This window comes from Protomyctophum parallelum (assembly GCF_964188405.1).
Source record: "Protomyctophum parallelum genome assembly, chromosome: 10".
Taxonomy (NCBI): Eukaryota; Metazoa; Chordata; class Actinopteri; order Myctophiformes; family Myctophidae; genus Protomyctophum; species Protomyctophum parallelum.
In genome coordinates, this window is record NC_139704.1 from 52,939,511 (window position 1) to 53,011,599 (window position 72,089).

Consider the following 72,089-nt stretch of genomic DNA (forward strand, 5'->3'; position numbering starts at 1 on the left):
ATAACACAAGCCGCCTTTGTATTGGTAAGTATAGGTACGTATTTATATTTCCGCAACAGAGGAGAGGCTGGTCTGCATTTCATGCGAGCGCAGGAAGACCCACCCATAGCTCTAATGAAGGCATTAGAGCTGAGCTATACTATATTATACTATACTATACTATACTATACTATACTATACTATACTATACTATACTATCAGTGTTTACTGCAGGAAAAAGCTTTGGCATGGAGCTGGGCACACCCTCTATTAGAGTGTTCTAGATAGATGTAATCATTGATACGTCACATACTGATAAAATAACTATAATAAAACCTTCAGTTTGTCTTGTCTAGTTTCCTCACAAAACCAGAGTATGAGAAAAATGTTTTAATGGCCAAAGCTTGCAGTGGGAGTGTCCAAAGTCTCTTTCCCATTTCAATGTACAGATTTAACTTTGATCCGACTCACCTCAGCGGTGGACTGCAGGCTGTGTGTACGTCCACACTACTACTGTACACTATCCCAGGTTAGGGTCAGACTCACCTCAGCGGTGGACTGCAGGCTGTGTGTACGTCCACACTACTACTGTACACTATCCCAGGTTAGGGTCAGACTCACCTCAGCGGTGGACTGCAGGCTGTGTGTACGTCCACACTACTACTGTACACTATCCCAGGTTAGGGTCAGACTCACCTCAGCGGTGAGTCTTTCAGACCCCGATCTGAAAATATGTCGCTCCAGGAACCCCAACCTCATAGCGCGGTGTCGCACTATGAGCTTGTAGATCTTCTATTTTTCAATAGCTAAATTATAATATAATCCTTAAAACACCAAAAGAGGTTCCCGTCATGAATGGGTTAAAAGGAGCTGTAATTGTCCAGCCTACAGTCCTTAAGTACCCAGTAAACACTCACCCTGCTAGGCCTTGTATCCCAGCCTACAGACCCAGTAAACACTCACCCTGCTAGGCCTTGTATCCCAGCCTACAGACCCAGTAAACACTCACCCTGCTAGGCCTTGTATCCCAGCCTACAGACCCAGTAAACACTCACCCTGCTAGGCCTTGTAGCCCAGCCTACAGACCCAGTAAACACTCACTCTGCTAGGCCTTGTATGCCAGCCTACAGACCCAGTAAATACTCACCCTGCTAGGCCTTGTAGTCCAGCCTACAGACCCAGTAAACACTCACCCTGCTAGGCCTTGTATCCCAGCCTACAGACCCAGTAAACACTCACCCTGCTAGGCCTTGTATCCCAGCCTACAGACCCAGTAAACACTCACCCTGCTAGGCCTTGTAGCCCAGCCTACAGACCCAGTAAACACTCACTCTGCTAGGCCTTGTATGCCAGCCTACAGACCCAGTAAATACTCACCCTGCTAGGCCTTGTAGTCCAGCCTACAGACCCAGTAAACACTCACCCTGCTAGGCCTTGTATCCCAGCCTACAGACCCAGTAAACACTCACCCTGCTAGGCATTGTATCCCAGCCTACAGACCCAGTAAACACTCACCCTGCTAGGCCTTGTATGCCAGCCTGCGGTCCTTGTCGGGCCTGGTGGGTCGGGGAGCTCTGTAGAGATTGGACAGCTGGCGGTACTGCAGCAGGAAACGCATCACGTCCGACTGCTTCTTGCGCCACAACTCCTGCATGTATTTGTACGCTGACTACGCTTGCATCTTGGTTTATCTGCAGGAGGAGAGACAGCAGGACAGTAAGACAGTGTACTTGTACAATAATACTCAAGAAATTCTGTGCAGGAGTTTGGAAGCGCACGTCAAAGTCACCCTGCGTACCACCTGTTTCGAATTTGCACATAATGCAGGAGGCAGCAGTGCGACCCGTTAATAAAAACGAGTGCTTCCAAACTGCAACACTTGGAAAAAGAATCACCTGCACAGAATGTCTCATAACAACATGTCTATGGTGGATTTTTATGACACACAAGCTCGGCAGATTGAAAGAGGATAATTCAAGCTTGGCCTAGAGCTGCAATGTTGGTGAGTTTAATGTCGTTTAATACAAGCAGATCGCAAACGCAAATTGGATGAATGGGGAGTCAATGGAAGGTATTGCAACTCTAGATTCATCCCATTATAAAAAAATCTAGAGTTGCAAATTGCTGCTAGTCTAGTATCAACTAGGCTTGATAGATAGCCTGATATAATCTGGGCTTTAAATGAGCTGTACTGTACTTTGAATGTTTGAACGTGTATGAAAGGTGGTATATAAATAAAATTGCCTTGCCTACTTGCTCAGACTGAGGTAACCATAGACTGTAAAAGGGTAACACACACACACAGTCACACACACACACACACACACACACACACACACACACACACACACACACACACACACACACACACACACACACACAATTTACAATTTACAATTTAGGCATTTAGCAGACGCTCTTAATCCAGAGCGACTTACATTTAAGCAAGAACAAAAGCATGGGAATACATCACATAAAAGCATTTATCATGAAACATGCGTAAGCTAAGAAGGTAACAGTGGAATATCTATATGATGAAACTATACATACACTATACATAATAAACTATACATATTCACTACTATGCTATACATATGTACTATGGCGTGCTATGACTATATACAATACAATTATAGTGCTGTCTACATAACATGCTATAAGTCTGTGTCAAATGCTATCTAAGCCAACAGAAATGCTATCTAAGGGGTTAGGGTAAGTGCTATGGGCCACGATGGAGTCTGAAAAGGTGGGTTTTCAGGCTACGGCGGAAGATTGGGAGTGACACACACACACACACACACACACACACACACACACACACAGTCTGTATAATCATTCATAGGCTACTACTCATTGTTGACAGAACATACTGTATTCATTTCACACTCAGAAATGATAGATAATTAATTCACTGTTCATTCAGTCACTGACTGAACATGTGACTCATTCAGAGATAAAGTGGAGTATTTTGAGGTAAACCCACCTTTTCAGACTCCATCATGGCCCATAGCACTTACCCCACCCCCTTAGATAGCATTTCTGTAGACTTGGGTAGCATTTGATACAGACTTATAGCATGTTTTGAAGACAGCACTATAATTGCATTGTATGTAGTCATAGCACGTCATAGTACATATGTATAGCATAGCATAGTATAGTATATATGTATAGTTTATATGTATAGTTTCATTATATAGATATTCCACTGTTACTTTTTAGCTTACGCATGTTTCATGATAAATGCTTTTTATGTGATGTATTCCCATGCTTTTTTGTTCTTGCTTAATGTAAGTCGCTCTGGATTAAGAGCGTCTGCTAAATGCCTAAATTGTAAATTGTAAACTGACCTGAATGGAATGGTCTCTCTCTCTCTCTCTGTGAATATCTCTCTCTGTGTGTGAATGAGGTGTAAACTGACCTTAATGGAACGGTCTCTCTCTGTGTGTGTGTGTGTGTGTGTGTGTGTGTGTGTGTGTGTGTGTGTGTGTGTGTGTGTGTGTGTGTGTGTGTGTGTGTGTGTGTGTGAGTGTGAGCTACATAGAAGTGTCTATTTGTATGTATGTTTTGATGAATTGAACAATGTGGACCCAAGTGTAATGCTTAATTGGGTCGTCCACTCACAGTTAACAGTCTTTGTATTGAGTTTGTGCTTGAAATGTACTGTAATTCTGCAAACTGTTAATAAATATTTCAATCAATCAATCAGTGTGAGTGTGTGTGTGTGTGTGTGTGTGTGTGTGAATGACGTTTTTTTTTTGATTGATTCAGCAATAGCATTTATTAACAGTTTGCAGAATTACAGTACATTCCAATCACAACTCAATACAGAAACTGTTAACTGTGAGTGGACGACACCATAAAGCCCCCCCCCCCCCCCCCCCCGGTCAGCTCATTCTATCTGCCGACCCAAAGTCTTAAACATGTCAGAAACTTTACTACCATTGGGTTCTGACTCGCGTATGTATAGCCGCTATACACTTGTTTACAAGAGGGTCCACCATGTTCAATTCATCAAAAAGGTGTAAACTGACCTTAAGACTGTTCCAGTCTCAGAACAGGTTGGTTTGTCGGTTGGTAAAAATAAAATAAAAAGTCCCTTTAGTTTCGCTGCTTTAATGGCTCTTATGGCTGTAGAGACACGTGACGTATTTTAACTTTGGCAATGGAACCAAATGAACCCGCTCGTTCAGACAAGACGGCTCGGTTCAATATATGTAACATAATTCCTGCTACTGTATCATTTATTATGAGCAGCAAAATCACTGTCTTTGCTAAAGTTTTTTCCACAACAACATCAGCATCAGCATCCGGGTGTGCAATGTTTAAAAGAGGACCAGACGGAAACACTTTAAACAGATCAGTTCCTACTCCAATGTCTGCTTCTGTCTGTCTGAGGAGGTTTACGGTACAACAGCGACGCCCTGTGGGTGCATGTGCTCATTACACCACCATGCAAGGGCCGGGACTTTAACGCGTTAATCGAGATTAATTAACTACAGAAAAAAATAATCGCGATTAACTACAGATAAATTAATCGCACCTTTTTGTTTTCCCCATAATAAAGTTGTTTGTATTTGTTTTCTCATGCCCAGCCATGTAAAGCACATTTGAGTATTCATATACACACTGAAGACACTTTATATATAAGGCACTTGCTGCCTATATATATCACCTGCCTATCACTGTTGGATAAAACGCATTTTTCTATGGAGTTGTGTGCACTGGAAATAATAAAAAAAGTCCCCCCATTCTGTGTTGCCTAGAACTGGAGGTCTGAAAAAAACAGTAACATTATGAAGTACATTTTTGTGATGTCACTGAGATGTACTTCATAATGTTACTGATTCTATTTCAGACCTCCAGTTCTAGGCAACACAGAATGGGGGGACTTTCTTATTATGTCCACACAACAACTCTAAGGTATATTAATGACAGTAAAATGTTGAAAATTAGTGGAATCCCGTAGTCACTATTCACTGGGATACACAAAACATTTGAAAAAAAAAAGGTTTCTCACTGTTCTCGGGTTAAATATTGATATGCGATTAAAATGCGATTAATCTAGATTAATTAACTACAAAGCCTCTGATTAATTAGATAAAAAAAATTAATCGAGTCCCAGCTCTTACATTACATGACATTATGTAATTTATGTTAGTTAGACTCGGAGGCTCAAACTGTTTCATGTCAAGGACCCCCACATCGACTCTAATCAGCCCTATGGACCCCCACATCGACTCTAATCAGCATATGGACCCCCACATTGACTCTAATCAGCATATGGACCCCCACATTGACTCTAATCAGCATATGGACCCCCACATCGACTCTAATCAGCCCTATGGACCCCCACATTGACTCTAATCAGCTCTATGGACCCCCACATTGACTCTAATCAGCCCTATGGACCCCCACATCGACTCTAATCAGCATATGGACCCCCACATCGACTCTAATCAGCATATGGACCCCCACATTGACTCTAATCAGCCCTATGGACCCCCACATTGACTCTAATCAGCATATGGACCCCCACATTGACTCTAATCAGCCCTATGGACCCCCACATCGACTCTAATCAGCATATGGACCCCCACATTGACTCTAATCAGCATATGGACCCCCACATTGACTCTAATCAGCTCTATGGACCCCCACATCGACTCTAATCAGCCCTATGGACCCCCACATTGACTCTAATCAGCTCTATGGACCCCCACATCGACTCTAATCAGCATATGGTCCCCCACATTGACTCTAATCAGCATATGGACCCCCACATTGACTCTAATCAGCATATGGACCCCCACATTGACTCTAATCAGCTCTATGGACCCCCACATTGACTCTAATCAGCATATGGACCCCCACATTGACTCTAATCAGCCCTATGGACCCCCACATTGACTCTAATCAGCATATGGACCCCCACATTGACTCTAATCAGCTCTATGGACCCCCACATCGACTCTAATCAGCATATGGACCCCCACATTGACTCTAATCAGCATATGGACCCCCACATTGACTCTAATCAGCTCTATGGACCCCCACATCGACTCTAATCAGCATATGGACCCCCACATTGACTCTAATCAGCATATGGACCCCCACATTGACTCTAATCGGCTCTATGGACCCCCACATTGACTCTAATCAGCATATGGACCCCCACATTGACTCTAATCAGCATATGGACCCCCACATTGACTCTAATCGGCTCTATGGACCCCCACATTGACTCTAATCAGCATATGGACCCCCACATTGACTCTAATCGGCTCTATGGACCCCCACATTGACTCTAATCAGCCCTATGGACCCCCACATCGACTCTAATCAGCATATGGACCCCCACATTGACTCTAATCAGCATATGGACCCCCACATCGACTCTAATCAGCATATGGACCCCCACATTGACTCTAATCAGCATATGGACCCCCACATTGACTCTAATCAGCCCTATGGACCCCCACATTGACTCTAATCAGCATATGGACCCCCACATCGACTCTAATCGGCTCTATGGACCCCCACATTGACTCTAATCAGCCCTATGGACCCCCACATTGACTCTAATCAGCATATGGACCCCCACATTGACTCTAATCAGCCCTATGGACCCCCACATTGACTCTAATCAGCCATATGGACCCCCACATCGACTCTAATCAGCCCTATGGACCCCCACATCGACTCTAATCAGCTCTATGGACCCCCACATCGACTCTAATCAGCCCTATGGACCCCCACATCGACTCTAATCAGCATATGGACCCCCACATTGACTCTAATCAGCATATGGACCCCCACATTGACTCTAATCAGCATATGGACCCCCACATTGACTCTAATCAGCCCTATGGACCCCCACATTGACTCTAATCAGCCATATGGACCCCCACATTGACTCTAATCAGCATATGGACCCCCACATCGACTCTAATCAGCCCTATGGACCCCCACATTGACTCTAATCAGCATATGGACCCCCACATTGACTCTAATCAGCCCTATGGACCCCCACATTGACTCTAATCAGCATATGGACCCCCACATTGACTCTAATCAGCTCTATGGACCCCCACATCGACTCTAATCAGCCCTATGGACCCCCACATTGACTCTAATCAGCCCTATGGACCCCCACATTGACTCTAATCAGCCATATGGACCCCCACATCGACTCTAATCAGCCCTATGGACCCCCACATTGACTCTAATCAGCCCTATGGACCCCCACATTGACTCTAATCAGCATATGGACCCCCACATTGACTCTAATCAGCATATGGACCCCCACATCGACTCTAATCAGCCCTATGGACCCCCACATTGACTCTAATCAGCCCTATGGACCCCCACATTGACTCTAATCAGCATATGGACCCCCACATTGACTCTAATCAGCCCTATGGACCCCCACATTGACTCTAATCAGCCCTATGGACCCCCACATTGACTCTAATCAGCCCTATGGACCCCCACATCGACTCTAATCAGCTCTATGGACCCCCACATTGACTCTAATCAGCATATGGACCACCACATTGACTCTAATCAGCTCTATGGACCCCCACATCGACTCTAATCAGCATATGGACCCCCACATTGACTCTAATCAGCATATGGACCCCCACATCGACTCTAATCAGCATATGGACCCCCACATTGACTCTAATCAGCCCTATGGACCCCCACATTGACTCTAATCAGCATATGGACCCCCACATCGACTCTAATCAGCATATGGACCCCCACATCGACTCTAATCAGCTCTATGGACCCCCACATTGACTCTAATCAGCTCTATGGTCTCAATGTTGTAACTCTGTATCTCTATGGCTCTGGTCTCGATGTGGTAACTCCAATGGGACCACATCCTGCACCCCTCCCGCCTATGGGACGGCATCCTGCACCCCTCCCGCCCATGGGACGGCATCCTGCACCCCTCCCGCCAATGGGACGGCATCCTGCACCCCTCCCGCCAATGGGATGGCGTCCGGCACCCCTCCCCCCAATGGGATGGCATCCGGCACCCCTCCCGCCAATGGGATGGCGTCCGGCACCCCTCCCCCCAATGGGATGGCATCCTGCACCCCTGCCGCCAATGGGATGGCATCCTGCACCCCTCCCGCCAATGGGATGGCGTCCGGCACCCCTCCCCCCAATGGGATGGCATCCTGCACCCCTCCCGCCAATGGGATGGCATCCTGCACCCCTCCCGCCAATGGGATGGCATCCTGCACCCCCTGCCGCCAATGGGATGGCATCCTGCACCCCTCCCGCCAATGGGATGGCGTCCGGCACCCCTCCCGCCAATGGGATGGCGTCCGGCACCCCTCCCGCCAATGGGATGGTGTCCGGCACCCCTCCCCCCAATGGGATGGCATCCTGCACCCCTCCCGCCAATGGGATGGCGTCCGGCACCCCTCCCGCCAATGGGATGGCATCCTGCACCCCTCCCGCCAATGGGATGGCGTCCGGCACCCCTCCCGCCAATGGGATGGTGTCCGGCACCCCTCCCCCCAATGGGATGGCATCCTGCAGCCCTCCCGCCAATGGGATGGCATCTGGCACCCCTCCCGCCAATGGGATGGCATCCTGCACCCCTCCTGCCAATGGGATGGCGTCCGGCACCCCTCCCGCCAATGGGATGGCGTCCGGCACCCCTCCCCCCAATGGGATGGCATCCGGCACCCCTCCCGCCAATGGGATGGCATCCTGCAGCCCTCCCGCCAAATGGATGGCATCCTGCACCCCTCCCGCCAATGGGATGGCGTCCGGCACCCCTCCCGCCAATGGGATGGCATCCTGCACCCCTGCCGCCAATGGGATGGCATCCTGCACCCCTCCCGCCAATGGGATGGCGTCCGGCACCCCTCCCGCCAATGGGATGGTGTCCGGCACCCCTCCCCCCAATGGGATGGCATCCTGCACCCCTGCCGCCAATGGGATGGCATCCTGCACCCCTCCCGCCAATGGGATGGCATCCTGCAGCCCTCCCGCCAATGGGATGGCATCCGGCACCCCTCCCGCCAATGGGATGGCGTCCGGCACCCCTCCCCCCCAATGGGATGGCATCCTGCAGCCCTCCCGCCAATGGGATGGCGTGCGGCACCCCTCCCCCCAATGGGATGGCATCCTGCAGCCCTCCCGCCAATGGGATGGCGTCCGGCACCCCTCCCGCCAATGGGATGGCGTCCGGCACCCCTCCCCCCAATGGGATGGCGTCCGGCACCCCTCCCCCCAATGGGATGGCATCCTGCACCCCTGCCGCCAATGGGATGGCATCCTGCACCCCTCCCGCCAATGGGATGGCGTCCGGCACCCCTCCCGCCAATGGGATGGCGTCCGGCACCCCTCCCGCCAATGGGATGGTGTCCGGCACCCCTCCCCCCAATGGGATGGCATCCTGCACCCCTGCCGCCAATGGGATGGCATCCTGCACCCCTCCCGCCAATGGGATGGCATCCTGCAGCCCTCCCGCCAATGGGATGGCATCCGGCACCCCTCCCGCCAATGGGATGGCGTCCGGCACCCCTCCCCCCAATGGGATGGCATCCTGCAGCCCTCCCGCCAATGGGATGGCGTGCGGCACCCCTCCCCCCAATGGGATGGCATCCTGCAGCCCTCCCGCCAATGGGATGGCGTCCGGCACCCCTCCCCCCAATGGGATGGCATCCTGCAGCCCTCCCGCCAATGGGATGGCATCCTGCACCCCAGCCCCCAATGGGATGGCATCCTGCACCCCTGCCGCCAATGGGATGGCATCCTGCACCCCTCCCGCCAATGGGATGGCGTCCGGCACCCCTCCCGCCAATGGGATGGCGTCCGGCACCCCTCCCCCCAATGGGATGGCATCCGGCACCCCTCCCCCCAATGGGATGGCATCCTGCAGCCCTCCCGCCAATGGGATGGCGTGCGGCACCCCTCCCCCCAATGGGATGGCATCCTGCAGCCCTCCCGCCAATGGGATGGCGTCCGGCACCCCTCCCCCCAATGGGATGGCATCCTGCAGCCCTCCCGCCAATGGGATGGCATCCTGCACCCCAGCCCCCAATGGGATGGCATCCTGCACCCCTGCCGCCAATGGGATGGCATCCTGCACCCCTCCCGCCAATGGGATGGCATCCTGCAGCCCTCCCGCCAATGGGATGGCGTCCGGCACCCCTCCCCCCAATGGGATGGCATCCGGCACCCCTCCCGCCAATGGGATGGCGTCCGGCACCCCTCCCCCCAATGGGATGGCATCCTGCAGCCCTCCCGCCAATGGGATGGCGTCCGGCACCCCTCCCCCCAATGGGATGGCATCCTGCAGCCCTCCCGCCAATGGGATGGCATCCTGCACCCCTGCCCCCAATGGGATGGCATCCTGCACCCCTGCCGCCAATGGGATGGCATCCTGCACCCCTCCCGCCAATGGGATGGCATCCTGCAGCCCTCCCGCCAATGGGATGGCATCCTGCACCCCTCCCGCCAATGGGATGGCGTCCGGCACCCCTCCCGCCAATGGGATGGCGTCCGGCACCCCTCCCCCAATGGGATGGCATCCGGCACCCCTCCCGCCAATGGGATGGCATCCTGCAGCCCTCCCGCCAATGGGATGGCATCCTGCACCCCTCCCGCCAATGGGATGGCGTCCGGCACCCCTCCCGCCAATGGGATGGCGTCCGGCACCCCTCCCCCCAATGGGATGGCATCCTGCACCCCTGCCGCCAATGGGATGGCATCCTGCACCCCTCCCGCCAATGGGATGGCGTCCGGCACCCCTCCCGCCAATGGGATGGCGTCCGGCACCCCTCCCGCCAATGGGATGGCGTCCGGCACCCTTCCCCCCAATGGGATGGCATCCGGCACCCCTCCCGCCAATGGGATGGCGTCCGGCACCCCTCCCCCCAATGGGATGGCATCCTGCAGCCCTCCCGCCAATGGGATGGTGTGCGGCACCCCTCCCCCCAATGGGATGGCATCCTGCAGCCCTCCCGCCAATGGGATGGCGTCCGGCACCCCTCCCCCCAATGGGATGGCATCCTGCAGCCCTCCCGCCAATGGGATGGCATCCTGCACCCCTGCCCCCAATGGGATGGCATCCTGCACCCCTGCCGCCAATGGGATGGCATCCTGCACCCCTCCCGCCAATGGGATGGCATCCTGCAGCCCTCCCGCCAATGGGATGGCGTCCGGCAACCCTCCCCCCAATGGGATGGCATCCGGCACCCCTCCCGCCAATGGGATGGCGTCCGGCACCCCTCCCGCCAATGGGATGGCGTCCGGCACCCCTCCCCCCAATGGGATGGCATCCGGCACCCCTCCCCCCAATGGGATGGCATCCTGCAGCCCTCCCGCCAATGGGATGGCGTGCGGCACCCCTCCCCCCAATGGGATGGCATCCTGCAGCCCTCCCGCCAATGGGATGGCGTCCGGCACCCCTCCCCCCAATGGGATGGCATCCTGCAGCCCTCCCGCCAATGGGATGGCATCCTGCACCCCAGCCCCCAATGGGATGGCATCCTGCACCCCTGCCGCCAATGGGATGGCATCCTGCACCCCTCCCGCCAATGGGATGGCATCCTGCAGCCCTCCCGCCAATGGGATGGCGTCCGGCACCCCTCCCCCCAATGGGATGGCATCCGGCACCCCTCCCGCCAATGGGATGGCGTCCGGCACCCCTCCCCCCAATGGGATGGCATCCTGCAGCCCTCCCGCCAATGGGATGGCGTCCGGCACCCCTCCCCCCCAATGGGATGGCATCCTGCAGCCCTCCCGCCAATGGGATGGCATCCTGCACCCCTGCCCCCAATGGGATGGCATCCTGCACCCCTGCCGCCAATGGGATGGCATCCTGCACCCCTCCCGCCAATGGGATGGCATCCTGCAGCCCTCCCGCCAATGGGATGGCGTCCGGCACCCCTCCCCCCAATGGGATGGCGTCCGGCACCCCTCCCCCCAATGGGATGGCATCCTGCAGCCCTCCCGCCAATGGGATGGCGTGCGGCACCCCTCCCCCCAATGGGATGGCATCCTGCAGCCCTCCCGCCAATGGGATGGCATCCTGCACCCCTCCCGCCAATGGGATGGCATCCTGCAGCCCTCCCGCCAATGGGATGGCGTCCGGCAACCCTCCCCCCAATGGGATGGCATCCGGCACCCCTCCCGCCAATGGGATGGCGTCCGGCACCCCTCCCGCCAATGGGATGGCGTCCGGCACCCCTCCCCCCAATGGGATGGCGTCCGGCACCCCTCCCGCCAATGGGATGGCATCCTGCAGCCCTCCCGCCAATGGGATGGCATCCTGCACCCCTCCCGCCAATGGGATGGCGTCCGGCACCCCTCCCGCCAATGGGATGGCGTCCGGCACCCCTCCCCCAATGGGATGGCATCCGGCACCCCTCCCGCCAATGGGATGGCATCCTGCAGCCCTCCCGCCAATGGGATGGCATCCTGCACCCCTCCCGCCAATGGGATGGCGTCCGGCACCCCTCCCGCCAATGGGATGGCGTCCGGCACCCCTCCCCCCAATGGGATGGCATCCTGCACCCCTGCCGCCAATGGGATGGCATCCTGCACCCCTCCCGCCAATGGGATGGCGTCCGGCACCCCTCCCGCCAATGGGATGGCGTCCGGCACCCCTCCCGCCAATGGGATGGCGTCCGGCACCCTTCCCCCCAATGGGATGGCATCCGGCACCCCTCCCGCCAATGGGATGGCGTCCGGCACCCCTCCCCCCAATGGGATGGCATCCTGCAGCCCTCCCGCCAATGGGATGGTGTGCGGCACCCCTCCCCCCAATGGGATGGCATCCTGCAGCCCTCCCGCCAATGGGATGGCGTCCGGCACCCCTCCCCCCAATGGGATGGCATCCTGCAGCCCTCCCGCCAATGGGATGGCATCCTGCACCCCTGCCCCCAATGGGATGGCATCCTGCACCCCTGCCGCCAATGGGATGGCATCCTGCACCCCTCCCGCCAATGGGATGGCATCCTGCAGCCCTCCCGCCAATGGGATGGCGTCCGGCAACCCTCCCCCCAATGGGATGGCATCCGGCACCCCTCCCGCCAATGGGATGGCGTCCGGCACCCCTCCCGCCAATGGGATGGCGTCCGGCACCCCTCCCCCCAATGGGATGGCATCCGGCACCCCTCCCCCCAATGGGATGGCATCCTGCAGCCCTCCCGCCAATGGGATGGCGTGCGGCACCCCTCCCCCCAATGGGATGGCATCCTGCAGCCCTCCCGCCAATGGGATGGCGTCCGGCACCCCTCCCCCCAATGGGATGGCATCCTGCAGCCCTCCCGCCAATGGGATGGCATCCTGCACCCCAGCCCCCAATGGGATGGCATCCTGCACCCCTGCCGCCAATGGGATGGCATCCTGCACCCCTCCCGCCAATGGGATGGCATCCTGCAGCCCTCCCGCCAATGGGATGGCGTCCGGCACCCCTCCCCCCAATGGGATGGCATCCGGCACCCCTCCCGCCAATGGGATGGCGTCCGGCACCCCTCCCCCCAATGGGATGGCATCCTGCAGCCCTCCCGCCAATGGGATGGCATCCTGCACCCCTGCCCCCAATGGGATGGCATCCTGCACCCCTGCCGCCAATGGGATGGCATCCTGCACCCCTCCCGCCAATGGGATGGCATCCTGCAGCCCTCCCGCCAATGGGATGGCGTCCGGCACCCCTCCCCCCAATGGGATGGCGTCCGGCACCCCTCCCCCCAATGGGATGGCATCCTGCAGCCCTCCCGCCAATGGGATGGCGTGCGGCACCCCTCCCCCCAATGGGATGGCATCCTGCAGCCCTCCCGCCAATGGGATGGCATCCTGCACCCCTCCCGCCAATGGGATGGCATCCTGCAGCCCTCCCGCCAATGGGATGGCGTCCGGCAACCCTCCCCCCAATGGGATGGCATCCGGCACCCCTCCCGCCAATGGGATGGCGTCCGGCACCCCTCCCGCCAATGGGATGGCGTCCGGCACCCCTCCCCCCAATGGGATGGCGTCCGGCACCCCTCCCGCCAATGGGATGGCATCCTGCAGCCCTCCCGCCAATGGGATGGCATCCTGCACCCCTCCCGCCAATGGGATGGCGTCCGGCACCCCTCCCGCCAATGGGATGGCGTCCGGCACCCCTCCCCCAATGGGATGGCATCCGGCACCCCTCCCGCCAATGGGATGGCATCCTGCAGCCCTCCCGCCAATGGGATGGCATCCTGCACCCCTCCCGCCAATGGGATGGCGTCCGGCACCCCTCCCGCCAATGGGATGGCGTCCGGCACCCCTCCCCCCAATGGGATGGCATCCTGCACCCCTGCCGCCAATGGGATGGCATCCTGCACCCCTCCCGCCAATGGGATGGCGTCCGGCACCCCTCCCGCCAATGGGATGGCGTCCGGCACCCCTCCCGCCAATGGGATGGCGTCCGGCACCCTTCCCCCCAATGGGATGGCATCCGGCACCCCTCCCGCCAATGGGATGGCGTCCGGCACCCCTCCCCCCAATGGGATGGCATCCTGCACCCCTGCCGCCAATGGGATGGCATCCTGCACCCCTCCCGCCAATGGGATGGCGTCCGGCACCCCTCCCCCCAATGGGATGGCATCCTGCAGCCCTCCCGCCAATGGGATGGCATCCTGCACCCCTCCCGCCAATGGGATGGCATCCTGCACCCCTCCCGCCAATGGGATGGCATCCGGCACGCCTCCCGCCAATGGGATGGCATCCGGCACCCCTCCCCCCAATGGGATGGCATCCTGCACCCCTGCCGCCAATGGGATGGCATCCGGCACCCCTCCCGCCAATGGGATGGCGTCCGGCACCCCTCCCGCCAATGGGATGGCGTCCTGCACCCCTCCCGCCACACCATATGTGGGTGGATGGAAGAACTACATTTCAGGACTACATTTCCCATATGAATACCAATAGATCTGTAAAACATGTGGATTGACCAATTAGATCTGTAAAACATGTGGATGGACCATAGAACTACATTCAAACACTACATTTCCCATACACCATATGTGGGTGGATGGAAGAACTACATTTCAGGACTACATTTCCCATATGAATACCAATAGATCTGTAAAACATGTGGATTGACCAATTAGATCTGTAAAACATGTGGATGGACCATAGAACTACATTCAAACACTACATTTCCCATACACCATATGTGGGTGGATGGAAGAACTACATTTCAGGACTACATTTCCCATATGAATACCAATAGATCTGTAAAACATGTGGATTGACCAATTAGATCTGTAAAACATGTGGATGGACCATAGAACTACATTCAAACACTACATTTCCCATACACCATATGTGGGTGGATGGAAGAACTACATTTCAGGACTACATTTCCCATATGAATACCAATAGATCTGTAAAACATGTGGATTGACCAATTAGATCTGTAAAACATGTGGATGGACCATAGAACTACATTCAAACACTACATTTCCCATACACCATATGTGGGTGGATGGAAGAACTACATTTCAGGACTACATTTCCCATATGAATACCAATAGATCTGTAAAACATGTGGATTGACCAATTAGATCTGTAAAACATGTGGATGGACCATAGAACTACATTCAAACACTACATTTCCCTTACACCATATGTGGGTCGGCACTGCGGCTGCGCAGTCGTCGAAAACAGCCGAAGTACGAACCCTAAACATCGGCTGTTTTCGACGCGCGTCACCGTCGTACGGATGAAATACACATGCTGTTTTCGACGCGCGTCACCGTCGTACGGATGAAATACACATCGGCTGTTTGACGCGCGTCACCGTCGTACGGATGAAATACACATCGGCTGTTTGACGCGCGTCACCGTCGTACGGATGAAATACACATGCTGTTTTCGACGCGCGTCACCGTCGTACGGATGAAATACACATGCTGTTTTCGACGCGCGTCACCGTCGTACGGATGAAATACACATCGGCTGTTTGACGCGCGTCACCGTCGTACGGATGAAATACACATGCTGTTTTCGACGCGCGTCACCGTCGTACGGATGAAATACACATCGGCTGTTTGACGCGCGTCACCGTCGTACGGATGAAATACACATGCTGTTTTCGACGCGCGTCACCGTCGTACGGATGAAATACACATGCTGTTTTCGACGCGCGTCACCGTCCTACGGATGAAATACACATGCCGTTTTCGACGCGCGTCACTGTCGTACGGATGAAATACACATCGGCTGTTTTCGACGACTGCGCAGCCGCAGTGCCGAGTCACAGAAGACTAGCTAGCCAGCTAGCCGCTAGCTGAGCAGCTAGCTAGTAGCTGTGTCTCTTCATGACGTAAAAAAGACACTTTATTTGTTGTAAAACTTGCTTTATTTGAATCGACAGTTTATGTTAAATAATCTTCTATTTTTTAGAACAACAATAAAACACTTAAACACGTATTAATACCCATGAAGATAGATAAATTGACTAAACACAGACTTGACGGACTGACTGTAAAACACTGTTGTACGGAAGAAGTATAGTTCTACCTCTGTCAGTAAAATTCCACCACCAGATGGCGTTAATACCCACTTTTCCATGCATTCTGCAACACACGCAGCTCAAAGCACTGGTTCCATATTTACGGCTCTAGCAGTGATTCTCAACCCGTTTCATTTCAAGGTCCCCCGGTTTTACATGCGTTAGTCTACGGACCCCCATTTAATGGCATTTATATCTCTGAGACCCCCATTTACATTGTAATATCAATGTTCATTTAACTCTGAGAGTGTACAAATGGAACCAAATGGACCTGTCTGATTGTTTGACATTGCCATATTGCAGAATTACAGTAGCCTACATTTCAAGCACAACTCAAAACAAAACTGTTAACTGTGGACGACACCATAAAGCAGTGGTTCCCAAACCTTTTCATGTCAAGGACCCCCAAATAAACACCAGTAGAATTCATAGTTTTATAATTATTATCGTTATAAACTTCATAGTTAGGCTATATAATTAGTATCGTTATAAACACCAGCAGCTAGAATGCATAGTTGTGTATTCTGCATGTGTCCGTGGTCACCACAAGGCGGCAAATATTTTGCGTGTATGTTCTAAATGTTAGTCATTGTTGTGGCGAAGCAACGTGTGTGTGTGTGTGTGTGCGTGCGTGTGTCCAAATGGACCCATATTGTATTGATCAAAGTTTGCCCGTTATCTCTTATAGAGGGTATGCACATGCATAAAGTGAATGGCAAATCGAGTGGAAGACTGAGTGACAAAGTTAATTTAATGTTGTTTAAAGTAATTTAATGCAATCAAATAGGACTTTTCTGTTTGGATGTATGGGCTGTCAAGGCCAGAAAGTAGTTTTTTGCCACTCAGTGGGGCAGTGGGCATTCCTGTATAACTTACAGTTATGATGATGATGATGTCACGTGCATATATACCCTCTATTATCTTATTGGTCCTTGAGCTTTATCACATTCTACACATTTTATCTAGATTTACATACATAGCATCCATCTAGATGTAGATCTGTTATCTCTCTTATTAGTCCGGGAGCATTATATCACATATCTAGATGTCTCATCATACATTATCTGTTATCTCCCCTATTAGTTTTATCTATATATAATATTAAACACATGCAAAATAACTGACTAACTAAAAATAACGAATTAACGAAAACAAATAACTATAAACCAACTAATTAAAAATATTATTCATTATTTATTTATACATTTAATAATATTATTTCACGCTTTCCATCGGTACATTTATGAACCGTGGTATGACGGTGTAGAAAATGGCAGATCTACAAGCCCACAAGGCGTCACGGATGCAACGCATTGGGGGGTTTGTAGATCTGTTATTTGTTGAACAAAATGGACCCTGACCCACCCACCCCCTTTTTCCCCTCACTATAGACTAGAGTATGTTTTTTCCTTTTTACCTCCTCTAAATGTTATGATGAATTGAACATGGTGGACCCTCATGTAAAAAGTGTAGGGACCGCGGCCGCGTCAATGCGCTTGTCGTTGACTTCTCCGCGTGTACAGGAAAAAGCAAAAAAACGCAGTTCTCATTGAAAATGAAGTATAGGCGTCTTAAATCACTGCTCGTTTGAAAACACCTTTAGACGCATTAAGGGCCCTTAATGCTATGAATGATTATGGAACATCTTTCATTATACACTCTATATTATTATTATTACAATATTAGACCTAAACATGGTCAGGGTAGATTTCTCATCAATACAATACGATAAATATTGCACAACGTGAGCAAAAAGTACAATCCTGGGTCGAGACCAATTCTATGCAGAATTACAACTCAATACGACACATTTTATGTTCAACCTTTTCTTTGAAATTTAAACACTGGCAACTAATACAAAAATAAAACACCAGTACATTCACAGTCAAATACTTGAACTCTGAAGAGTGTAGTAATGGAACCAAATGAACCCTGATGGGTCCAATTTTGGTTAAATTAACACCAACAAAGAGTGGACAGATGTTCACTCACACTTCACTTTTCATTACACACTTTGGACTTAAGGTTGGCCCATTCTGGGCGGGAACCCCTTTTGGTGTTTTAAGCATCATGTTACACTTTAGCTATTGAAAAATAGCAGATCTACAAGCTCATAGGCACTCGGTGCTTGTAGATCTGCTATTTTTGGAGAAAAAATAAATCGAGAAAATGTGGTGCAAATCTTTGAATATATATCCTTTCAGAGCGAATGTTTTTAACTCATATCTTTGCTTCTGGGGGGGGGGGGGGTTCAGATGTTCAGATGGGGGGTTGGTTGGTGGCCGACAACATAGCCTATAGATTTTAACTGAACATCTATAGCAATCATTACTATCATTGCAATGTAAAGCTTTACACTTTTTGGTTTACAATAAATACTTTTGTTTCGTCCAAAAATCCATCTTTTAAATCTGTGGTTCCCAAAGTGGGGTCCGGGGACCCCCAGGGGTCCTTGGGGGAGTTCCAGGGGGTCCCCAGCTAAATGATAGTTAGGAACCAAATGGAACCCTTATGGGTCTGTAACTCTGAGAGTGTAACACATGGAACTAAATGGTACTCTCTAATTGTGCAAAGCAACTCGACACATCATCAAATTTGTACACTCTCAGAGTTAAATTAACATTGATTTTACAATATAAATTGGGGGTCCCAGGGAGAGAAACCCCATTAAACGGGGGTCCGTAGACTAATGCATGTCAAACTGGGGGTCCTTGACATTAAACGGGTTGCGAATAAAATCTCTTATGGGGTCTCTGGCATATCTTTTAAATAATCTTCTCTTATGGGGGTCCCTGGCATATCTTTTCAAATGGGGGTCCACGGGAAAGAATTGTGTCAATTTGAGGACATGAATAAGTTTGGGAACCACTGTTTTATACATATATTATGAAGTACAGATTGTGCTTAAAGCAGTGCCATTGTAGCGCTGAACTGTATACGGCAACATAGAAAGGTGAAATAGTTTGACTCAACACAGTGATTGGCATAATATGCATTATGTATATCATAATATATGGTATACATTATATAATTATAATATAATATGTGACCAGATTTGACTGAGAGCCTGCTGCCATCGCGCAAACTCCAGCTTTTCACCAATGGAGAAAAGCTTAAAAGAGTTAATAGCACAGGCAGACTCTTCACATACTAGAGCATGTCTGAAATAAGTGTCAGAGCTGAAATAGACATGTAAATATGAAAGGGCGCGCCTCCGCGTCTTGGCCGACGTCTCCACGTACTGGACGCCCCATTCGGCGGCTCGGCTCGTCACCTCGTCGGCCGACACCTGGCGCCGATCGTGCAGGTCCGACTTGTTCCCCACGAACAGGAGAGGAATTCCCTCCTCCTCCCCCTTCACACGCAGGATCTGCTCCCTGAGACAGACGCACGCACGCACGCACACGCACACGCACACGCACGCACACACACACACACACACACACACACACACACACACACACACACACACACACACACACACACACACACACACACACACACACACACACACACACACACACACACACACACACACACACACACACACACACACACACACACACACACACACACACACACACACACACACACACACACTTAACATCTTTATTTGTATTCACATTTTACAAGAAACTTCTTGAACACAAACAGTAGTGGATGCGCAAACTTGAGAAAACTCTATAACAAGTGCTTCAGATACAGATCACGGGTACAGAAAGCATCGCCTTCTCCATATATGGCGACTGCCAAATATTGCAGACACTGAACAGAATTTTGCCGATGCCTTAGCTCTCGGCTTGGGCATGCCTGCAATCTGCAGGCCCCTCACGACTGATTTGTGGACATTACTGAGGCTTCCAAATATGAACACAAATAGTTTACATCTGTAGCCAAGCTGCATAATAGCATCCTTAATACGCTGGTACTTAAGCACCTTGGTAAGGAATGCCTCTTCCATACTGTGGTCAAATGTACATGCCACTTCCAAAATGGTCACTTCTCTACTGTCCTCATCAACAACAACAATATCTGGTGTATTAGCTGTGACATCTGAAAAAGCATCATTTTCATTATTGTGCATGAACATGGCAGTTGAGACACGTGAGTGCTTATACATTTTGGCAGATGATGAAACATATGAACTTATGTCCTTAGCTAATAGGTCAACAATTCTGTCGTGCCGAGCAATGTACATCCCCTTATATACATAGCAGCCATTAAGAATATGTGACAGTGTTTCTGTAACTGGAGTGTGGTCATGGTGCAGACAATGAGGAGGAAACGTGTTAGGGTACCACAGAGAGAGATTGAGTCTGGTTGGAAGGACCTGTAATCTGGCTTTGACTGTAAAGGTGACTATGTCCTCATCGACTGCATAATTCTTGAATATTGTATGAGATACGGTGTGGTCTGCATCGGGAAGGCAAGCTAGCTTCCCCTGTAGTTTTAAACCAGTCCAGTGTTGTTGTTGTTTTTGCTGTTGTAGCATTATAAGGTACCTCTGTGCATTGACTGGTGATACATGGTGTTCCGTATCAATTACAGTATACAGTACTCCTTACTGAGATCGAACAGCTGGTAATAATGTCCTCAGAAACTGCTACAGATTGAGAGTCAGGTCGAACCCAGCACAGAGACACTCCAGTTCTCACACAGAGGTCATTGAGGTCAGGCCAATCTGACGACACCCCAAACCCAGTAGCATGTGAGTCCATTTTAAGGTTGGGCCCCAGGAAACTTGGCTCGCCCTCTGCTGCCAGGACGGCACTTTACGCCGTTTCATATCTAGAAACAGAGAAGATCTAGAAAGTTCCCTGACAGTCGTGTCATCACTGTTTAGCATGTTTATCAAGTGAGCCAGCCTTGTGGCGTTATATATCCACTCCACGTTCGGCACGCCAAACCCAACGTCCTGTTTGGACTGGAAAATAATGTCTCTGGTGGTGTGGGTGTTGAGCCCGAACCACTTCCTCACAGAGTGAACTACACTGTCATTTAGATCACTAAGTGTTTTACATGACAGATGAACGTTGGAGAAGAGGTGTTGTACTCTAGTCAGGGCAACCTGCCTGATAGCCTCCAACTTCATCAGCAGTGGTAGTGGTGAAGCGTCAATCAGGTTCAGCCTAGCTGTAAACTCAGATGTAACGTACTCAACCTGTTCTTTCCATTCCCCTGCAATATTAAACCTATGCCCTAGGTAGTTGTATGACTCATGTAGGTCATACACACGTATGGGCTGTGAGTTGATGGTGAACTCAGGGGTTTTGTCAGCCTTAGACTCATACCAGCGGTTGCCACCACTAGGCCTCTGGTAGAGAACAGCACACTTAGTGTGTTTTGCCTCCAGACCGGACCAGTCCAGAAATCTATCTGTTCTAGCGAGCATGTTTTTAATAACACTCTCTTCCCGAGAGGCTAACTGTACGTGGTCCTCATAACCCTGGATGGGGTTTGGGGACAGCACATTGGGTGGGGCACAGTCACACAACCACTTAATCCACCCATTGATGGCAAGAACAAAGTTAATGGCACTCCATGGGCAGCCTGTTGTAATGCCTACTTGGAGAGGTTTTGGTCTGTCAGCTGTTTCCCACAGATGACTTGTATGAATGATGTTTCATACACATCCCTAATAATGTCAATAAATACCCCAGGTAGATGTATTGATTCTAAGGCATTAATCATTACATTATGGGTCAGAGAACCAAAAGCATCACGGAAATCCAGGAATACAGAGTATAATTTACAGGATTCATGTTTAAAATCATCGATCCCAGTTTTAAGACAGAAAACATGTTCATTCATCCCCTGTCTATTTATGTATGCTTTCTGCTTAGGTGACAAGATGCCATTGTCTGTCAGCCAGGGAAGCACACGAGACAGGATACATTTCATGAACACTTTATAGATGGTGGGGAGGAGGGAAATGTCTCTCCATGTAGATGGATCATCAGGTACATTGTCTTTTTTTTGGGATACGGTGAATCATGGCTCCTTTCCAGGATTCGGGCACTCTCTTATTGTCCAGGCAGACATTAAAGATGGATGTTAATTTCTCACATGACTGTGCAGTCTTAAGACTTTCATAGGTTACCCCATCTATGCCACTAGCCCTGTCATTTGGTAGGCTGTGCAAAACAGACCCTACTTCATCAGGTGTAAAGTGGGAGGTGATGGGAAAGGCAGCGGGCCGTACTGGTTGTAGGCTATTTTCCCACGGTGGTAATGGGAGTGGATCACTGATCATTGTCTGGGTGCGACATTTATTTTCATAGTGGTTTTTAACCATCGTGACGTCACTGGGGCAGGGAGGCGGGTCGGGGTACTCGCTGTCATTTAGAATGATCTGAATCACTTTCGATCGTCTGTGCTGCCACAAGAAGGAAAATTTGTTCCTACTCACACGTTTGTGGCGCACCCGGGTTGTACTGGAGCTGAGCTGGGGCTGAATTATGTCACGTACGTAACACAATTGCCCCTCGATCCATTCCGCAGCGGTAGATTGACTCAGAGCCTCTGGGAGGGGGCGGCTGAGAGGAAACCTTTTCAGGATCCGCATCACACACACACACACACACACACACACACACACACACACACACACACAGTCAGTTTGTGGGAGGGGAGATAAAAACGGAATAGTAAAGGAGACGAGGCTGGCAGACATACAGCTTCATTCACTGTGGCTGGGCAGATACAATGTATCCACTCAAAGCACAGAAACATCAACGGACAGTGAAAAGGTTAATAATGTAGTAGTAGTAGGTGAGAACATTAGATTGGATGAGGCCAAACCAGCCTCAAATAGGAAGGTCACGCTAATGAGACTAGGTGGGTGGTGTGGGGCGGCGCTAGAACATGACACGGAACTAATATATTTTATGATGAATGACAGCACCGCTCACAGGGTCTGGTCACTAGATGTCCAAAGGGTGAAAGGAAAACTAGATGTCCAAAAGAGATAATCAGATGAGTGGAGGAGGGCGGTTGGTGGTGTCCTACCTGTGACGTTGATAGGGACAATGTCTGTGGGCACGTTCTTGGCCACCTGCCTCATCTTCTCCTCCGGGGTGGGCAGGCCTTTTTCCACGCCGCCTGTCCGTCAGGCACGTCCACGCCGTCCTCCTCCTCGTCGTCCCCGCGGGGGGTCTGGGGCCTCATGGAGAGCAGGGACGACAAAGCCGTGGACTGCATGGGGGGAGAGAGAGACAGAGAGAGGAGGTTAAAATGAGAGAGCCTGATTTAACCTTGTTGATCAACTGTCTTTGAGATTGGGCTTCAGGCTACACACCTGAGCCTCTGAGGAGAGGACAGGTTTGTGTGTGTGTGTGAGTGAGCGAGCGTTGCACATCTGTGGCTGCTCTCTGTTTACTACTAATCTTCTTCAGAGCAGTTGAGCGCACCCAGAGACACACACTCATGGGTTATTATGTATCCAAAGGCTGTGACCTTTAGAAGCCGGGGGTGCAGTAAACATGTTCATGGTCAATCACACCCGAATGGTTGCATGTGCGCACGACACACGCGCTCTCACACGCGCTCTCTCTCACACACACACACACACACACACACACACACACACACACACACACACACACACACACACACACACACACACACACACACACACACACACACACACACACACACACACACACCCCCCCCCCCCCCCCCCCATGCAGGCGAGGAGGGGATCTGAATAGATTGTTGCTACAACGTGAATCCTTTTGGATTTACACTTTAAATACAATGTCCCCAAAGGGAATGAACGAAGACTTCCCCATCAGCCATTTTTTAAAATAATTTCTTCATCGTATGCTGTATATATTTGAATTGTTGCCCAAGTAATAATACCTGATTATGTGAATCACGGTCTTAGATTCTATAATAATCATGATGTCTGTCACATTTTACAATTTACAATTTAGGTATTTAGCAGACGCTCTTAATCCAGAGCGACTTACATTAAGCAAGAACAAAAAAAGCATGGGAATACATCACATAAAAACATTTATCATAAAACATGTGTAAGCTAAGAAAGTAACGGTGGAATATCTATATAATGAAACTATACATATAAACTATACATATATACTACTATGCTATACATACATACTATGACGTGCTATGACTACATACAATGCAATTATAGTGCTGTCTACATAACATGCTATAAGTCTGTATCAAAGACTGGGAGTGATGCTGCAGTTCTGACTGCAATGGGAAGTGCATTCCACGGGGCAGCCCGTGCCCTATACACACACACACACACACTGATTAAGGTAAACTGTGTATGGTTAATTGCTTCTCTGTGGGTGGTAGGATCCTCCCCTATAAAGGGGAGACTGCAGGCAGAGCTAGTCAGTGATGCTCGGGCAGGCATCATGCTGACAGCCCAGTGAGAGAGCTGCTAGGGCCCAGTCCAGGGGCATAGCCTAGTGCAGTTTGGTTATTTTTCCATTGTCCTAAGTTTTGCATTAGGTATTCTTGAGTTCTTCATTTTGTACTTTTGGCCAGTATTGTTTTTGCAGTTTGATATTCTTTCATTGTGAATATCTGCATAAAATCCACAAAAAGCATCGCTGACGTTTTTGGAGACTTGGCCCTCGGGCAACTTCACAATGTCCTTTTGCTTATTCCACTGTTGTGGATTTGAGAAATGTGTATTTTTACTGTATTTAATGATATTTAATTAATTGATCTAATGACCATGTTGTGTTGGTTCCACCCACTGACTACTAACGTGAGTACAGCATCTTGCAATGGGTCTGGTCCACAAGATTCGACACCACTAAGATACCCATGTACCTGTCTAAATACTTCCTTAATGTAAACGAAGTCCACACCCACAACACCAGAGGGAGTGCAACAAACCAGATGTACAACCCAGATTCGGCACAAACAAGGGACTAAATTATTTTCGCTCCTTGCCACCAAAATGTGGAACGCCCTACCAACAGTCATTAAGACATGTGAATCCCTTGACTCCTTCAAAACCGCTCTCAAAGGGCACCTACGGATGGCTGCAATTCGAAACTGGCCTCTGTGAAATCTGAATCCCCCCCCCCTTTCCCCTCACTGTATAATATGTATCTTTTCCCTTTTGCTTCCTATATGATGAATTCCTGTTCTGTTCTTTAACTACATAGAAATGTCTATTTGTATGTATCTTAATGTTTTGATGAATTGAACAATGTGGACCCTGTTGTAAACAAGTGTAATGCTTAATTGGGTTGTCCACTCACAGTTAACAGTCTTTGTATTGAGTTTGTACTTGAAATGTACTGTAATTCTACAAACTGTTAATAAATATTTCAATCAATCAATCAAACCCGTGGCCGTGGGTGTCTATTTAAGTGGGTGGATCACTGACATCTTGAGTTTGACCAGATGAAGAGCCTAACCCTCTAGGTGGCGCTGTCCTACAGGACGACAGTTATTAAACAATTTTTTTGAGTGTAAAATCAGCCATTACGACGGCATCAAGGCCCGCCAAAATACATTTTAGTCGACTAAATCAACCATAGATTTAGTCGACTGAAATCTTATGACATTTAGTCGACTAAAACTAGACTTAACACCAAGACATTCCGGGTCAACTAAAAACTAAACGAAAACTATACATTCGAGAGACAAAAAACGTCTAAAACTAAAAATCATTTAACCCATTTTGGAGCGGGAACCCCTTTTGGCGTTAGCATTATGTTATGCTTTAGCTATTGAAAAATAGCAGATCTACAAGCTCATAGCGCGACACCGAGTGGCGCGCTACGAGCTTGTAGGTCTGCTATTTTTTTTTTAAATCGAAGAACGACTGACATAGAAACATAACTTTTTCAGAAAACTGTCAGGATGTAGACGACGTTTTTAGAATCTGATCTCAGGTCAAAACGGGTTAACCCATTTTTTGACCCACTTTTGGTGTTAGCATCATGTCGTGCTTTAGCTATTGAAAAATAGCAGTGGCGCGCTACGAGCTTGTAGGTCTGCTATTTTTGAAAAATCGAAGACACTTTTAGAATCTGATCTCAGGTCAGAATGGGTTAATAATGAAACTGTCAGGATGTAGAAGACATATTTTAGAATCTGATCTCAGGTCAGAATGGGTTAATAATGAAACTGTCAGGATGTAGAAGACATATTTTAGAATCTGATCTCAGGTCAGAATGGGTTAATTTTCCTGCGACCAAAACCAACCGACGGCGTCTGTCTCCCTCTCTCTCACCTGCGTGAGCACGGCGAGCGGCGGTGGTGAGCTGACCACCGCTCCGGTGGTGAGGTGAGCACCGCTCCGGTGGTGAGCTGACCACCGCTCCGGTGGTGAGCTGACCACCGCTCCGGTGGTGAGGTGAGCACCGCTCCGGTGGTGAGGTGAGCACCGCTCCGGTGGTGAGCTGACCACCGCTCCGGTGGTGAGGTGAGCACCGCTCCGGTGGTGAGCTGACCACCGGAGCTGAAATAACGTTGAGCGGTGGTGAGTAAAAACAGAGAGAAGGGCAGGAGCGGTGGCGGTGGTTTGCTCTTCACCGCGGCTCAGTGACGTCATGTTGTAGTTCGGTGGTCACCCCACCCCCGTAAATCCAGCCTTAACACTCACCCAGACAGCCCCCCCCCCCCACCATGGTGTAGAGTCTAACACTCACCCAGACAGGCCCCCCCCCCACCATGGCGTAGAATCCGGGGGTGACGCAGTCGGCTCCCAGGCGGCACCAGTTCTTGAAGATGATCCAGTCGTGGTGGTGGAACGCCATCTGCTCCACGGCGATGCCCACCATGCGCCCGGCGATGGCGCCCACCGCCATGCTGGGGATGAACAGGCCCGACGGGATCTGGGGGAGGGGGAGACATGTGAGACATGAGACTGAACAATTAACCCATTCTGACCTGAGATCAGATTCATAGAGGTTTCCACTGGACACACACTGACTGTCTGACTAAAATTAATTTACGGCTGTTATCAAAGCAGACCTGGGCATCCAGAACACCTCAACAGTGCCACAGGCTGATCACCTCCATGCCACGCCACATTGATTGATTGATTGATTGAAATATTTATTAACAGTTTGCAGAATTACAGTACATTTCAAGCACAAACTCAATACAAAGACTGTTAACTGTGAGTGGACGACCCAATTAAGCATTACACTAATACAACAGGGTCCATGTTCAATTCATCAAAACATTTAGAGACGTACAAATAGACACTTCTATATAGTTAAAGAACAGAACAGGAATTCATCATAAAGGAAGCAAAAAGGGAAAAGAAACTGAATATACAGTGAGGGGAAAAGGGGGGGGGGGGGGGGTGTGAAAATGTGTGAAATAATGTGTTCAAAAGTAGCCCAGACCAAGTAGTAACTGCATACATTAATATACTTTTCAGATTTCACATTTCTCGTTTTAAAAAAATCATTTTTTTAGTGGTCTCGTAAAATATTCTAATTCATTGAGATGAATGATGATGATTTTATTTTCATGAGCTGTACTCTGTAGCTCATCAAGATTAAAACAAAAAAATGTTTTAAATAATGGAATGGAAGTTTCACTTTTTGAATTATATTACAGATGAAAATTAACTTTTACAAAATATTCTAATTCATTGAGATGGAGCTGTAGAAACAGTTTAGAAGTCTTTTTTTTTTAATCGGCTTAGTTATTTAACCCTAATTTAACCGCAGGAACCCCTTTTGGTGTTTTAAATATTATGTTATAATTTAGCTATTGAAAAATAGCAGATCTACAAGCTCATAGCGCGCCACCGAGTGGCGCGCTATGAGCTTGTAGATCTGCTATTTTTTCAAAAATAGTGAAAACATTTATTTCAGAAAACTGGAGGATTTAGAATATTTGTTTTTAATTGTGAGGTCTAATTTTGAGGCCAAAATGGGGTTTAAGAGACGGTATACCTTCATGCCGAACGTGAATAATAATAATAATAATATAATAATAATATTTATTATTAACCCATTCTGACCTGAGATCAGATTCTAAAAATGTCTTCTACATCCTGACAGTTTTCATTCTGACCTGAGATCAGATTCTAAAAATGTCTTCTATGTCAGTCGCTCTTCGATTTTTCAAAAATAGCAGACCTACAAGCTCATAGCGCGCCACTCGGTGGCACACACACACACACACACACACACACACACACACACACACACAGACACACAGTTGGTATATGGTGTTCTTGCTTACCTTCTGGACATGACGCTAGTATGTCGCAGGGACTATCCCCCCCCAATCCAACCCTTGATGCTGAGCGTCAAGCAGGGACTGACCCCCCAATCCAACCCTTGAGTGTCAAGCAGGGACTGACCCCCCAATCCAACCCTTGAGTGTCAAGCAGGGAGGCACTGGGTCCCATTTTTAGAGTCTTTGGTATGACCCGGCCGGGGATTGAACCCCGACCTCCCAGTCTCAGGACGGACACTCTAACCACAAGGCCACTGAGCTGGTTCAGTTCTATACCTACATTTATATTTGTAGTACGGCGGTGTCGTTCGCCAAAAAGAGCAGATCTACAAGCTAACAACGTGTCGAGGCTCGATGCATTTTAGCTTGAAGATCTGTTCCCCTTGCTTCCACCGCACCGCCCTCGGCCCTCCCCCTTTTAGCACTCTGTGCTGTGTGTCTGTTGTTCCCTCGCAGGCAGCACAGTCTGTGTGTCTGTTGTTCCCTCACAGGCAGCACAGTCTGTGTGTCTGTTGTTCCCTCACAGGCAGCACAGTCTGTGTGTCTGTTGTTCCCTCGCAGACAGCACAGTCTGTGTGTCTGTTGTTCCCTCGCAGACAGCACAATCTGTGTGTCTGTTGTTCCCTCGCAGACAGCACAGTCTGTGTGTCTGTTGTTCCCTCGCAGACAGCACAGACTGTGTTTCTGTTGTTCCCTCACAGACAGCACAGACTAGAGCGTCAGAGTGAACGCAGCATGATAGTGTCCCCGACACGTTGAATACTAAACTTATTTGTAAAGTTTGAACGCCAACTTTTAACCAAACGCGGGAGAAACACTGTTCACGGCTGCACGCACAAATAAAGAGTGACGGATTATTATCGATCAAAACACTCCTTAGCGTCGCTTACAAAAGCATGTGTTGCACAGCATGAATGATATTAGTAATCACCGACCTGGCTGGATAAATATCAGTGGTCCATCCATTGTGTAACCTGCTTAACGAGCAACGGTAGGCAGCCGAGTAAGTTACCAGCTTAGTAAATGAATAGTCTACCGTAGCTGTGTGTCAGATGTTCTGTCTGAAGCAGTCAAAGCCAAGGAGAATGTTACAATTTAATTCACAATCGATCATCTTGCCCAGCATCGAATATCACATGATAGAACAGCAGGATAAAAACGGATAGTCTGTCTATCCATCCATGCATCCATGAGCAACATAGATAGATAGCTATATAGATAATAATTTAATTAATCTATCTATCTATCTATCTGCATAAAAAAACCAAAAGTCTATCAGCATAAAAACAAATTGGTTATATAGATTATATAAAAATAAACATAAAAATTATATCCTGATGAATATCAATATTTTGATAATTGCTGAAAAGATATTGTGATATAATATTTTGCCATATTGCCCGTCCCTACCTCATATCACTTTATTAAAGAAAAATCACACCTGGGTGAAGTGAGGGACACTCTTTATCATCATACATCATCATGAATCATCTCGTACATCAGAATACCTAGCTGTGATTCGTTTAATAGCTGGTTTGCATATTATGTACATATGACATTTTCCTTTCAATGTCAATGGCATTTAATGTTTTGATGTTTAATTTACGTCATATTTAGTGGAAATTTGACCAAATTTCGTTTATCGTCAATGGCAAATCATGAGATGTGTGGGGCCTAAAGCTAGGTATACCGGTATACATAGGAGGGGCCCCTCAAAAACACATTATTTGATAACTTTTCATCGTGCTCCTAAAATAATTTGTGTGCTACTAGATTTTTCAACTTAGTCGCACACGTGCTACTTGGAAAATGCTAAGCGCCAAGCCCTGGTCGTAATACCGGGCACCACAAAGGGTTAATCTGGCCTGTGAAGGAAGTCGGAAGAGGCCCGGATAAGTATGAAAAGTTATTTACAAATAGAGCCTAATGCCACAGCAGTGAGGGGAGCTGTCTGTGGTCCTGAAGTCATAAACTAGTCTCACAGTCTGCATAATCTAGTAGTCCCACAGCCATGGGGGATCTGTCTCTGGTGCTGAAAGTCATAAACTAGTCCCACAGCCATGGGGGAGCTGTCTCTGGTGCTGAAAGCCATAAACTAGGCCCACAGCCATGGGGGAGCTGTCTCTGGTGCTGAAAGCCATAAACTAGGCCCACAGCCATGGGGGAGCTGTCTCTGGTGCTGAAAGCCATAAACTAGGCCCACAGCCATGGGGGAGCTGTCTCTGGTGCTGAAAGTCATAAACTAGGCCCACAGCCATGGTGGAGCTGTCTCTGGTGCTGAGAGTCATAAACTAGTCCCACAGCCATGGGGGAGCTGTCTCTAGGCCCACAGCCATGGGGGAGCTGTCTCTAGGCCCACAGCCATGGGGGAGCTGTCTCTGGTGCTGAAAGTCATAAACTAGGCCTACAGCAGTAAACAGTCACTATTTTGGGAGGAACAATCACCAAAAATAACAAATCCTGACGCGTTGTGAGCTTGTGGATTTGCTATATTTGTTGAAGCGACTTGGTGTACTGTAGACTGAACAAGAACACGGCAAGTATAGTGCAAGTGACACTGATGCATTCCAAAGTACTATCAAAATATTCTGAGGCATAGACAAGCACACACACACACACACGCACACGCACACACACGGGCTGTTCGCTCGTTAGGTTTGGCACTCGAATATTAATTTATGGGCTTGAACCATTTGTTTATTTCTTTTTTATCATTAGTATTATTTATTTATTTACTCAGAAATATATCTTGGCGAGAATGCGATATGCATAATAAGAGTACTATGTTCATGTTGTGTTTACAATAATTTGAAAGTCCTGCATGACGGCAGAAGAGACTAACACAGTGACACACACACTATGCCCACTTCACTTCAATGCGCTTCTGAGAGTACACAGGTGAAACAAATTAATGAACGAGTGACAGCTAACGAACAAGCTACACTGCAGCCAGCAAGCTCACAGAGACATTGGTAAGCATTGGTAAGCACAATTACCATGTTTTTGGGGTTCATTTTGAAACCTGGTGCAGATCAGCTGTTTTCGGAGCACAAACAGCAGATCAGCCAGCAGCCACTTGACGCTCTGTGTGTGTGTGTGCGTGCGTGTGTGCGTGTGTGCGTGTACCTGGCCTGTCGGTCCATGCCTCTCCCTCCTCCTCTGTGAGGTTGCCCTGGGCCATCAGCTGTTCCCTGCTTGCAGCACATTACCCACGCTGCTCTGGTGTGCTGTCAGCTCCATCATGGGGGCCTGGGGGGAGGTTGAGAGTTAAGAGAGTAAGGATGGGCAGTGCTGCAAACTAAATCAAAAGATATTATATCGAGTTCTAGATTCAGACACCTATGCCATCTCATTTCTACATTTGAGCAAGACTCGTTGTCCATGTTTAAGTCAAGCACTTGTCTGTGTGCGTGCAAAATACCATCACTGTGTTGCATTGGGGAGGGGGGATAAATCATGTAACCTGTCAGGATGAATGACTTTTATAAATATGCATTCCGAAAGCGTTTTAGCTCAAGTCGCAAAAGAGAAAGTCATTGTTTGCCTGGTACCCAAACTAGTGAAAACAGCAGATCTACAAGCTCACAAAACGTCACTTTCTGGAAGGCTGGCACACACACCAAAAATCCCATCAATATTTAGGTTTGAGGGGCGATAGCCCCTTCTCTGTCCAGCTTTGAGGGTTTGTGAAAACACACACATTGTTTTGCTACTGTTTCCTATGACTATTTTTGAGTGTTTAGCCTGTGTGTGTAACCCTAACCCTTGTGCACTCAACAAAAACCTTGATGACAAAACTGAGGACGCAAATTGTGATTGGTCAGAATGAGATGATGTATGATGACGTATGATAAGAGCGCCCCTCACTTCACACGGGTGTGATTTAAAAACCCTAAATAACCCTAACCCAAAATAATACTCTTCCCTCTTAAACACCAACAGCAAATAGCGGCTATTTGCAAATGGCCAAAATGTGTATAGTGGTGCGTAGTGGTAAATGTTATGTTTTGCAATAATAATCAAAATCTACAAAGTAAATGTGTGTGTGCGTGCGTGCGTGCTGAATCCAGCATATGTTAATAACATATAAATTAGATTACAGCATCTGTTGACTGAATGAAATGAGACAGAAGATGAAACAAACAGGCCAGAGATGTGATCAGTGCACTCACGTTGTTTTGATGCAGGACTTGAAGTACTTTGTTGATGTTGTTCAGAGCGCGAACTCTGGTGGAGCCGCGCTCTTTGGTCTGTGGAGAAAGGGAAAGGACAATTTTAGCTTTTGCATTTTGGAAGGAAATTACTTGTATGCAGAAGGATAGCAGCAAATGGCGGTAAAACCATTTAGGACTGAGACCAGATTTTACAAAATGCCTTCTAAATCATGAGTTTTCTGAGAAACCTATGTTTCGATTTAGTGGCCGCCGAAAATATGTTATTCCAGGGACCTCCAGAAGCAAAGATTTAAGTTAAAAGCGTTCGGTGTCAAAGAAAATATATATTCAAAGATTTGCACACATTTTCATGATTTTTTTTAAGCCAAAATGAGTTAATAGCACAGGCAGACTCTTCACATTCTAGAGCATGTCTGAATATAAAAGTAATGTCAGAGCTGAAATCGAAATGTATTATGAAATAATACACGCACGCACGCACGCACACGCGCGTACACACACGCACACGCGCGTACACACACGCACACACACACACACACACACACACACACACACACACACACACACACACACACACACACACACACACTCTCTTACCAGGGTGCTGCCTGTTAGTCCCTCCAGCTTGCGTCCGTCCCTCAGGTCAGAAAACATGTCGCTGATTGATGTCTTCCCCGTCTTATTGGGGGAAAAACAAACAAAACATCATAAGAAGATTAATTCAATATAAGACAGAGATGGACTAATAGAGACTAATGTATGATATATATATACTAAGATGACTAATAGAGAGATAAGATAAGACAGAGATGGACTAATAGAGATAAGATAAGACAGAGATGGACTAATAGAGAGATAACTGGCATTTTTTAAATCAGCATCGGCTCACGTCTGCATTCAAAAGGCAATATGAAATATTATGTAGAAGCATTTATTTGTAACCATAAAAAGGTTGTTGACTTATCATTTTTAATAACAAATTAATTGGCCTGCCTATACATACTTAAACAATTAGATCACAACACATACGTAGTCACTACCAAGTGAAGATGTATTGTGTTGTGTGCTTTCGTTTATGCATTGATAAAGATTAAAATCAACTGACACGCAGTGAATGTTCAGAGTAACAAATGCGTCGTTGACATCTGTTTTCTCAAAGAATATAAAATAAAAGCAGTTTATATCATATTACAGACCTGCTGTTCAGTGCCATGCCATGTTTGACAGAGACAGTGCAAAACTGAAAGAAATTATCCTGTCCAACTAGTGTCTGCGGGTCTCCTATTCTACAGAGATGATCTCCAGACCCCCCCTAACACGTTAAGTATTGAAGTAGGTTCCTGGGTTCAGGTCAGTGATGATGAAGCTCTTTCCTTCCACAGTCAGTACCTGAGATTTACAGGTTATGTCCATGGCCAACGTCAACAGTCATTTCTCAAGTGACATCTAATTCATCCTTGAGTGTAAAGGAAAAAGCAACACGTAAGTTTTGCTATTTGCTATCTATGATTTTGTTTAAATTATATGTCGTGAAGCAGCTGATCTCCTCTGTCTGCTCAGGGACTAATTCAGACCTGGTACTCTAGATGGCAAACCAGAAAACTAGCAATTGTCCGGGCCCCCATGCAGGACTAGAGGGCCAGTGCTATGAAGCATTCTTAACATCAATGTGCACTGAAGCGCGTACCTGATGTGACACGTGTTTCTCCACTCTCCCCTCCTTCGTTGCTGGCTGTGACGACCAGGTGACTGGACTGGACGTTGACTACGGAGCAGGACAGGCTGCCTGTGCTGCACAGCTGGGACTTTGGCGAGATGCTGTCGTCATACACCGTGTACGTGACGGCATGTACGGAAGCATAACCCTTTCTATGAGACTGTGGCCGAGGAGAAGACACCGCTGTACGTCACTCCTGTTGGGAGGACAAGGAGCTGTGGAGGTGGAGGGGAGGGTTTATCGTTAGTATTGATTGTGATAAGAACTGCCCGAACGGCACAATCACATACATGCACCAACGTGACTTTTGAACAATATATATCAGTCTCAGTCTCAGTGTACCTGTATTTCCACTGCGAGCCACTGCTTGGCCACTGGTTCCACCACAGTTCCTGCTTTCCACACTGGCGATGTAAGATGAACCACAGGGCAGGGGCATCTCGTAGGCAGTCGAGTTTGTCCAAGAGAGAGGTCGAACAAGGTCTGGTTGTCCCCGAGGAGATTACCCGTCATGGTCAGCATGTACTGGACATGTGAACAGGGGACCTGTGTCCAGCTGAAACGCAACACCTGGCGTGTTGTGTTGCGTGTTGTGTGTTGCGGCAACAGCCGAACCTGCACGTTGTCTGGAGCACAGGGAGCTAAAAGGAGAGAGTTGGACTGGTCATTAATACATCAACTGTCATCGTGGTGCGACGTGAATACAGAAACTATCGTATAGAATAGGTTTTAAATAATCGCAAAACATCCGTTTCTTGTAACAACTGTGAGATTTCTTACCAGCTCCAATGCGTACTGTGTCACTGACAGAACTGTTGCATGTCCCATCTGAGGCCAGTACAGTGACGTTGTACTGGACTCCACACCGAAGGCCCTCTATGGTGCAGTTTGTGTCCAAGCTGTCACAGCACAGCCTGGCGCCACTGTCGTCCTGGGCGCAGCCGAAGTATTCCACTGCACCACTGGCGGGAGTCCAGGACAGCAGTGCCGACTGGTTGGCACAGTTGTACTCAACTGAGAGGTCGACTGGTCGGCATGGGGCTAAAGGGGAGGGGGATTCAGAGTTTTGAAGATGCTTTTCTGAGTGAAGCACTTAAATGGGCATTCTACATTATAAAGCTAATGGTACGTTCTAACAGCAGGTGACAGCCTGGCGTATTTTCCGGAAGTGCGTTATTTGTCTATGGGACCCAGCGATAGTCGAAAATAATGTTTCTTTGTTTACCCTCCATGAATGGTGATACGGAACTCCCTCTAGGAGATTTGTATCACCCAGAGTCGCCGCTGTTCGCCCGCTGTTAAAACGTAGGGTGAGGATAGTAAAGAAAGCATTGTATTGGTGCTTGTATGTGTACATGTTTTTCATTTTTGTGACCAACTTAAAACTTTATGTTTTAAAGAAACCCCTCAATAGACCCCGGGGTTCGCACAGACATTACAGGGGGAAAAAAATACGTGTACATGTGTTTCTGTGTCTCTGAGCTGCGTTTTTAAACATGCGTTACCTGTTTGCAACTGGATGGTGGCGCTGGGACGACTGTCACACAGGCTGTTGGCGGCGGTGACAGAGAACGTATAGAGGACGCCACAGGCAAGGTCATCCACCATACACGTGGTGCTGGTGGAAGCAATTACAATTTACAATTTAGGCATTTAGCAGACGCTCTTAATCCAGAGCGATTTACATTTAAGCAAGAACAAAAGCATGGGAATACATCACATAAAAACATTTATCATGAAACATGCGTAAGCTAAGAAAGTAACAGTGGAATATCTATATAATGAAACTATACATACACTATACATATAAACTATACATATTTACTACTATGCTATACATATGTACCATGGCGTGCTATGACTATAGACAATACAATTATAGTGCTGTCTACATAACATGCTATAAGTCTGTGTCAAATGCTATCTAAGCCAACAGAAATGCTATCTAAGGGGTTAGGGTAAGTGCTATGGGCCATGATGGAGTCTGAAAAGGTGGGTTTTCAGGCTACGGCGGAAGATTGGGAGTGATGCTGCAGTTCTGACTGCAATGGGAAGTGCATTCCACAGTTTTGGAGCCAGAAGGGAGAAGAGTTTGGGACGTGTGGAGCGTTGTCCCGGCGTTTTTAGTGAGGGTACTTCCAGCTTCCCTGCGTTGGCTGATCTGAGTGCGCGGGAGGGTTTGTAGGGTTCAATCATACTTGCAAGATATGGGGGAGCCATACCTTTGGTTGCTTTGAATGCCAGCATCAGAGTTTTGTATTCTGTGCGGGCAGCGACGAAGCAGTGCAGTTTGTCGCGTGGCCTCCACCCACCGCCATCACCGTGTACATCTCTGCCCCTAACGTTGCGTTCCACGATATGGTTGCTTCATTGGACAGACAGTCCAAGGAGCCGTTGATGCCTTGGGGTTTGCATGGAGCTGGAGAATACACATGAGAGGGAATTTGGTTGGTCGGATGATTTAAGAAACGCAAGTTGTTGTTTTTTTTAAACAATTTTGGCGGCATGGCCACCCATACGGTACCTGATGAGATGTTGATTGGTGGACTGAGCTGGCTGTCACAGTATGCTTTGTGAGCCCTGACTTGAACAGAGAAGGTAATTCCGCAGGGCAGACCCTCGACGGAACACGTATTGTCGGAAGACGTGCACGGGAGAACTGTTCCGTCACCACCAGTGACGAAAGCTGTGTAGTTGAGGGCATCGGTGCTGGGATTCCAGGAGATGGCCGCGGCATTCATAGGACTACTCCAGGCAGACACAGAGTACTGTACTGCCCACCTGCTGGCAGACCAGGACACAACAGCAGTGTTCCTGATACAGTCAGGAGCTACTGAGACGCTGGTAGGAACTAGAGTTCTCATTTTCTGCCCGAACCCGACCCGGCCCGGCCCGGCCCGACATTTTAGGGCCGGGCCGGGCCCAAAAAATATGCTAATTAGACGGGCCGGGCCGGGCCGGGCCGGGCCTCGGGCTCTGTGATTTTCCGTGATTTTTTATTTTTCTTCTTTTTTCAAAAATGTTATTATAATAAAAATAGCAATTCTGTTATTTGTGTAATGTGTAGGGCTGTAGGCTATATAGCCTACAAGTATGTATTTATTATGAAGAGGGCTGCGCTATGGCGATTCACTTGTGACAGGAGGAAGACGGAGGAGTGGAGGCAGGGGGCTTGGAATGGATTACTGACTGTGCAGGCGTGAAGTGAACGGTGGGGTGGTTGTTTAATGTTTATACCGCTGGCTGGCCTCTGTTTTGCGGCGCACCAAATGAGCTTCTGCTTCAGTTCATAATGCTAAATGTTTTATAAATCAATCGGATTATCAAACGATAGACTGCAACATGACAAAAACAGTTGCACTGAGCCATCTCGTTAACCCATTCTGACCTGAGATCAGATTCATACGAGGTTTCCGCCGGACACACACTGGTCCTGATGTACCCATTCTGACCTGAGATCAGATTCTAAAAATGTCAGTCGCTCTTTGATTTTTCAAAAATAGCAGACCTACAAGCTCGTATCGCGCCACTCGGTGGCGCGATACGAGCTTGTAGATCTGCTATTTTTAAATAGCTAAAGCATAACATGATGCTGACACCAAAATGGGTGCCCGTTCAGAATGGGTTAAACCCAGCTGGCTGCGATGAATAACCTAATCATTAGACCTAATCAACGTCATATAGTCACCAACCGATCCATATAATTCTGTAGTGTATGATCTGACCACGCAATGTTACAGTCCACTGCAGGCTACAGGCTATTTGATTTACAAAATGATTAGTATTATAACCGCCGTCCCTCAGTGCGGCAGCGGCGCACCTCGTTATATGTGCCCGATTTAAAATAACAGAGCTCAGCTGTCTCTAAGCTCTAAGCTCGAGACACGCCATGAGCGGGTGCATGGATATATATGTACAGTAGGCTATGTTTGTTCTTTTGGACACCGAACGGGGACGATACTTGGGGTCTTGGACATAGCTTCACTTCAGAGGAAACGGGGAGCTACTCACCAGTCACCACCACTGGATATGGAATCCATTACAATTTACAATTTACAATTTAGGCATTTAGCAGACGCTCTTAATCCAGAGCGACTTACATTTAAGCAAGAACAAAGCATGGGAATACATCACATAAAAAGCATTTATCATGAAACATGCGTAAGCTAAGAAAGTAACAGTGGAATATTTATATAGTGAAACTATACATACACTATACATATAAACTATACATCTTTACTACTATGCTATATATGTGTACTATGGCGTGCTATGACTACATACAATACAATTACAGTGCTGTCTACATAACATGCTATAAGTCTGTATCAAATGCTATATAATCCGGCAGAAATGCTATCTAAGGGTTTAGGGTAAGTGCTAAGGGCCATGATGGAGTCTGAAAAGGTGGGTTTTCAGGCTACGGCGGAAGATTGGGAGTGATGCTGCAGTTCTGACTGCAATGGGAAGTGCATTCCACTTCATTAGAATGATATGGAAATGGTAGGCTACATTAACAGTCTAACGTGAGCTACATAAATCCTTTATTTCGCCGATAAGTCCATTGAACTCCGTTCTCACTCTCACACAGACACACACTGAAAGAAAAAAAAGAACGCCACTTTATTGCATGGCCAGCGCAGCGTGTGTCTGTGTGTCAGTGGTTCACTGACGGCGCATGCTGCTGCGCTGGCCATGCATTAAAGTGGCGTTCTTTTTTTTCTTTGTCGGGCTTTATAGGGCTTCGGGCCTAACATTATGGTATTTCTTAGGGCCGGGCCGGGCTTCGGGCTGACCCAGTTAGGGCCGGGCCGGGCCGGGCTTCAAATTTCGGGCCCGATGAGAACTCTAGTAGGAACACATGGCACTGCAAAGAGACGATGGAATACAGCGTTAAACATTACACAATATAACTGGGCTCAAAGATATTCTGTATAGTAAATGATTAGAACTGATCGGAACAAGAAAGAAATGTAACTAATTGTAACAATTAAGATCTAAAATCAGTATTATGATGAGTGGACATGCTATACGTACAGTATGTTGTTTATTTTTAGTTCTCATGAGATTGCATTGTGGGGTGGCTAAATGATTCATTCCTCCCCCTTTACTCGTTTCTTACACTCATCCATGTCTAGATTGTAGCCCAAGTAATCTCCCAGAGATATATGCTAAATATCAGTGTCTTTGGTGAGTGTCTCACCTGTTTCAAGTTCCACAGCTGAACTTGGTTCACTGTGACAACCTCTGTCAACAGCTACAACACTGAAAGAGTAGTTTCCACCACAGTGTAGATCAGTGAAAGAGCAGGTGTTTGCAGTGCTTGAGTTACAGGTGTGTTCGTGTCCATCATTCGTGTCCGTTGCTGTTGCTATGTGCATGTTGGCCCCTGAAACAGGGGACCAGGACACTGTGCTAGCCCCACATTCTTCAGAAACAGAAACATTACTGGGGGCGCAGGGACCTGGAGAGATGGAGGGAAGAAGTGGAGAGAAAGAATGATTATTCTCTTTCATTTGTGCTTCAATTGATCAAACAAAAGTACAAAACGTATGCTGAGCATCTTAATTAGTCATACATAGTCTTTAGTCGCATTAGTGTGGTTGCTAGAGGAAACACACTATTGTTCTCGGTCCGAAATTCTTTTTCATGTATCACACACTGACTGTTGTCACTGTTGTCATGCTTCACATGATATCGCAATATATAATATTATATAATGTATTAACAGCTGGTAACTGACAGCTGGTACTGTTGGTGGAGCAGCCATGTATGTGTCCATCCTGACCCACTGCAGTCACATTGTAAGATGTGGCACTGGGACTTCTTTGCCAGTTCACATTGGCTGAGTTGGAACAAACCAGACTGGCACTAACACTCACTGGGGCACACGGGGCTGGGGAGAGAGATAGGTGGGGGGAGTGTTGTTATTGAGGATAAAATGTACACTTTAAGATGATATCCTAAGAAGGATCTGAATTTCTCATTGCTGAAATGTAACATAATTATTCATTCATTCATTCACTTCCATTGATTCGACTTAAATCTTTCTTAAGCGAAGATGATCCAAAAGCAGCATTACGTTGCCTTTGGCCTTTGTTGTGCATACATACAGTATATGTTCTCCATGTCTTACCTGAGCTGAATGTCGGGTCACTGGAGCAGTTTACATCTACAGTGTAGTTGGAGCCACAGGTGATGTTTGTAAGAGTACAGTTGAGATCAGAGGACATGCAGGTGGTATTCGAGGCATGGCCTTGACTACTCCAGGCAGACACAGAGTACTGTACTGCCCCCTTGCTGGCAGACCAGGACACAACAGCAGTGTTCCTGATACAGTCAGGTGCTACTGAGACGCTGGTAGGAACACATGGCACTGCAAAGAGAGGACGGATACAGAGTTAAACATTGTACAGCAGCATTAATAATGAAGTAACAAGAAAATAAAAATGAATGTAGCAGGGCTCCAGACTACCATTAAGACAATTGTAAATTAAGATTTGAACCTGCAAATTATTAAGGGGAAACATGGCAATGTGTTATAAAATAAGATTGTTTTCTGAGTGGAAACATAATTTTAAATGAATTTACATTGTGTGGTAGTTAATTCATTTTTGCCTTCCTCCACTTAATCATTTAATTTCATGCATTCATCTATATCTAGATTTGAAGCCATTTAATAAAATGTAATCGACACCTAATTAAAACGACCCAACAGGTAAAAAGCAGCACTGCAGTGTTTTGTGGTGAACATCTTCTAACCTGTTTTTAGTTCCACAGCTGAACTTGGTTCTGTGTGACAACCTCTGTCAACAGCTACAACACTGACAGAGTCATTTTCACCACAGTGTAGATCAGTGAAAGAGCAGGAGGTTCCAACACTTGAGTTACAGGTGTGTTCGTGTCCATTATGTGCTGCTGCTGTTGCTATGTACATATCTGCTCCTGAAACATTGGACCAGGACACTGTGCTAACCCCACATTCTGTAGAAACATGAACATTACTGGGGGGGCAGGGACCTGGAGAGATGGAGGGAAGAAGTGGAGAGAAAGAACTGATTAAAAACAATGTTCCAAAAGTCTGTTGAAGACTGTTCAGATGCATAGCTTTAAGATTTTAAATCTTGTTCTCTCTGAATACCTGCAATGAAGTGATGATGAGTGCTGGGATTCCCAGCACATGAGTCAGTATATGGTGTCACTGTGATGGTATAGTTCTGGCCACAGTGCATGTTGTTGGGTATCTGACAGCTGGTACTGTTAGTGGAGCAGTAATGTATGTGTCCATCCTGAGCCACTGCAGTCACATTGTAAGATGTGGCACTGGAGCTTCCTACCCAGGTCACATGGGCTGAGTTGGTTAGTAATTTAGCAATCAAGTCACTAAGTCCAACCTAGGTTCGAATCCATTCATTCCAAATAAATATTTCAGAAGAGAACATGAATAAACCTAACAGGTCAAAAGCAGCATTAGTGTTTTTCGTGAACATCTTCTCACCTGATTTCAGTTCCACAGCTGAACTTGGTTCACTGTGACAACCTCTGTCAACAGCTACAACACTGACAGAGTAGTTTCCACCACAGTGTAGATCAGTGAAAGAGCAGGTGTTTGCAGTGCTTGAGTTACAGGTGTGTTCGTGTCCATCATTCGTGTCCGTTGCTGTTGCTATGTGCATGTTGGCCCCTGAAACAGGGGACCAGGACACTGTGCTAGCCCCACATGATGCAGAAACAGAAACATTACTGGGGGCGCAGGGACCTGGAGATGGAGGGAAGAAGTGGAGAGAAAGAATGATTATTCTCTTTCATTTGTGCTTCAATTGATCAAACAAAAGTACAAAACGTATGCTGAGCATCTTAATTAGTCTATCAAATTAGTCTGTTGGAGACTGTTCATATTAGTACATAGTCTTTAGTCGCATTAGTGTGGTTGCTAGAGGAAACACACTATTCTCGGTCCGAAATTCTTTTTCATATTTCACACACTGACTGTTGTCACTGTTGTCATGCTTCACATGATATCGCAATATATAATATTATATTATGTATTAAATATATAATGGTAAGACAGAATTCAGTTCCCAGTGGATTCCTCGTGACTTGTGTCAATGCAACCACACTTTAAATTTCCCCAAATTACACCTTTCTAGTTAGTACATATTTTGTTCTCCCTGTGTACCTGCACTGAAGTGAAGAGGAATGCTGGGATTCCCAGCACATGAGTCAGTATATGGTGTCACTGTGATGGTATAGTTCTGGCCACAGTGCATGTTGGGTATCTGACAGCTGGTACTGTTGGTGGAGCAGCCATGTATGTGTCCATCCTGACCCACTGCAGTCACATTGTAAGATGTGGCACTGGGACTTCTTTGCCAGTTCACATTGGCTGAGTTGGAACAAACCAGACTGGCACTAACACTCACTGGGGCACACGGGGCTGGGGAGAGAGATAGGTGGGGGGAGTGTTGTTATTGAGGATAAAATGTACACTTTAAGATGATATCCTAAGAAGGAAGGATCTGAATTTCTCATTGCTGAAATGTAACATAATTATTCAGGACCATACACACAATCTGCAGACCGCATACATCACTTGATGTATCATTCTGTGATTGTCCATTGTCACCACTAGGTGGCAGCAAAGCCTATACTTTCTTCTATATGTTGTAAATGGAGCTGAAATTAAGTGACAGTACTTCTCTCTTTTCTTACACTGTACCTTATCTGCGCACGTGTAGGCACGCGCAAACACACACACACACACACACACACACACACACACACACACACACACACACACACACACACACACACACACACACACAGTCGAGCCGAGATGAGGTTCCTGTAGTCGAGCCGTCCACAAACAATGGATTAAACCTGGTTCACATTATCGTTATCTAAAAGTAAACATATCAGAACAGAGATAGAGTTGGTAAACTTCACACAGGAATGTAAAATATTAAGTCAGGGGTGAAACAAGCACTTAAATCAGACTTAAATGAAAATGTAGTCCAGTCAACCCTCGTCCGCATGCGCAGTTCTGCTTCCGTAAGATTGCATTGTGAAAACATGGTCCTGTTTGTCTTCATGAGCTTTGTTAGGTTGTTTCATCCCCGGTTGTGATACCTTGTCAGTAATATTAGGCTAATAGGCTCTTCTACTGTATGATACAGTAGAAAAACGTAGAAATAATGCGCAGCTGAACGGTTCAATATTAGACTGACCAAACACACATACATGTAAATAGAAAATAGAAATGCGCAGCTGAACTCGTCAGAGTAAACACAACACAGAGAACTCTGAAATAAAATACCTCGTTACGTTGACCGCTATTGTTATTGTTATTATTACCCGTTTGGCCTCTCGTTCTTTACATTTACTTCTTGTTGTGGAAAACCCCGTTCTGTTCTTCTGGAGTTGTTGAAGTTCTCAGAATGTTGGAGCGTCTGTCCTTCCATGGCTCCACACTACAGCACCGCAAAATATAATAATAATAATTATTTAATGAATAACTAAACACTGACAATATAAGCTGCAAGTGTAGTTATAGTATAGTACAGCAACTATGTAGGCTATGTAGATAATGTAGTAATATATTATAGTAGTGTACAGACTCCTGAGTGAGACGAATTGTTTGCACCAGCTGTGTTCAATCAATCAATCAATGGTCGAGTGTAGTCAGAGATGAGTCGGTCATGAACGAACGAATCAAAATAACTAGTTATTTTTGGTGAACGAAACCGATCCGGGCACTTCCGTGAACGATCCGTTCTGCGTCCGTTCTTAATGACGGGGATTCGCCCGGCGGCTCTTCTCATTCAGAGCCTGGAAGGCGGGGCCTGCTCTGTTACTTTATTATGAATCATGGAATCACTATGCATTATGTTTTATGAGCTTATGACCATGAATGTTAGTATTTTAGCTGTTTTAGTATATTTTTATAGTAAGCATTTTAATGACAGCATTTACAAACTTTAAATTAATGTTTGTGAATTAAACTAGTATGTTAAATTCTATATAACTACAACTAGTAGTTTATATTACTTTAACTTTAAACCAAAACTAGTATTTATATTACAATGTAGGCATTTATCAGGCATTAATCCATTTATCAGGCTTTATCCAGTGATTTACATTATGCAAGAACAACACATTGTAATACATAAAATACATAGCCTAGAAATAGTCATATTATATTTTTAATGCTTATGAATATGTCATAAGCATTAAAAATATAATATGAATTATTCATAATTGTTTAATTTAAATGAATTAATTAATAATGATAGGTGGACAGACAATGTTGGAACTATGCACAAAAACAAACTTCACCCATTTTTTTTACTTGTAAAACTGTGATGCATTTCACTCCTATGCCATATAAAGTTAGGTGTGAATCCCTAGACTCCTTCAAACCTGCTCTCAAAAAGAGCACCCTTGGACAGCTGCAATGGACCCTGATGTTAACCAGTGTTGTTTTTGGCAGCAGATTTTAGTTTTAGTCAAAGTCTCTTACTCTCTCAATAGTTTTAATTTAGTTTCAGGCACATTGTAGTCACCTGGAATGTTTTAGTGTTAGTCTAGTTTTAGTTGACTAAATATCATAAGATTTTAGTCGACTAAATCCAGTTGATTTAGTAGACTAAAATGTACTTTGGTGAGCCGTGATGCCGTCGTAATGACTGATTTTACACTTGCTGAAAATAGCTGATCTACAAGTTCACGTGTTGCGCTGCGACACACGAGTTTGTAGATCTCAGCTATTTTCAGCATGCAATCAAGTGTAAAATGACTAATACTGGATCTCTCTTCCTATAGCATTTAAAAGTTTTTATCTGTTGACAAAATTGTTAGTATATAGTCATCAGTTTTAGTAATCATAGCTTAGTTTTAATTTAGTTTTCGTCAGTGAAAAAAGGTAGTCGATGAACATTTTTCGTCTTAGGGCCGATTCATACTCCTATTTTAGAGCCGAATAAAAGTCGGTTCGGCGCTGTAGAGCCTACAATGTGACGTCATTGGGCTTTGTAGAGCCTACAATGTGACATCATTGGGCTCTGTAGAGCCTACAATGTGACGTCATTTGGCTCTGTAGAGCCTACAATGTGACGTCATTTGGCTCTGTAGAGCCTACAATGTGACGTCATTTGAGGTTCGGGGGGGGGGGGGCTCTTTGGTGCTACTGAAAATTTCTGACGAGTCGAAATCATTTCGGCACTACAGCGCCGAAACAGCGGTAAAATAGGAGTATGAGTCTGAGTATGAGTCAACGAAATCAACACTGATGTAAACAAGTGTTTTTTCTGGTTTTATCGTCGTAGCAGTAGATTTTGTATTGACCTGTATACTACTATTGGTACGTGGTCTGCTCTTTCTTCCCTCTATGCTGAAAATAGACGATACACACTTAGGGATGTCAATGGCTAACCGGAGAGCCGTTAAAACAAATCTGAATATACTTATGGGCTTCACGGTTAACTTTAAAAGTAATAAATGTATGTTCCTGATGGTGTTATTTAGTTATGGAGAGATGTCATCATTCTAAACACTCAGGGAGGTGCAAGAGATATTTCTATGTCCAAGAGAACACTAGATAGATTACATACATTTTGGGTTAAAAGAAAATAAATAAAATCAGCAACCGTTAATTAAGCTATGGGGTAACCGAATGGAAAATGGAATAACTAACTAAATCTAAAGATGTAATGATGTTTTAGTCTGACCAGCTGAAGAGATCACACACACACACAGAGAGAGAGAGAGAGAGAGAGAGAGAGAGAGAGAGAGAGAGAGAGAGAGAGAGAGAGAGAGAGAGAGAGAGCGAGCGAGAGAGAGCGAGAGCGAGCGAGAGAGAGCGAGAGAGAGCGAGCGAGCGAGAGAGAGCGAGAGCGAGAGCGAGAGAGAGAGAGAGACACACACACAGTGTAATAGTGTATTCAGTAGGCTATGGCATTTGTGGACATATTTACCATCATGCTTCCTTCAATGCATGATGAGTGAGCAGGCCGCTTCTTTTCACCCGACAGCAGGGAGTTTCCCCAGTTGGACGTAGCGTGTGGAAGGAACACGTTATTCCAACCAGTTCCTTTCCCCTCCATCAGGCATCCCGGCGGGCCAGGGGGAGGCAGTACAGAATACAGAATTCTTACTGCGTGTTTTTGAGGGGCGCTAGCCCCTCCTATATACTGCTTTATGTCCCAACTCGTGTCACATTTGCCATTGACAACCCTTGACAAAGAAAGGAGAATTTACATCATGTGTGTCTGAGCAAATCGACATGTTACGTCATGATGATGTACGATGATAAGAGCGCCCCATGAGTGTCCCCGTGTCTCCCCGTGTCTAGGGGACACGGGGAGAACATGTGAGGGTACCTACCCTAGGGGACACGGGGAGAACATGTGAGGGTACCTACCCTAGGGGACACGGGGAGAACATGTGAGGGTACCTACCCTAGGGGACACGGGGAGAACATGTGAGGGTACCTACCCTAGGGGACACGGGGAGAACATGTGAGGGTACCTACCCTAGGGGACACGGGGAGAACATGTGAGGGTACCTACCCTAGGGGACACGGGGAGAACATGTGAGGGTACCTACCATAGGAGACACGGGGAGAACATGTGAGGGTACCTACCATAGGAGACACGGGGGGAACATGTGAGGGTACCTACCCTAGGGGACACGGGGAGAACATGTGAGGGTACCTACCCTAGGGGACACGGGGAGAACATGTGAGGGTACCTACCCTAGGGGACACGGGGAGAACATGTGAGGGTACCTACCCTAGGGGACACGGGGAGAACATGTGAGGGTACCTACCCTAGGGGACACGGGGAGAACATGTGAGGGTACCTACCCTAGGGGACACGGGGAGAACATGTGAGGGTACCTACCCTAGGGGACACGGGGAGAACATGTGAGGGTACCTACCCTAGGGGACACGGGGAGAACATGTGAGGGTACCTACCATAGGAGACAGTGTCTAATGTGGACTCTAATAATAATTGTAATAATTACCAGGCATTGTAGTGTCTACTGTTGACTAATAGCATTCCTGCAGCAGGATAAGGCTTTGTCCAACTCCTCCGTCAAAACAAACTTGTGTCAGAGCAGAGTGTAGGCGTAGGCAAAGCTGGGGTCCACCTGGGGAGGGAGACAGAGAGACAATTCAGTCATTCATCACGCTCTTAATCCAGAACGATTCACAGTAAGCAACAACAACAACACAATCATGGTAATACATCACATACATGAACCATAAGTACAAGCTAAGAACCTAACAGTGAAATATCTATATAATGAAACTATGCATATAAATATAGTGCTATGTCTATTGTCTACATAAAATGCTTTCTTAGTTACATAAGTTGAGTCTTTGCATGATAGAGACCCTAACAGTTATTAGTGAGATTATAACTAGAGTGAGACAGAAACAGTAATTACTCTAAGACAGTGGTTTTCAACCAGTGGTCCGGGGACCACCAGTGGTCCTTGGGTGGCTTCAAATACTCTTTCGAATTACCGAAAATAGCAGATCTCATCAAGCTAAAAACGCCGGGACAACGCTCCACACGTCCCAAACTCTTCTCCCTTCTGGCTCCAAAACTGTGGAATGCACTTCCCATTGCAGTCAGAACTGCAGCATCACTCCCAATCTTCCGCCGTAGCCTGAAAACCCACCTTTTCAGACTCCATCATGGCCCTTAGCACTTACCCTAAACCCTTAGATAGCATTTCTGTTGGATTATATAGCATTTGATACAGACTTATAGCATGTTATGTAGACAGCACTGTAATTGTATTGTATGTAGTCATAGCACGCCATAGTACACATATATAGCATAGTAGTAAAGATGTATAGTTTATATGTATAGTGTATGTATAGTTTCACTATATAAATATTCCACTGTTACTTTCTTAGCTTACGCATGTTTCATGATAAATGCTTTTTATGTGATGTATTCCCATGCTTTGTTCTTGCTTAAATGTAAGTCGCTCTGGATTAAGAGCGTCTGCTAAATGCCTAAATTGTAAATTGTAAATTGTCATTCTTTGAGGGCAGGAAGGCCATGAAATAAAACAAAAAAATATGAATTTAACTTAACACATTTTGGACTGAGGCCAATTCTAAAAACGCCTTCTAAAAACTGAACTAAGTTTTCTGGAAAAACTTCAAATTCAGCACGTTTGTGAAACAAGCTTGTATACATCTGCAAAACCCTTATTTGTATTGTAATAAGATTAGAGAGACCCACTAAGAGAAACCTGTGTGGAACGAGCTTCTTATTTATTTCTTGCCTTGATCTACGTCCTCTCTACTCTTCTCACTTCTCTAAAACACCCTGGACAACGCTCCACACGTCCTAGACTCTTCACCCTTCTCTAAAACACCCTGGACAACGCTCCACACATCCCAGACTCTTCTCCCTTCTCTAAAACACCCTGGACAACGCTCCACACGTCCCAGACTCTTCTCATTTATCTAAAACACTGAATAGCCTCTCTGTCCGAAAGAAAATACAATATATAATTGCTGTGAAGTTGCTTGATTAAGTATTTCATATTCATTTGATCTATTAAAGCCAAAGGCCATTCAACTTCAAACTCCATGTTGAAAACACACGTCTCTGCTTCTGGTGACTGATATTGTCCATATTGTCCATTAAACTCTAGACGGGCCTGTTGACTGATACCTTTTGGGCCTGCCCAAAAGTTATTAGTGCAGCCGCGCCCGGCAGCCGGCGAAAACTAGAGTTCTCAACAGGCCCGAAAATTAAGATATGCTGTCACCCAGGTGGATGCGTGCACGCAACCTCGAGGTCGCTTCTCGCCCTCAGGTGTCTTACTGGTATTGTGTGTGTTGTAGTGTGTGTGCGTATGTGTGTGCGTGTGTGTGTATACACCTGTACATATTCGGCCAGTTCAAAGTGTGCGGTAGCGATGTGACTCAATGGTCTATCTGTGTGTAGTCTGTGCGTGCCTGCGTATGAATGAATAAACTGCACTGACCGTAGCAGGCAGGCTCTGGGTGCCAGGCTGGGATCTGCAGGCTGAGCAGGGTCTGACGCGCTCAGAGTTCCATCCCACATGAGGCAGCAGGTGTCTGGGCTCGGCCTGGTAGAACTCCCCCGGGGGCCACGAGAGGCTGGCCAGGGCCTGGGAGTAGGGATGTCAATTATCAATTCAATCATTCATTGATCACTGATAGCCTTATCGATCGATTAACCAGTTAGTTTACATTAGACATAGTGAAGTCACGAAACTATCAAATAATTAATGTTCAAATGTTTTCTTGCAGTCAATGTTCAGTTCCCGCGTCACTCAAGTGTGAACAAATAATGTTCAAATGCAATATGACGCACAAAGAATGTTCAAGCACGCAACACCAATATCAGACTTAATGAATGTTCCCCACCTCAAATAAAAGAAACCAGTCAGTCAAAACGTGGACTCGTGGCCCATAGCACTTACCCTACCCCCTTAGTTAAATAGCATTTCTGTAGAGTTAGATAGCATTTGATACAGACTTATAGCATGTTATGAAGACAGCACTATAATTGCATTGTATATAGTCATAGCACGTCATAGTACATAATTATGTATAGCATAGTAGTATTATGTATAGTTTATATGTATAGTTTCATTATATAGATATTCCACTTTTACGTTCTTAGCTTACGCATGTTTCATGATAAATGCTTTTTGATGTATTCCCATGCTTTTTTGTTCTTGCTTAATGTAAGTCACTCTGGATTAAGAGCGTCTGCTAAATGCCTAAATTGTAAATTGTAAATTGACAGTTGATGCAGGTTGGCGTTTCTTCATCGAAACCTTCTGGGATGAAACCGGGCGTCGGACGAGCAGCCACGCTCCGTTGGGGAAATTACTACAACTCACTTCTTGGATTGTGTGAGTGACTAACCCACAGCGGGCTACAAACTACAGAACGTTTTTCTCTCACAAGCCAGAGGTAGGCTACACACGGACGCGAGCAGCGGACAGCTGAGCTGACAGCTGACAACAGCAAACTCCTCAAAGCGCGCGCCCGTTCCGTTCATTCATTCTCGCTCTCGTAGTGCGCGGGCATGTGACGTAGGGTAGTGTTAAAGGCACAGAGCGCCACAGTGTGTGTGTTTGTCTGTGCGCGCATGTGTGTGTGTGTGTGTGTGTCTGTGCTCGCATGTGTGTGTGTGTGTGTGTGTGTGTGTGTGTGTGTGTACCTGGCCTGTCGGTCTATGTTGGCCACTCGGAGGCTCTCCCAGCGTGAGTTGAGGAAGTTCATCTGCTCCCTGATCTCCTCCTCCTCTGTGAGGTTGCCCTGGGCGTCAGCTGGTAAGAAAAAAATAAAAAAGGTTAAGGAGGTTCTGGGTCATTCCATCTTCCACCTGGGAACACTGGCTGAATTAAAAACACACACAAGCTCGTAGCGCGGCACCGAGTGCCGCACTACGAGCTTGTGGGTCTGCTATTTTTGAAAAATCGCGAAAATGTGGCACAACTCTTTTCAGAGCGAACATTCTTAACTCAAAGCTTTGCTTCTGGGGGTGTCCCTGGAACAACATATTTTCAGATGGGGGTCGGTGGCCAATTACATATCATTTTTGGGGTCCTTGACATGAAATATGGAGCACCACTGATACAGAAACATAGTTATTTCAGAAAACTGTCAGAATTTAGAAGACATTCTTTAAATTTCGATGTCAGGCCTAAATGGGTTAAGGCCTGCCAAAATACATTGTTTTGTCAACAAATTCAACTGTAGACGAAAATTGCACAGCAGAATGAAATCAACTAAAATCTTGATATTCAGTAGACACACTAAAATGTTTTAGATGACAAAAATATGACCATTTTCTTATTCAAAGGACTATGAAATTTGCTGTCAAAATGAAGACTGGCTTTAAACACATCACTTACACTCCATCTTCAACAGTTTAGTCATTTATCGATTTAACGAGCGTCGACTGACTTACCGATAGGGTCTCTGCAGTCAGACCATGGGTCAGAGGTCACCGATCGGGTCAGTGCAGACCACGGGGTCAGAGAGGTGGGCAGGTTGACCGCGGTCACTCTGAAGTGGTAGACGGCGAGCGGCAGCAGGCCTGTGACAAAAATGATGGCGGCCGACCCCCATCTGAAAAGATGTTGTTCCAGGGACCCCCAGAAGCAAAGATATGAGTTAAAAGAATATATATTCAAAGATCTGCGCCACACTTGACTTTTCAAAAATAGCAGATCTACAAGCTCAGACAATTATTTGACAACTTTAGCTCAAATTACTTTGTAGACTGTTTAGAAAAATAATCTAATCACAATGCTGGCACAAATATGTTGGTCTTAAAGTGTATTTATACCTGCCAACCAGTGCTGCCCGTCTTAAAAATGTTGTTTCTTCCATATTCATTTCCAAAAGTAAAAAGATCAATTGCCTTCCGTCTGTTAGAAAAGTACTGTATTTGAAGGCCCTAGTCAAAGATATTGGTTCTGTTCTAGCCCTGAAACATGACTGTCATGATTATCATGACAGTCATGGCGCAACTGCAGCCTGTTTTACGCAATAGCTACATTTACAGTCCAAATGTGTACATAAACACTCAGATTCCAAATATAAAGTCCTCGCCACATGTGCCACGGGTGTTAGAAATGTGCTGGTACAGCGATTAGCATTGCTGCATCCCGCGTTGTTTAATAAAAAGCATTTTTATCCGAGCTGTTATTTTGCCATTGGCTTTCAACTACGCGCCCCTATCGGTCGGGAGGAGTGTGGCACTCTGTGTGTTCGATATCGGCACGCTGACAGCCCTGTCAATGCAGACTAATAGGGAGTGCGCTCCCGGTGTGCAACTGTGGATTTCCCAAACGAACCCCGTTTGAGAGTCATGTTTCAGGGCTAGTTACTCCATAGCTCTGGTCTAGCCCTCCAAGCAGAACCCAATGGTACTGAAGTTTCTGACATTTTGTTCGACCCAGTCCATGGGGTCCTGTTGCACTACTACCATGCCACATGGGACGCACCCATTTTAAAACATAAACAACATGTTTTGCGGCTCCCCGCGCTCTATGACGATATTATTCAGTGTGAGGCTTTCTGAATATGTGAAGTATAAGTATCCATACATGCCGCTGCGAATATCTCCTGTGGCGCGGAAGCCGTTAAGTATTTTTAATCTATGTTTGCCCGATTTGGAAGCTTGGATTAATCTCTTCCTTCCTTGTTTATTGACACCTCATTGTACCGCCTATCTGGCTAGCTAGTGGCGCTATAGCTATGACAGAGCAGATCAGAGGCAGGGACGTAGCCGCACAAGCCAACCGCACACCGGGAGGCGGTACAAAAAACGGTAAACAAACAAGAAGAAATAAAGCGACCAAATCGGTCAAACAAAGATTAAAAATACTTAGCGGCTTCCGCGCCACAGGAGATATTCGCAGCGGGATGTATAGCTACTTAAAGTTCCCGAATTCAGAATAACTCAAGCAAAAAAAGACGGTCACACGGCGCAGATTCAATCTTAGAGAGAATTTCTACTTCCGCGTCCAGGGATTTCCATACGAAAATACAGTAGTGAGCAGGGACCCAACATAAAACTCATCAAAATTTCAGAAAAGCTTTATGTAGGGTCCCGAAAGGGGCTAGCTCTGGTCCATAGCTCTAATGAAATGCAATGCATTAGAGCTATGGACCAGAGCTACTTACTCCACACCTTTCAGTTCAGTTCCAATACAGTTCCCAGTCTATCAAAGCCCTTCAGCACGTTGCATAAAACCAGACAGTTAAACTCATTGTAAAGCCACACTGTACCAGTTTACAAACAACCGTATCGGTACTCACTCACAAAAGGTTTGTTGTTTAAATCCCCATGCACTGCTTCTTGTTCTCCACTCAGTTACAGACCCGTAAGGGTCCATTTGTTACTCTGAATACTTTCAGAGTTACAGGGTGCATTTGGTTACAGGCAGCTACATGAGAATGGCGTCACGTACGTCAGCTGTAGCTCCCTGTGTTGTTTGTTGATGTAATCACTAGCAGGTGTGAAAACAGCCGACGTTCTGAGCTTAGTACAGAGTCACAGAATGATATAGGTTCACCGACTTCAATGTAACAAAACAACGCAACAAAAGCTGATTCTGACAGTTTATGACATAAGGAAAACTCGTTCGTTTATTTTCGTCTTTTAAGATAGATTTATAAAGTTACTATTTTAGTCGGAGATAGACTAAACTTACTAAAGCAATACTGCGGCGTTCGAGGGTTGCGAGGTTTCGTTTGTAAACAGAAGTCACAGACATTTTACACACTTCTTCTAAAGTGTCTTCTAAAATCTAAAGTGTCTCCCTCAAACACGTCCATTGTGTATGTTTTTAGTGACAAGCGGTCCAGCGGACGAGATCAAATCCATTTGTTTACATCCCCGTCGTTTCCAAGAGGACATCCGGGTAAACCAGTAAACTCTGACCTGTAACCAGCCCCAAGATGGTCCGTTGCTGCCCTCTAAAGGCCTGGCTGCATTGTCAGTTCTTGGATCGTCAGCAAGACCCAATATATCACAGAAGTGGTACAGTTTTGATTAAATCAGATCGTTTTGCAACACCAGTGATTCGGTCGGCTTCATACCTACCGGATCTTCTTTCTACACAAATTAGTCAAAACAAGACAAAGTTGACATTTTGTATTAAAAATAAAACCGCATGAGTTTTCCTGGTGTCATAAACTGTCAGAATCAGCTTTTGTTGCGTTCGTTTATGTGCTAAAAGAGTGACTTTGAGAGCTGTTTCCCCGCTACAATGGAAGTCAATGGACCCTATTTTTTATTTCTTAAATTGCTAACACAACGGAGCAAAATAACTCATGGAATGTAATAGTTTGCCCATAAGGTAAGAAAACTGCCCAAACCTCTAAAAAAGTGGTCTTGCCCTTTAAGTTCAAACTAGTTCAATCCATTAATACATTTTAAATGATATTTATTTAAGAAAATAAACACATTGTCTATTATTTATTGTATTAATGAACTAATTCGTTATAAACTAGATCTATTCATTAGATTGTTAAATTATATTTTATTACATTATTTGTTCTGCCTAGTTAAAGTAAACAAACATATTTGCAGCAGTATGTACTGTGTAGTATTACTGTATTTATTGTGGACATCTGAAACGCATAAGGCTGTCATTACTCTGAGTAACCACTAGAGGGAAGTGTTGGCCTAAAAGTGACAGTCATTAACAGTTTGTAGAAAGAGTTCAACACACGCTCTGATAACACCCAGAAAAGCATTATTAAAGACTTGTTTACATTGAGGTCCATTTGCATCAGAACATTTAATGACAATACAAATATAGAAACTGGATTTCTAAAGTTTTAAAGGAGTACAGAGTGATTTCCTGGAGGAAAAGTACCACAGAACAAGCCAATTTAAAAACAAGTCTTATTACTTAAAATTCAGTCTGGTCTTTGTGGTAAAAAAATGTAATACAATTTAAAATTGCATACAGTAATTTTACAATATTCAAACATTCATGTTTGGAGGCATGGCTCTGTTCTGGGAGATTGTCAGCATTAATATTAATAAGCCAGGTCATTCTGTAGAGACCTTGGGGTGAAAACCTTTGAATACCTGAGGCCTCCTTTTAGCCCATTTAGACCTGGTGAAACCTATACCTTATACCATTCATGCCGGGATCCACCCGTCTAAATAGTACCACTGTATTTATCATCCATCCTTATTATGAACCATTTGATCTAGGGGTAATGGACCCATAACAGACACCCGGGTATAAATGCAATAATTTATTAACAAGAAAATAATGATTTACAGATATATGGCATCATTAATAAAGCACAATCAACATGAAACATATTACTTTTATTACATTGTTTTTTTTACTATGGCGTCTTCTCTCGTGTATCATCAGATGTCCGGCTCCATGCCTCTCCTTGGAGGCCAGTTGGGTCAAAACACAGTTTACCACATTGTGACAGCTGTAGTGAGTCTACAGTCCACCTGCCTGCTGGCAATATAGCCTGGTTGTGATATGTAGATGTGATTGATATTTGTTTTTTTAAGTTATTCTATAATTACAATACAAAGTAATTGTATTTATTATTATTGTATTAATTGTATTTTATATATTACTATGTTATTACTAATTTTATGTATAACTTTATTACTAATTGGATTTATTTGATGTATTACTATGTTATTACTAATTTTACTTCATGCATTACAAATTGTATTTGTTTTATGTATTACTGTTATTACTAATTCTATTTTTTATACATTTATTTATTTTATGTATTAGTTATTACTAATTTTATGCATTACTATATTGATAATTTAATTTATTTTATGTATTATTGTCTACATTACTAATTATATTTATTTGATCCATTACTACATTTTATTTACTATTTTAATTTACTTTTATTTTACTATTTTAATTTACTTTTATTTTACTATACTCTATTTTTTTATCGTTCGTTTTATCCATTTATTTATATTATTATCTAGTTATTTATATTGGTTTATTATTGTATTGTTTATTATTTTCAAAGAGCCCTGATTGATCACATCTACATATCACCACTACCAGTCAGGATCTGAGTGACTCAGAACCCTGGTGACCTCCAGATGGAGCCAAACAGGAGACCAGCAACGTCCTAAAGAAAAGAAAGAAATGCTCATTACTACTTTGTTCATAAAACAATATTGATTGAAATATTTATTAACAGTTTGCAGAATTACAGTACATGCCAAGCACAAACTCAATACAAAGACTGTTAACTGTAAGTGGACGACCCAATTAAGCATTACACTTTTTTACAAGAGGGTCCACCATGTTCAATTCATCAAAACATTTAGAGACGTACAAATAAGACACTTCTATATAGTCAAAGAACAGAACAGGAATTCATCATAAAGGAGGTAAAAATGGAAAATAAACTTATACAGTGAGGGGGAAAAAGGGAGTTAAGGGATTCACGTCTTAATGACTGTTGGTAGGGCATTCCACATTTTGGTGGCATAGGAGTGAAAATAATTTAGTCCCTTGTTTGTGCCGAATCTGGGTTGTACGTTGTTCGTTGCACTCCCTCTGGTGTTGTGGGTGTGGACTTCGTTAACATTAAGGAAGTATCTAGACAGGTACATGGGTATCTTGGTGGTGTATCGAATCTTGTGGACCAGACCCATTGCAAGATGATGTACTCAGTCGTCGACCCTAAGCCATTCCAGCCTGTCAAAGTGGGCAGGGGTGAGGTGGGTTCGGGGGGTGAGGCCAAGTAGGAGCTTGACCAGTTTGTTTTGGGAAGTCTGGAGCCTAGTTTTAAGGGCCTTTGAGGTGCTGTGGTACCAGGAGGTGCATGCATAGTCAAAGAAACCTTGTACGAGGGCTCCTGTTAAGGTCTTCAAGGTGTTTTTGTTGACCAGTGAGGAGATCCTGTAAAGGAATCTTGTTCTTCGGTTGACTTTTTTGATTACGATGGTGGCCATTTTATCACCGGAAAGATAAGCCTCCAGGATGGAACCTAGGTAGGTAATTTCATCTTTACGTGTGATAACATTGTCACCAGCTCTAACCAAGCCATTTGCCTTGCTGAGATTACTATTAGATCCAAAGAGAATGGATTCAGTTTTTCCCAGGTGTAAAGATAGTTTGTTATCAGCGAGCCAGGTGCAGATTCTACCGAGTTCAGAGCTGAGGGCCTTTTCAACCTGCAGTTTGTTCCTGTCCGAGACTAGCAGTGCCGAGTCATCTGCGAACAGCAACAAGTTGCAGTCACAAGCTGATGTCATGTCATGATCATAGTGTGTGTGTGTGTTGTATAGTTACCTTGCTGTGATGTAACTCCAAAGGTGATCAGAAATAGTTGCTCCATTGGCTAGAAACGTGCTCTTCACCGGCATGATGATCTTGTTCCTAAAAAAAGTCTATAGTCAACCCTAACTGATTACAGAACATGATAACTAGAAGGATTTAGGCCTGTCACAATTACCTAATCGCCAAGTATTTGAGATACTTTTTTAGAGATAAGTCATAATCGTCTCCATGTTGAAAATGTTCATATATTTTCAAACATTTTAAAGAAATAATGGAAGCAACCGATCTACAAGCTCTAAATGTGTCACTTTGTAATTTACTTCTTTTTTAGTGTATAAAGTTATTGAATTATGCCATGTGCAGCTTTTTGTTTACAAAGCCTACAAAAGCCAAAGTTTTATTTAGAATGTTAGTATGACGACAATTAAATCGGCCATTATAAATCCTTAGATTCTGACAGGCCTAAACGGGTTCCAGTGGCGTCTACCGAACCTTCCAGCTCCGTCCGAGCCTCCCAGCGACCCAGAAGTCCACAGCGGAAACACCCGGGGAAAGCTTCGGATCTCGGGCATCGGCTGAGATCTCCATTCTAACAAAGAACGAAAGAGACACACCCCAAATTAGCTTTGCTGTGTGTGTGTGTCCTGTCACAACATACACATGTACTTACAGTAACGTTTAAGAATAGGGATCGACCAATTATCGGCAACGGACGATTATTGGCTTTTTACGAAGCCTAAAAAAGCCCTAACCCTAAAGCGGTTCGTACCGTCGAGTTCCTCACCGATGAGTTTCATGAGGTCCGAAGTCCTCCAGCGTCTACCCAGATCTCCGTCCTCCCATCCATCCATGGACAGACCTGCAGATCTCCATCTCTAGAGGCTCCAGCTGTGTCTACTATGATCTCCATCCTGAGAGAGAAAGAAATTATCCATTAGCTCTACAAGCTCACAACACGTTGCAACGCAGTGCGAGCTTGTAGATCTGCTATTTTTGCTGAACGCTCCCCCAGAATAGGGATGCTGGGGTTGAAGTGGGTTACAAAATGTCATTAAGACTTTGATTAGCTTGGAAAGCTGACAGACATTCAACCACAGTGCCACTAGGAGGCATCAACACATGTACAGCCCTCAACATCTTTTGTAATTTGTATTCAAGTGCTTCTAAAAGCAGATGAGATATTGACTCTCAAACTATTGTGCTTTCAGTCATTTAGATTTATCATAAAATATTTAAAACATTTGGATTACTGTAAATGATGGCATTCTTCGTGCCATAACAGAACAAAAGCAGTTATCCATCCTCAGAAACAAGCAAGAACTGTTCCTACTCACAGCTCATCAGAGTCCTCTGAGGAAGCCCCCAGGGGGGGGGGGGGGGGGGGGCTTTGGAACGGATCTCTGTCCAGGGAACATCAGCTCGTCTATCGATATCTCCATTCTAACAAAGAAAAAAAAACACACCAAATTAGCCTTTCCGTGTGTGTGTGTGTGTGTGTGTGTGTGTGTGTGTGTGTGTGTGTGTGTATGTGTGTGTATGTGTGTGTGCCCCCTGTCCAGCAACGGCGTTCCAGCGACATCCACCGCGATCTTCATCCTAACAAAGAAAGATTGATTAGAGTGACCAAGAGCCAGATATATATTCTATCCTGTCACAACATATATACATCCTAGTACATCAAACTTTTATTTATAGAGAACATTTACAAGCTCACAACACGTTGCAACGCAGTGCGAGCTTGTAGATCTGCTATTTTTGCTGAACGCTCCCCCAGAATAGGGATGCTGGGGTTGAAGTGGTTACAAAAGTGTCATTAAGACTTTGATTAGCTTGGAAAGCGGACAGACATTCAACCACAGTGCCACTAGGAGGCATCAACACATGTACAGTCCTCAACATCTTTTGTAATTTGTATTCAAGTGCTTCTAAAAGCAGATGAGATATTGACTGTCAAACTATTGTGCTTTCAGTCATTTAGATTTATCATAAAATATTTAAAACATTTGGATTACTGTAAATGATGGCATTCTTCGTGCCATAACAGAACAAAAGCAGTTATCCATCCTCAGAAACCAGCAAGAACTGTTCCTACTCACAGCTCATCAGAGTCCTCTGAGGAAGCCCCCAGGGGGGGGGGGGGGGGGGGGGGGCTTTGGAACGGATCTCTGTCCAGGGAAGATCAGCTCGTCTATCGATATCTCCATTCTAACAAAGAAAAAAAAACACACCAAATTAGCCTTTCCGTGTGTGTGTGTGTGTGTGTGTGTGTGTGTGTGTGTGTGTGTGTGTGTGTGTGTGTGTGGACCCCCTGTCCAGCAACGGCGTTCCAGCGACATCCACCGCGATCTTCATCCTAACAAAGAAAGATTGATTAGAGTGACCAAGAGCCACATATATATTCTATCCTGTCACAACATATATACATCCTAGTACATCAAACTTTTATTTATAGAGAACATTTAAACAGCAGCTAAACATATCACTTACAGTAATAAACGTTTAAGTTAGGGTTCTTTTTAACAGGCCTAACAGGGTCTCTTACTTTGAGTCGTCTTCAGAGGAATGCAGATTCCTGGACAGCGGACACCTGCAGTTCATCTGGAAGAAAGACATGGCGGTTATCATCTATGAACGGCTGAAGAGCTTCGCACATCACTCCCTTGTTGTTGCTGCCAATAGTCTACTGTTAGGTTCTTAGATTACTTCTTATTCTTGATGACAATTGTTTATGAATTTGATGTATTACTATGTGTTGTTGTTGCTTACTGTAAGTCACTCTGGATAAAGTATGTGATAACTTGTAGCTTGTAGATCTGCTAATTTGGCTGAACGCTTCCCCCAGAATAGAGATGCTGGGGTTGAAGTGGTTAACAAAAGTGTCATTAAGACTTTGATTAGCTTGGAGAGCTGACAGACATTCAACCACAGTGCCACTAGGAGGCATCATACTGCCATGCTATACTTCATACCATAACAGTACAACAGATATCCATCCCAACAAGAAATATTCCTACTCCCAGCAGAAGTCCTCCGGGAGGGAAGCTTTGAAACGGATCTGTCCTTCCACGACGTCTACCACGACCCATCCACCCTAAGGAAGAAAGAACGAAAGATTAATTAAAGTGACCAAGAGCCAGATATACGTACATTGTGTCCTTTCACATCATACACAAAATGTATAGAGAACATTTAAAACAGAAGCCGACCATAACACTCACAGTAATAGAAAAGTCCAAGTGGTTTCTTACTTTGAGCCGCCTTCAGAGCCCCCCATGCAGATTCATCCATGGACAGCGAGAACTGCAGATATCCACCTGTAGGGGCTCCGGTTGAGCCTCTCAGCATCTGGAAGGAAGACATGGTGGTTATAGTCTATGAATGGCTTTGCACATCACTCACTTGTTGCTGCTGCCAATAGGAATTTGTGATGTCTGTGTGGCGACAATTGCTGTTTTTTTATAATACATACAATTTTTATATAGCACTTTTCAAGGTACCCAAAGTTGCTTCACAAAACGGAAGTAAAAACTAATTTATTTGAAAATAAACTAGATTAAAAACTAGACATTTTTGGCATGTTTGTGAAGCTTTTCGGTTCCACACCAGTAACTGCTGTTCAACAGCTACATCCACGACCTCCCTGCAACAACATCAATGTAGTATGGCTATGCAGACGACCAGAGTACTGTGCCCCAGTCTGGAGCCGTAGCTCTCATGTCAAGAAGCTGGATGCTGCCCTCAACACAGGATGGGCCACCCCAAACAAACTGCCTGCCTGCTCTCGCTGGAATCACTCCAACAGAGGTCAGACGAGAAGCAGCCACGCTGGCCCTCACCGGGAAGGCACAGCTGAGTGAATCCCAGCCATCTCCTCCACAAGGTCATCAGAGACACCACAGCACACGTGCCTCAAGTCACGGTGCCCTTTGCCACAACACACACACACCACACGCACATCAAGTCACGGCACCCTTTGCCACAACACACACACACACACACCAAGTCACGGCACCCTTTGCCACAGCACACGTGCCTCAAGTCACGGTGCCCCTTTGCCAACACAGGCCCAAGAACTGCTCCACACAACACCAGCTGACACCTCAAAGGCATCCTGGGTGAAGGCAAGACAGAGGGACCAGTGGAATACATTGAGGACCCCAAATATGTTCTTTGCCAGCACCTCCCCTGCAAGGAGTGGACAACCCTCAAAGCAGAAGTGGGACATCTCGGACAGTGCCCACTGTGAATGCGAGGATCCACTACAGACTGTGGAACACGTAATGACCATTTGCCCCAAATACCGGCCACCGAATGGTGATCGTGGCTTAGGTGACCTAGACAATGACACACTGTACTGGCTTGTTCTATGGACATACGGCAGAAGATGTTTATGAAACGTATTTTTTGTAATTTCTTCATTTTTTCGGCATGTTTGTCAAACCTTTGTGGCATTTAATTTATGGAACTTGTGGATGTTTTTTTATTTATTGGTGAAGTTTTAGTGGCACTTTGAAATGTATTGACACATTTGATATATGTTTTTGTTAGGGATGTCCGATATTATCGGCCGTTAAAGGCATTAAAAATTAATAACCCTAACCCTTAATTTTACTTTATTTTTTTACATTAAAAACATCTACAAGCTCACAATACAATAAGACACATGTGAGCTTGTAGATCTGCTATTTTCAAATTATTTTTATACATTTGAAAACTTGATTAGATCATTTTAGATGAGACATTTTGCATGAGTAATTATTAATAATTACTTTTGGTATTTTAAGTATTTTTTTATACCAAAACCTTTGTACCTTTACTCGAGTACATGTTGAATTTACTTGTAACGGAGTATTTCTATATTGCAGTATTTATAGCCTACTTTTATTTAAGTAAAACATTTGAGTTATGTTTCCACCACTGGAAAAAGCCTGCATATATATATATATCTGTTGATATCGGCAATTAGGAGTTGGACACGGACTGTCGGACATCCCTTGATTTGTGTGATTTTGTGCAGCTTTTAGTGAGTTTGTGGCATTTTGTGCAGCTTTTGTTTGTTTGTTTTGTGAAGGACCAAAGAGCACACCCAGTATGTATCACAAGGCTATTTCCACCAGTCAGGTGTACTTATATCTACATCTCATAAGCGGCCATGAACTAAACACTACAGATATCACAATTTGACTTTGGCAGCAGCAAGAAACGACTGATATGCAAAGCTCTTCAGCCATGATGCTTCTCTCTATACAAACACTCATAATGTCCACATGGACATCTTAGCAGCCAGGATGGGGTGGTCGGCCTCGAGGCCACTAAGAACCCTGGTGACCTTCACATGGGGGGGAGGGGGGGTCCACACAAGAGACCAGGGCATCCTCAGGTTCAGCGTTCCAGCAGCATCTACGGTCGTCTACATCTAGAAAGAAAGAAAGACATCAGAAGCTGACCATATCACTCACAGCAATAGAAACATTTTAAAAGGATCTCTGGCCAATAAGACAAATATTCCTTAACATTATACTTGCCATCTATAACTAAAATTGTAAAATATAAACCCCTTCAATATTTTATTTCTTTCATAAATAGATAATCTTTTACTCCATAGGAACTGTTCCCGTCGCAGGTTTATGATGTCCATGTGTGGTCCAGTGCTATGGAATGCACTTGCTAATAAAAAGTACTTAAAATATTGCTTTGATGCTTATATCAATTAAGCTGTTTTTGTATTAGCATATTATGCATATGACATAATCAACTTGCAACAGGAGCAGTTCCTATTGAGTGAAAGAAAAGAAAATATTTAAGGTTTCTATTTTAAGATTTTCGTTACAGAGGGTTAAGTATAATGTTTTAAGGCATATTTGTTGTTCGGAGTTTTGTGGATGAAGCCCTCCGAAAGGCTAGTAACAGGCAGCACACAATGTCATTACTCGTGTTTCATATTTATTGTAGACCACGGTACAGTACACAGGTAATAAACCTGAAAAATCAAGAAGAATACAACTGTATTACTATCATATTCTTTGAATATAAATGCAATAATAATAAACAGTACAATATTATTTTAAAGACTTTCACAATATATTCTCTCACTGAACTACTAAATATAAATGCAAACATCTCACTACTGATACAGGCAGCACTATAAAGAAAACTGGCATCATAAATGCAATGCACTCACTGCACAACTTCTGTTACTACAACGGGCTGGAATCTAGCATTAACTACAATACCCAGAATGCAATTCACCAAAGTGCCTTGCGCTATGCGCAGACCGCACGCACGCACTATGCCGGCCGTCACGATGCTAATCATTACTATGGCTCAGAGTCCGTATGTTTATACTGACGTGACTCTTTATGGACGTACAAAACACCACCACGGCCACGCAACAACACAGCCTACAGGACTTCTCCACCACGCTACAGTCCGCTAAGCGTCCCGACAGAGCAACCTGTCTAAACAGCCAGCGCTGGCCACAGCTAAACATAAACACTCACTGCACCCCATGCGCCGCTCGCTCAATACTTGCGGTATATCAAATGCGGACACAACGTGCTACTTGTATTGTGATAATACTACTGCACAAATGCTCATAGCAAACATTATACTTATAACCAGGGATCCTTTTAAGAATATTTAAAAGTGCAATATCAAAATGTGTATTTATTTTAAGTTTGTAGAGTCAATATCTCATCCGCTTCTAGAAAGCAATTTAAAATACAAATTACTGTAAGTAATGTCGAGTAGCCTACCTTTGGAAGTCACTTCACTGAACAGCCATGCCTACCACACCCGTTTCGAATTGTCACAAATTCTCACAATGCAGGAGGCAGCAGCTGAGCAGCACTACCCATTAATTAAAAACAAGTGCTTCTCCAAACAGAAAGTAGCTCAACGTCACTTATAACACGTCTACGGTGTATTTTTATGAAACAAATGCTTTGCAGATTGAGAGTAGGCTATAATTCAAGCTTGCCCTACAGCTGCGACGTTGGGGAGTTTAGCATTGTTTAATACAAGCCGGTTGTAAATTAAATGTGGCCGTCAATGGACGGCATGCATTACAACTTACTAGATTCATCCCATTGCACTGGTGATGCCAATTAGTCATTTGACTCGGCTGTGTGGCGTCAGTGTGTCAACACAACTGAAAGGTTACTTTTTCCAACACATTTGGTTTAAATGCCTTACATTTCATTTCACAGCAACCTTCTACATACAAACCAAACGAAATATTTAAATTCACACAACTCTATAGATGCCCTAAATGTTCCACAGTTCAAACGATAGCCTACCTTTCTCTCTCAAAAAAAAAACAACAACTTTAAAACAGTTCCTCTGTAAATCCACCTTTTATGAAAGCCCTTCTGAAAATGATAAATCCTTTACCAGCCTGCCATTTAAACCCTGTGCTAATAGCACAGGGTTTAAATGGCTACAGCCAGGGGGTCCGCCGCTGGTCCGTCAGGGATGGTTTTGGGTTTTGGCTGTTGTGTTTTGTTAACCTGCCGACGTGAGTGGAAAAGGATTCATTCAACATGGTCGGTCTTCCTAGGAGTGATAAGACGCCGACACAAATGCTTCCAATCATTCAATCAAAGTGACGCGGGGCAGGTCACGTGCGGAGAACGACGCGATGTGATTGGCTGACAGGATGGATGAATGGAGTGACATAATATTCAAGTAGGGGCGGGGCCGTGGGCTGGGTTGTACCTGTGTGTACGTGTGTGCGTGTGCGGCCTAGACTACTATTTAAATAGTTTTGAGGGGAAATAAATGCTATTTGTCCAAAAGTGACTGCTAGAGATTGCTATTGTTTTCATAAAGCATCATATTCATTATCACCCTTGCAAAGTTCTGAGTTCTGTTCTTATTCAACGGCCTTTGTCCCTCAAAGGAAAATAGGGTATCTGACGCCCTCAAGTGGACAAAATCAGTAACAGCTCTATAACCATTTCCCGTGCTGCCTTTTGTAGAGTTGAGTTGAGGAAAGTTATATTTGAAAATAGGGTTAAAATAACTATAGGCCTACAATATAATAACAGACCACATAATGTACCATGAAATAACTTAAAATGGATAATAATTAACCCATGAATTATAGTTACATTATTTCATTCCTGAAGGTTAATTCATAGATTGAACCCATTGTAATTTAGGCTGCTTGTTTCTTGTGTCAACTTGACACCAACAGAGAAAGAAGCATGTTATTATTTTCTTATGAACACCAGACTCACAACAAGCTATCAAAAAAAGAGAATACAGAAGAAACATTTAATTCTTTAAAACTATGGATGGAGCTGAAAATATTCACCATTTCAGCAAAGCCAAGGAGCGCTTCCTTGTTTACAGGTGGAGAGGAACTTTGATAAGTCTGTCAGGGACACCTATGGGTGTAGTGGTGAAATATTACACGTCTCCACCAACCAGTTCATTCATTGAGCTGACTACAAGTTAAAAAAACATGATGTGGTAGTCTGGTAGACAATTAGTGGACAATAAAACACTGGATAAAACTAAGATACACAATAAAACATCAGCACTAGACTGCAGTAATAAACACAGATCAAATAATTTAAGGGCACTATGAGTGTCGCAGGATTCCCACACATTTTTTACCAATGCATTTCCAAAACATTTACAGGAATATGTAACAATAATTCAGTGCAATGATTGATTGATTTATTTTGTCATTCTTCCCAACTGTAGCAGCAGAAAAAAATGAAATTACGTTTCTCCTAGTTAAAAAGACACTTAATTTCGTTTTTGAGTCTCTTAGTCTTATGTGCAACAATAACAGAGGGCAGTTTAGCAACAATAACCCTATCTAACCCTACCCCTAAACCAAAGACAGGCAGTGTAGCAACAATAAAGCACAGAATATAGAACGGTATAATTCTATTCCAAATGTTGTGCCTAATCTTTGCTACACCACCACCTATCCTAGGACATATGATCATAGATTCTACATTTGTATAATAATAATATAACATAATATTTGTTAACCATAAACATGTTTGGTTCACAAGCTGTAACAATTATACATTTCAGTTATAACGTGTGGTGTGTGGTGTGTTTCAATCTGGACGTCTTCCTGAGCTGTAGCAGACTTTAAGTCCACCAAAGTGCTGGTTAGCACTGAACGAGTACGACAATTATGGCCTAAAGTTTGGCTGAATGAGTGTGACGAGGCTCACTGCATCGTCACACTCATCTCATGTGGTGAAATATGTGCTGCATGCTCCTATATAAAACGATTCAAATCATGCTCTGTGCTCAGGAAAATAAATAAAATAACCATGGTGGACTTAGACCCGTTTTGGACATTCAGCTGTCGCCATTTTTCCGCTAGCCTGGAGAAAACCTGACTATCAATTCATGCTGGGCTGAGCTCTCATCTCTGGTTTGTTTGGCTCCACTCACTGCAATCATGTCCCACTCCATTACACCTTGAACACGAGAGAGCAGAATATTAGTTAAGAACAGATAGAACATAGTAGATACTGAAATCACATATCATATTGGTCTGAAATAATGTTTTTTTCCTAATGGAAATAACTGGGTCGTATTATAATCAGGGACTAGACTATTTGACATTCAATGTTCTTTTTCCACAAATGAGTCTTGAAAAATGGGGGTCGTCTTAATCAGATGTACCTTCGACGCCAGCCTCTGTAGTTTAATAACACTGTACCTTTGACAGGCAACCTCTGTAGTTTAATAACACTGTACCTTCGACAGGCAGCCTCTGTAGTTTAACCCATTTTGCGCGGGAACCCCTTTTGGTGTTAGCATTACGTTATGCTTTAGCTATTGAAAAATAGCAGATCTACAAGCTCATAGCGCGCCACCGAGTGGCGCGCTACGAGCTTGTAGGTCTGCTATTCGAAGAACGACTGACATAGAAACATAGCTTTTTCAGAAAACTGTCATTTTCAAACAGACATTTTTAGAATCTGATCTCAGGTCAGAATGGGTTAATAACACTGTACCTTCGACAGGCAGCCTCTGTAGTTTAATAACAATGTACCTTCGACAGACAGCCTCTGTAGTTTATTAACACTGTACCTTCGACAGGCAGCCCCTGTAGTTTAATAACACTGTACCTTCGACAGGCAGCCTCTGTAGTTTAATAACACTGTACCTTCGACAGGCAGCCTCTGTAGTTTAATAACACTGTACCTTCGACAGGCAGCCTCTGTAGTTTATTAACACTGTACCTTCGACAGGCAGCCCCTGTAGTTTAATAACACTGTACCTTCGACAGGCAGCCTCTGTAGTTTAATAACACTGTACCTTCCACAGGCAGCCTCTGTAGTTTAATAACACTGTACCTTCCACAGGCAGCCTCTGTAGTTTAATAACACTGTACCTTCGACAGGCAGCCTCTGTAGTTTAATAACACTGTACCTTCCACAGGCAGCCTCTGTAGACACTTTTAAAGCACAGCTCAAGACTCACTTCTACACTACACTGCTTTTTGTTGAACTTTTAAATTATTTGTTGTTATTCATTTCCTCAGTGTATTGCATTACTGCTATCATTTCCATGTCATGAAATATATAGGTGCTATACAAATAAAGTTTTATTACTAATATTATAGTAGTAGTAGTAATTAATAACTTTATTAATCCAACGTTTCGGCAAACATGATGCCTTCTTCATACCCTGAAGAAGGCATCCTGCTTGCAGAAATGTTGGATTAATAAAGTTTATAGCATCGTGACTACGAGCTGTGCGGCCTCTTTCCTTTCTTAATCAAAGATTACATGATAATACCACTACACTGCAGCTGTTTGGTCTGTGAGTATCGTTCATTATGCCTCCTCTTAGTAAAAGGCTATACTGGCATTCCTGAGGAGCAGCGACTGTGTGCTCTTTGTGACCTGGGAGTTGTAGAGGATGAGTTTCATGTTGTATTCTATTGTCCACTATACCATGATTTAAGAAACTCTTTATTTGAAAGAATTCAGGATAAGTACCCAGATTTGTCTGAATGTTTTATGTTAAATTGGTTGTTCAGTAATGAAGTTTTTGTTTTAAGAAAATTCGTAGAGAAGGCATGGCAGTTACGTTGGAGAACGATGTATCCATGAGTAACTGTCTATTTGTGTATATGTATCATTATGTATGTACAATTTTGTGAGTGTCTTGTAAGCCGAAATGTCCAAAAGCACACTCAAAACCTACCTTTTCAAACTGGCTTTCCCTACATACCCCCCCCCCCCCACACACACACACATATTTTTATTTCTACTCTGTCTTCTATATATATCTATATGCAGTCTCTCTGCATTCCATGTATGTGACTGGCCAGGGGGAGGTAGTTTAGAGACCAGGATTACTGCATGTTTTTGGGGAGAACATGTCAGGGTATCTACCCTAGAGGACACGGGGAGAACATGTGAGGGGACCTACCCTAGGGGACACGGGGAGAACATGTGAGGGGACCTACCCTAGGGAACACGGGGAGAACATGTAGTAAACACTCCCCCTGCTAGACATTTTCATATTTACGGAATGTGCCATTTTTAAAGTTTTCAAAATGTATAAACAATAAACATCGCCTGTGTGTGTGTGTGTGTGTGTGTGTGTGTGTGTGTGTGTGTGTGTGTGTGTGTGTGTGTGTGTGTGTGTGTGTGTGTGTGTGTGTGTGTGTGTGTTGCGTGCGTGCGTGCGTGCATCTTACCTGTAGTGAGCAGGGCACTCTGATCCATCAGGTTCCTGACTTCCTGGGGCTCTTCAGGGGCCATGATGAAGACTATATGTTCTCCCCGTGGCCCTTTCTGAAACCAGTCGCTTGACTTGAAGTGCTCTCGGGAGGTTCCCTCGTCAGGAAGTGCCCCTCCAGCTGAATCAAGTTCCCTTGATTAGGGTCCTGGGTATAAAAAACAGTTAGAGCGTTGTCTATTCTGCATCAGATGAAGATTGTTTAGGAGGAGTTTATTTATCATTTATTTGTGGTGGTACTTCCATTTGTAGGTGGCGGTTTCCATGCGGACAGAGAGCAGGGCTGCACAAGGCAATCGAGTCTAGATCGGCACAGACTCGCTCTTGAGGGCTTTATAAGCCACTTCCACTCAAGGCTGCTTGGTTTCAGACGACACTTAATATGGCGCAGCCTCGCGTGAACGCGCATATCGAGGGCAAGTGTGTAGGGCGAGTGGGCGAGTGGCGAGTGGGCGAGTGGCGAGTGGCGAGGAGCTGGTTTCATCCAGGTCTATCAGCTTCACGTCCACCTGCATGCTAACAGACACACACAGACCAAACAGATCAGCTGTTATAGTAGTAGACCACAGCTGACTTTTAACCTCTTTTTGGGAGAAATGACAGCTAATCAAGTCACTTTGTGTTGGCTTACGGCTCTGCTGGCAGGTAAATGAATCCCCTGGCAGCTAAATAAAACACTAAGGGTTGCCCACCTTCCCCTGGCAGCTAAATAAAACACTAAGGGTCGCCCACCTGCCTCTTGCAGCTAAATAAAACACTAAGGGTTGCCCACCTGCCCCTGGCAGCTAAATAAAACACTAAGGGTCGCCCACCTGCCCCTGGCAGCTAAATAAAACACTAAGGGTTGCCCACCTGCCCCTGGCAGGTAAATAAAACACTAAGGGTTGCCCACCTGCCCCTGGCAGCTAAATAAAACACTACGGGTTGCCCACCTGCCCCTGGCAGCTAAATAAAACACTAAGGGTCGCCCACCAGCCCCTGGCAGCTAAATAAAACACTAAAGGTCATTACACACTGGCGAATTAGCGACGCGATATATTCGTGCGAATAATTCGCATTTTAAAAAAAACTATTGAAGTCCATGCAAGCTTCCACATCAGTGGCGAATGTGCGAAAATGCGACCGTTTTCGCTTTTATTTGTTCGCTCTGGTGTCGTATTTTGCAGAGATTCGCAGGCGAACTGCAACATGCAATATTTCGCATTTTCAGATCGCTTATTCGCATTGCGTCGCTAATTCGCCAGTGTGTAATGACCTTAAGGGTTGCCCACCTGCCCCTGGCAGCTAAATGAAACACTAATGGTTGCCCACCTGCCCCCTGGCAGCTAAATAAAACACTAAGGGTTGCCCACCTGCCCCTTGGCAGCTAAATAAAACACTAAGGGTTGCCCACCTGCCCCTGGCAGCTAAATAAAACACTAAGGGTTGCCCACCTGCCCCTGGCAGCTAAATAAAACACTAAGGGTTGCCCACCTGCCCCCTGGCAGCTAAATAAAACACTAAGGGTTGCCCACCTGCCCCTGGCAGCTAAATAAAACACTAAGGGTCGCCCACCTGCCCCTGGCAGCTAAATAAAACACTAAGGGTCGCCCACCTGCCCCTGGCAGCTAAATAAAACACTAAGGGTTGCCCACTTGAACCCTGGCAGCTAAATGAAACACTAAGGGTTGCCCACCTGCCCCCTGGCAGCTAAATAAAACACTAAGGGTTGCCCACCTGCCCCCTGGCAGCTAAATAAAACACTAAGGGTTGCCCACCTGCCCCTGGCAGCTAAATAAAACACTAAGGGTTGCCCACCTGCCCCTGGCAGCTAAATAAAACACTAAGGGTTGCCCACCTGCCCCTGGCAGCTAAATAAAACACTAAGGGTTGCCCACCTGCCCCTGGCAGCTAAATAAAACACTAAGGGTTGCCCACCTGTCCCTGGCAGCTAAATAAAACACTAAGGGTTGCCCACCTGCCCCTGGCACGTAAATACATAAGTGTAGTGTAGTGTAGTGTAGTGTAGTGTAGTGTAGTGTAGTGTAGTGTAGTGTAGTGTACAGTACAGTACAGTACAGTGTACGTACCAGACAGTGAGTATAAGTACTCTCAGAGTAGTGGTACATCAGAGACAGAACCAGACAGAGGATCAGTCCAGTCAGAGCCAACAGAACCGTCCCTACGGCCAGGTGGGGAAACGGGACTCTGATGAGAGGACGGTCCCTCTCCAGCCCGATGTACCCCGCGTGTACCATCCTGGAGTACACACATATACACATGTATTTATACACATACAGTATATGTGTACAGTATAAATACTTCACTAAGATACCCATGTACCTGTCCAAATACTTCACTAAGATACCCATGTACCTGTCTAAATACTTCACTAAGATACCCATGTACCTGTCTAGATACTTCACTAAGATACCCATGTACCTGTCTAAATACTTCACTAAGATACCCATGTACCTGTCTAAATACTTCACTAAGATACCCATGTACCTGTCCAAATACTTCACTAAGATACCCATGTACCTGTCTAAATACTTCACTAAGATACCCATGTACCTGTCTAAATACTTCACTAAGATACCCATGTACCTGTCTAAATACTTCACTAAGATACCCATGTACCTGTCTAAATACTTCACTAAGATCAATATGTCAGTTTGTCACATTCAATAGATCCTGTGATCTTTTCAGATGAAACAACAATTTAATTGAACATGGTGGACCCTCTTGTAAACAAGTGTAATACTTAATGGTGTCGTCCAGTCATATAGTAACGGTCTTTGTATTGAGTTGTGCTTGAAATGTACTGTAATTCTGCAAACTGTTAACAAATACTTCAATCAATAATTATAATGTTATAACAGATAAGAGCTCTTACCTTCAACCTTCACAACTGCAGCTCCATGTGAGCCAATCACATGGACTTTAATATGACTTCATGTCATTA

General features: G+C 45.5%; 1 protein-coding gene and 2 long non-coding RNA genes across 8 annotated transcripts in view; all 3 read right to left on the reverse strand.

The window, feature by feature from the left end:
- Positions 1-18,856: 18,856 nt before the first annotated feature.
- Positions 18,857-39,860, reverse strand: LOC310865951 (fibronectin type III domain-containing protein 7-like). Of its 5 annotated transcripts, XM_083775172.1 has the most exons (13): positions 37,113-37,303; positions 36,811-37,007; positions 36,094-36,206; positions 35,369-35,629; positions 34,931-35,229; positions 34,559-34,803; positions 34,261-34,327; positions 33,469-33,549; positions 32,869-32,946; positions 27,145-27,330; positions 23,504-23,689; positions 22,905-23,043; positions 18,857-19,872 (listed from the first exon to the last, which is right to left on the reverse strand). In XM_083775172.1, the coding sequence occupies exons 7-11, from the start codon at positions 34,282-34,284 to the stop codon at positions 23,555-23,557; spliced, it is 504 nt and encodes a 167-aa protein (XP_083631298.1). In that variant the 5' UTR covers positions 34,285-34,327; positions 34,559-34,803; positions 34,931-35,229; positions 35,369-35,629; positions 36,094-36,206; positions 36,811-37,007; positions 37,113-37,303; the 3' UTR covers positions 18,857-19,872; positions 22,905-23,043; positions 23,504-23,554. The 5 variants fall into 5 exon arrangements, with proteins under 5 accessions (XP_083631298.1, XP_083631299.1, XP_083631296.1 ...); XM_083775173.1 differs by lacking the exon at positions 34,261-34,327; XM_083775170.1 differs by lacking the exons at positions 18,857-19,872; positions 22,905-23,043; positions 23,504-23,689; ... (1 more) ...; positions 32,869-32,946; positions 34,261-34,327 and having other exon boundaries at positions 33,528-33,549.
- Positions 39,861-56,145: 16,285 nt separating this feature from the next.
- On the reverse strand, positions 56,146-58,005 carry LOC310865617. Of its 2 annotated transcripts, none has more exons than XR_014569842.1 (3): positions 57,905-58,005; positions 57,425-57,511; positions 56,146-56,252 (listed from the first exon to the last, which is right to left on the reverse strand). It is a non-coding gene; the product is annotated as an uncharacterized lncRNA (long non-coding RNA). The 2 variants fall into 2 exon arrangements; XR_014569843.1 differs by having other exon boundaries at positions 57,425-57,522; positions 57,905-58,002.
- Positions 58,006-66,119: 8,114 nt separating this feature from the next.
- The window catches only part of LOC310865599, a 6,213-nt gene continuing 243 nt past the window's right edge, over positions 66,120-72,089 (reverse strand). Inside the window, exons 1-4 of the long non-coding RNA XR_014569837.1 lie at positions 72,021-72,089; positions 71,215-71,383; positions 69,105-69,293; positions 66,120-66,864 (exon numbers count right to left, since the gene is read on the reverse strand). The exon at positions 72,021-72,089 is cut by the window's right edge and continues 243 nt beyond it. This is a non-coding gene — a long non-coding RNA (uncharacterized lncRNA). The remainder of the gene's footprint in view (positions 66,865-69,104; positions 69,294-71,214; positions 71,384-72,020) is intronic.

What these genes read in the sequence shown, in the direction of transcription:
- LOC310865951 (XM_083775170.1), bottom strand. Translation starts at nt 36,196, where the DNA reads ATGGTGGATGACCTTGCCTGTGGCGTCCTCTATACGTTCTCTGTCACC. An exon ending in CACAGTACGCATTGGAGCTG is followed by an intron (nt 35,230 to 35,368) that starts GTAAGAAATCTC and finishes CTCTCCTTTTAG; the next exon opens with CTCCCTGTGCTCCAGACAAC. An exon ending in GGCTCGCAGTGGAAATACAG is followed by an intron (nt 34,804 to 34,930) that starts GTACACTGAGAC and finishes CCACCTCCACAG; the next exon opens with CTCCTTGTCCTCCCAACAGG.